This window comes from Pongo abelii, chromosome 12 (genome assembly GCF_028885655.2).
Source record: "Pongo abelii isolate AG06213 chromosome 12, NHGRI_mPonAbe1-v2.0_pri, whole genome shotgun sequence".
NCBI lineage: Eukaryota > Metazoa > Chordata > Mammalia > Primates > Hominidae > Pongo > Pongo abelii.
In genome coordinates, this window is record NC_071997.2 from 18,758,345 (window position 1) to 18,830,433 (window position 72,089).

The following is a 72,089-nucleotide window of genomic DNA, read 5'->3' on the forward strand; positions in this document are numbered from 1 at the left end:
ATTTTGGGGCACATTGAGGCCTATGGTGAAAAAGTAAATCATTTCAGATAAAAACTAAGGTGAAGCTTTCTGAGAAACTGCTTTGTGATTAGTGCATCCGTCTCACAGAATTAAACCTTTTTTGGTTGAGCATTTTGAAATCTATTACTGTGGAATCTGTGAAGAGATATTTGAGAGCACATCGAGGCCTATGGTGAAAAAGGAAATATCTTCAGATAAAAACTAGAAAGAAGCTTTCTGAGAAACTGCTATGTAACGTTTGCATTCATCTGACAGAGTTAAACCTTTCTTTTGATTCAGCAGTTTGGAAACACTGTTTTTGTAGAATCTGTGAAGGAATATTTGGGAGCACATTGAGGCCTATGGTGAAGAAAAAATATACTCAGAGAAAAAATATAAAGAAGATTTCTGAGAAACTGCTTTGTGATGTGTGCACTCATCTCACAGAGTCAAACATTTCTTTTGATTGAGGAGATTGGAAACATTGTTTTTGTGAAATCTGCAAAGGGATATTTTGGAGCGTGTTGAGGAATATGGAGAAAAAGGAAATATATTCAGATACAAACTAGATAGAAGTTTTCTGAGAAACTTCTTCCTGATGTGTGCATTCATCTCACTGAATTACACCTTTCTTTGATTGAGCAGTTTGGAAAGACTGTTTTTCTAGAATCTGTAAAGGGATATTTAGGGACACCTTCAAGCCTATGGTGAAAAAGAAAATATCTTCAGATGCAAACTAGAAAGAAACTTTCTGAGGAACTGCTTTGTGATGTGTGCATTCATCTCACAGAGTTAAATTTGCTTTTGATTAAGCAGTTTGGAATCACTGTTGTTGTAGAATCTGCAAAGAGATATTTGGGAGCCCATTGATTCTTATGGTAAAAAAGGAAATACCCTCACATAAAAAGTATAGAGAAGCTTACTGAGAAACTTCTTTCAGATGTTTGCATTCATCTCACAGAGTCAAACTTTTCTTGTGATTGATCAGATTCTAACACTGCTTTTCTAGAATTTCTGAAGGGATATTTGCAAGCTCCCTGAAGCCTTTGGTGAAAAAGGAAATATCGTCAGATAAAAACTACAAAGAAACGTTCTCAGAATATCCTTTGTGATGTGTGCATTCATCTCATAGAGTTAAATTTTCTTTGAATTGAACAGTTTGGAAACACTGTTTTTGTAGTATCTGCAAAGGGTTATTTGGGAGGCCATTGATTATTATGGTTAAAAGGTAACATCTTCACATAAAAACTAGAAAGAAAGTTTCTGAGAAACTACTTTGTGCTGTGTACATTCATCTTATGGAGATATATCATGAATTTGATTGAGCAGTTTGGAAACACGGTTTTTCTAGAATCTGCAAGTGGATATTTGGGAGTGCATTGAGGTCTATGGTGAAAAAAGAAATATCTTCAGATACAAACTAGACAGAAGCATTCTGAGAAAGTGCTTTGTAATGTGTGCATTTGTCTCATAGAGTTAAACCATTCTTTTGATTGAGTAGTTTGGAAATACTGTTTGTGTAGAATCTGCAAAGGGATTTTTCATAGCCTATTGAATCTTAAGGTGAGAAAGGTAGTATCTTCATATAAAAACTGGAAAGAAGTTTTCTGATAAACTGCTTTGTGATGTGTGCATTCATCTCACTTAGTTAAACCTTTGTTGGACCGAGCAGTTTGGAAAGACTGTTTTTCTAGAATCTGCAAACGGATATTTCACAGAGCTTTAAGCCCTAAGGTGAACAAGGAAATATCTTCAGATACAAACTAGAAAGAAGCTTTCTCTGAAACTGCTTTGTGATGTGTGCATTCATCTCCCAGAGTTAAACCATTCTTTTGATTAAGTACTTTCGAAACCCAGTTTTTGTAGAATCTGTGAAGTGATATTTGGGAGCACATTGAGGCCTGTTGTGAAAAAAGAAATATCTTCAGATACAAAATAGACAGAAACTTTCTGAGAAAGTGCTTTGTGATGTGTGCATTCATCTCACAGAGTAAAACCATTCTTTTGATTGAGCAGTTTGGAAATTTTATTTTTGTAGAATCTGCAAAGGGATATCTGGGAGCCCATGGAGTCTTATGGTGTAAAATAAATGTTCTTCATATAAAAAATAGAAAGAATCTTTCTGCGAGACTGTTTTGTGATGTGTGCATTCATCTCAGAGATTTCAACCTTTCTTTTGATAAAGCAGTTTGTAAGCACTCTTTTTTTAGAACCTGCAAAGGGATAATTCAGAGAAAATTGAGTCTTATGGTGAAAAAGGAAATACCTTAACATAAAAACTAGAAAGAACCTTTCTGAGAAACTGCTTTGAGATGTGTACATTCATCTCACAGAGTTAAATCCTTCTTTTGATTGAGCAGTTTGGAAACACTGTTTTTGTAGGATATACAAATGGATATTTGGGATCACATTGAGGCCTCAGGTGAAAAAGGAAATATCTTCCAATAAGAACTAGAAAGAAGCTTTCTCTAAAACACTTTGTTATGTGTGCACTCATCTCAGAGAGTTAAACCTTTCTTGTGATTGAGCAGTTTCTAACACTGTTTTGGTAGAAACTGCGAAGGGATATTAGGGAGTCACTGGAGGCCTATGGTGAAAAAGGAAATATATTAAGACACAAACTAGAGGGAAGATTTCTCTGAAACTGCTTTGTGAAATGTGCATACGTGTTATAGAGTTAAACCATTCTTTTGATTGAGCAGTTTAGAAAAACTGTTTTTGTAGAATCTGTGAAGGGATATTTTGGAGTGCTTTGAGGCCTATGGTGAAAAAGAATATATCTTCAGATACAAACTAGACGGAATCATTCTGAGAAACTGCTTTGTGATGTGCACATTCATTGCACAGAGTTAAACCATTCTTGTGATTGAGCAGTTTGGAGAAACTGTTTTTGTAGAAATTTCAAAGGGATATTTGGGAGTGCATTGAGGCCCATGTGAAAAAGGAAATATCTTCTGATACAAACTAGACACAAGATTTCTGATAAACTGTTTAGTGATATGTGCATTTATCTCATAGAATTAAACCTTTCTAATGGTGGAGAAGTTTGGAAACAAAGTGTTTGTAGAATCTGCGAAGGGATATTTGGATTCACATTGAGGCCTAGGGTGAAAAATGAAATATCTTCCAATACAAATTAGATAGAAGCTTTCTGAGAAACTGCTTTATGATGTGTGCATTCATCTCAAGGAGTTGAACCATTCTTTTGATTGAGCAGTTTCGAACCAGTGTTTTTGTAGAATCTGCAAAGGGAAGTCTTGGAGCCCTTTGAATCTTATGGTGAAAAAGGAAATATCCTCACATAAAAACTAGAAAGAACCTTTCTGAGAAGCTGATTTGTGGTACGTGCATTCATCTCAAAGAGATAAAACTTTCTTTTGATTGAGCAGTTTGGAAACACTGTTTTCGTAGAATTTGCAAAGTGATATGTGGGAGCGCTTTGAGGCCTATGGTGAAAAAGGAAATATCTTCATATAAAAACTAGAAATAATCATTCTGAGAAACTGCTTTGTGTTATGTCCATTCATCTTACAGAGTTAAACATTTCTTTTGTTGGAGTAGTGTGGATACACTGTTTTTCTACAATCTTTAAAGGGATATTTGGGAGTGCATTAAGGCCTATGGAGAAAAAGAAAATATTTTCCAATACAAACTAGAAAGCAAGTCTCTGAGAAACTGCTTTGTGATGTGCACATTCATCTCACAGAGCTAAACCATTCTTTTGATTGAGCAATTTGGAAACACTCTTTTTGTAGAATCTTCAAAAGGATATTCGGGAGTCCTTTGAGTCTAAAGATGAAAAAGGAAATAACTTCACATAAAAATTAGAAAGAAGCTTTCTGAGAAACTGCTGTATGTTGTGTCCATTCATCTCACAGGTTTAAATGCTTCTTTTGATTGAGCAACTTGGAAAAACTGTTCCTCTACCATCTGCTAAGGGACATTTGGGAGCACATTGAGGCCTATGGTGAAAAAAGAAATATCTACAGATGCAAACTAGAAAGAAACTTTCTGAGAACTTGCTTTGTGATTTGTGCATTCATCTCACAGAGTGAAACAATTCTTTTGATTGAGCAATTTGGAAACACAGTTTTTGCAGAATCTGTGAAGGGTTATTTGTGAGTGCATTGAGGCGTATGGTGAAAAAGGAAATATATTCAGATACAAACTAGACAGAAGATTTCTGATATACTGCTTTGTGATGTGTGCATTCATCTCACAGAGTTAAATGTTTCTTTTCATAGAGCAGTTTCAAAAGACTCTTTTTCTAGAATCTGCAAAGGGATATTTGGGAGCACATTGAGGCCTATGGTGAAACAGGAAATATCTTCCTATACAAACTAGAAAGAAAGTTTCTGAGAAACTGCTTTGTGATTTGTGCATTCATCTCACAGAGCTAAATCATTCTTTTGATTGAGCAGTTTGGAAACACAGTGTTTGTAGAATCTGCGAAGGGATATTAGGGAGTGCATTGAGGCCTATGGTGAAAAAGGGAATATTTTCCTATACAAACTAGAGAAAAGCTTTCTGAGAAACTGCTTTGTGATGTATGCACTCTTCTCACAGATTTAAACTATCCTTTTGATTGAGCAGTTGGGAACCACTGTTTTTGTAGAATCTGCAAAGGGATAATTTGGAGCCCTTTGAGTCTTATGGTGAAAAAGGAAATATCCTCAATAAAAACTAGAAGGAAGCTTTCTGAGAAACTACTCTGTGTTGCGTCCATTCATCTGACAGAGTTAAACATTTTTTTTTTTTTGATTGAGCAGTTTGGAAAAACCGTTTTTATACAATCTGCATAGGGATATTTGGGAGTACATTGAAGCCTACGGTGAAAAAGGATATATCTTCTGATACAAACTAGAAAGAAAGTTTCTGAGAAACTGCTTTGTGATGTGTGCATTCATTTCACAGAGTTAAACTTTCGTTTACATTGAGCAGTTTGGAACCACTGTTTATGTAGAATATGCAAAAGAATATTTTGGAGCCCTTTGAGTCTTACAGTGAAAAAGGAAATATCTTCTGATAGAAACTAAAAATAAAGTTTCTGAGAAATTTCTTGTGATGTGTGCATTCATCTCACAGAGTTAAAACTTTTGATTGAGCCATTTGGAAACACTGTTTTTGTAGAATTTGCAAAGGGATATTTTGGAGCCCTGTGTGTCTTACTGTGAAAAAAGATATATCTTCACATAAAAACTAGTGAGAAGCTTATTGAGAAATGGCTTTGTGATGTGTGCATTCATCTCACAAAGTTAAATCTTTCCTTTGATTGAGCGGTTTGGAAACACTGTTTTTGTAAAATCTTTGAAGGGATATTTGGCAGTGTATTGAGGCCTATGGTGAAAAAGGAAATAGCCTCACAAAAAACTAGAAAGAAGCTTTCTGAGAAACTGCTTTGTGATATGTGCATTTATCTCACAAAGCTAAATCTGTTTTTTGATTGAGCTTTTATAAACTCTGCTTTTGTAGAATCTGCAAATGGTTATTTGGGAGCGCATTGATGCCTATGGTGAAAAAGGAAATATCTTCACATAAAAACTAGAAAGAAGCTCTCTGAGAAACTGCTGTGTGTTTTGTCTATTCATCTCACAGAGTTAAACATTTCTTTTGGTTGAGTAGTTTGGAAAAACCGTTTTTCTATAGTCTGCAAAGGGATATTTGGGAGGGCATTGAGGCTTATAGAGAAAAAGGAAATACCTTCCAATAAAAACTAGAAAGAAAGTTTCTGAGAAACTGCTTTGTGATGTGTGCATTCATCTCACGAAACTAAACCATTCTTTTGATTGAGCAATTTAGAAACAATCTTTTTGTAGAATCTGCCAAGGGATACTGGGGAGTAGCTTGAGTCTAAAGTTGAAACAGGAAGTACCTTCACATATAAATTGGAAAGAACCTTTCTGAGAAACTGCTCTGTGTTGTGTCCATTCATCTCATAGAGTTAAACATTTCTTTTGATTGAGCAATTTGGAAAAATTCTTTTTCTACAATCTGCAAAGGGATATTTTGGAGCGCATTTAGGCCCAGGGTGAAAAAGGAAATATCTTCTGATACAAACTAGAAAGAAAGTTTCTGAGAGAATGATTTTTGATGTGTGCATTCCTCTCACACAGTTCAACCATTCTTTTGATTGAGCAGTTTGGAAACACAATTTTTGCAGAATCTGTGAAGGGATAATTGGGAGCGCATTTAAGCCTATGGTGAGAAAGGAAATATCTTCAGATAGAAACTAGACAGAAGATTTCTGAAATATTACTTTATGATGTGTGTATTCATCTCACAGACTTAAAAGTTTATTTTCATTGAGTAGTTTGGAAAGACTTTTTCTAGAATCTGCAAAGGGTATTTGGGAGCACATTAAGGCCTATCATGAAAAAGGAAATATCTTCTGATACAAACTAGAAAGAAAGTTTCTGAGAAACTGCTTTGTGATGTGTGCATTCATCACAGAGTGAAAACATTCTTTTGATTGAGCAGTGGGGAAACATAGTGTTTGTAGAATCTGCAAAGGGATATTTGGGAACACATTGAGATCTATGGTGAAAAAGGAAATACCTTCACATAAAAACTAGAAAGAAGTTTTCTGAGAAACTGCTTCCTGATATGTGCATTCAACTCACAAAGTTAAACCTTTCTTTGATTGAGCAGTTTGGAATCACAGTTTTTGAAGAATCTGCCAAAGGATATATGGGAGTACAGTGAGGCCTATGGCGAAAAAGGAATTATCTTCCAATACAAACTGGAAAGAAAGTTTCTGAGAAACTGCTTTGTGATATGTGCATTCATCTCATAGAGTGAAACATTTATTTTGATTGAGCAGTTTGGAAACACAGTTTTTATAGAATCTGTGAAGGGATATTTGGGAGAACATCGATGCCAGTGGTGAAAAAGTGAACATCACACTTCGGGGAATGTTGTGGGGTGGGGAGAGGGGTGAGGGATAGCATTGGGAGATATACCTAATGCTAGATGATGAGTTGGTGGGTGCAGTGCACCAGCATGGCACATGTATACATATGTAACTTACCTGTACATTGTGCACATGTACCATAGAGCCTAAAGTATAATAATAATAATAATAATAATAATAATAAAAGAAAAAAAACAGAAAAGAGCATTCTGAGAAACTGCTTTGTGATGTGTGCATTCATCTCACAGAGCTAAACCATTCTTTTGATTGAGCAATTTTGAAACATTCTTTTTGTAGAATATGAGGAGTGATATTGGGGTGTCCTTGGAGTCTTAAGATGAAAAAGGAAATAACTTCACATAAAAATTAGAAAGAAGCTTTCTGAGAAACTGCTGTGTGTTGTGTCCATTCATCTCTCAGAGTAAAATATTTCTTCTGATTGAGCCGTTTGGAAAAACTGTTTTTCTACAATCTGCAAAAGGATATTTGGGAGCACTTTGGGGCCTATGTTGAAATTGGAAATATCTTCTGATACAAACCAGAAAGAAAGATTCTGAGAAACTTCTTCATGACGTGTGCATTCATCTCACAGAGTGAAATTATTCTTTTGATTGAGTAGTTTTGAAACAAAGTTTTGCAGAATTCATGAAGGGATATTTGGGAGCTCATTAAGACCTAGTGTGAAAAAGGAAATATCTTCAGATACAAACTAGACAGAAGATTTCTGATACACTGCTGTGTGATGTGTGTATTCATCTCACAGTGTTAAACGTTTGTTTTCATTGAGCAGTTTGGAAAGACTGTTTTTCTAGAATCTGCAAAGGGATATTTGGGAGCGCTTTGAGGCCTATGTTGTAAAAGGAAATATATTCTGATAAAAACTAGAAAGAAAGTTGCTGAGAAACTGCTTTGTGATGTGTACATTTATCTCACAGAGTTAAACCATTCTTTTGATTGAACAATTTTGAAACACAGTGTTTGTAGAATCTGTGAAGAGATATTTGAGAGAGCATTGAGGCCTGTGGTGAAAAAGGAAATATCTTCTGATACAAACTAGACAGATGGTTTCTGAGAAAGAGCTTTGTGATGTGTGCATTCACATCACAGAGTTGAGTTGAACCATTCTTTTGATTGAGCAGTTTGTAACCACTGTTTTTGTAGAATCTGCAAAGGGATATTTTGGAGCCCTTTTAGTCTCATTGTGAAAAAGGAAATATACTCACATAAAAACTAGAAAGGATCCTTCTGAGAAACTGCTATGTGATATGTGCATGTATCTCACAGAGTTAAAACTTTCTATTGATTGAGCAGTTTGGAAACACCGTTTTTGTAGAATCTGCAAAGGAATATTTGGGAGTGCATTGAGGTCTGTGTTGAAAAAGGGAATATCCTCACATAAAAACTAGAAAGAAGCTTTCTGAGAAACGGCTTTGTCATGTGTGCATTCATCTCACAGAGTTAAACCATTCTTTCAATTGAGCAATTTGGAAACAGTCTTTTTGTAGAATGTGCGAAGGGCTATTTTGGTGTCCTTTGAGTTTTAAGATGAAAAAGGAAATGACTTCATATAAAAATTGGAAAGAAGATTTCTGAGAACTACTTTGTGTTGTGTCCATTCATCCCACAGAGTAAAATATTTCTTCTGATTGAGCAGTTTGGAAAAACTATTTTTCTGCAATCTGCAAAGGAATATTTGGGAGCCCATTGAGATCTATGGAGAAAAAGGAAATATCTCCAAATAAAAACTAGAAAGAAAGTTTCTGAGAAACTGCTTTGTGATGTGTGCACTCATCTCAGAGAGTTAAACCATTCATTTGATTGAGCAGTTTGGAAGCACAGAGTTTGTAGAATCTGTGAAGGGATATTTGGTAGTGCCTTGAAGCCTATGGTGAAAAAGGAAATATCTTCCGATGCAAACTGCACATAAGCTTTCTGAGAAACGGTCTTATGATGTGTGCATTCATCTCATAAGAGTTGAGCAGTTCTTTTCATTGAGCAGTTTGGAGTCACTGTTTTTGTAATTTCTGCAAAGGGATACTTTGGAGCCCTTTGAGTCTTATGGTGAAAAAGGAAATATCTTCTGATAGAAACTGGAAAAAAACTTTCTGAGAAACTGCTTAGTGATATGTGCATTCATCTCACAGAATTAAAACTTTTTTTTGACTGATCAGTTTGGAAACACTGTTTTTGTAGAATCTTCCAAGGGATATGTGGGAGCGTATTTGGGACTGCTTTGAGGGCTATGGTGAAAAAGGATAACTTCTGATACAAACTAGAAAGAAAGTTTCTGAGAAACTGCTTTGTGATATGAACATTCACCTAACAGATTTAAACTACACTTTTGATTAAGCAGTTATGAAACACAGTGTTTGTACAGTCTGAGAAGTGGTATTTAGGAGTGCATAGAGGCCTATGGTGAAAAAGGAAATATCTTCCACTACTAACTACACAGAAGGTTTCTGAGAAAGAGCTTTGTGATGAGCGCATTCATCTCACAGAGTTGAACCATTCTTTTGATTGGGAAGTTTGGAACCACTGTTTTTGTAGAATCTGCAAATTGATATTTTGGAGCCCTTTGAGTCTTATGGTGAAAAAGGAAATATCCTCACATAAAAACTTGGAAGGAGCTTTCTGACAAACTGCTTTGTAATATGTGCATTCATCTCACAGAGTTAAAACTTTCTTTTAATTAAGCATTTTGGAAACATTGTTTTTGTAGAATCTGCAAAGGGATATTTGGGAGCGCATTGAGGCCTATGGCAAAAAACTAAATTTCCTCACATAAACACAATAAATGAGCTTTCTTAGAAACTGCTTTGTGATCTGTGCATTCCTCTAACAGAGTTGAATCATTCTTTTTCATAGAGCAGTTTGAAAACATAGTGTTTGCAGAATCTGCAAAGGGACATTTGTGAGTGCTTTGAGGCCTACGGTGAAAAAGGAAATATCTTCTGATACAAACTAGACAGAAGGTTTCTGAGAAACGGCATTGTGATCTGTGCATTCACCTCACAGAGTAAAACGTTTCTTTTCATTGAGCAGTTTGGAAACTCTGTTCCTCTTGAATCTGCAAAGGGATACTTGGGAGTGCATTGAGGCTTATTGTGAAAAAGGAAATATCTTCTGATACAAACTAGAGAGAATATTTCTGAGAAACTGCTTTGTGATGTGTGCAATCAGCTGACAGATTTTAATGATTATTTTGATTGAGCAGTTTGGAAATAGTTTTTGTAGAATCTGGAAGTGATTTGTGGACTCGATTGTAGGCCTACGGTGAAAAAGGAAATACCTTCTGATATAAACTAGACAGAAGCTTTCTGAGACACTGCTTTGTGATGTGGGCATTCATCTCGCAGAGTTGAACCATTACTTTCATTGACCAGTTTGGAACCACTGTTTTTGTGGAATCTGCAAAGGGATATTTTGGAGCCCTTTGAGGCTTATGGTGAAAAAGGAAATATCCTCACATAAAAACTAGAAAGGAGCTTTCTTAGAAACTGCTTTGTGATCTGTGCCTTCATATCACATTGTTAAATGATTCCTTTTATGGAGCAGCTTGGAAAAACAGTGTTTGTAGAATCTGCAAAGGGATATTTGGATTTGCCTTGGGGCCTACGCTGACAAAGGAAATATCTCCTGATACAGACTAGACAGAAGCTTTTTGAGAAACTGCTTTGTGATGTGTGAATTCATCTCACAGAGTTAAACATTTCTTTTCATTTAACAGTTTGGAAACTCTGTACTTCTAAAATCTGCAAAGGGATACTTGGGAGCACATTGAGTACTGTGGTGAAAAGAGCAAATATCGTCACATAAACCTAGAAAGGAGCTTTCTTAGAAACTGCTTTGTGATCTGTTCATTCCTCTAAAAGAGTTGAACCATTCTTCTGATAGGACCGTTTGGAAACTCAGTGTTTGTAGAATCTTTGAAGGGATATTTGTGAGTGCTTTGAAGTCTATGGTGAAAAAAGAAATATCTTTTGGTAAAAACTAGACAGAAACTTTCTGAGAAACTGCTTTGTGATGTGTGCATTCACCTCACAGAGTTACACGTTTCTTTTCATTGGGCAGTTTGGAAACTCTATTCTTCCAGAATCTTCAAAAGGATATTTAGGAGTGCATTGAGGCTTACGGTGAAAAAGGAAGTATCTTAAGACACAAACTAGAAAGAAAGTTTCTGAGAAACTGCTTTGTGAAGTGTGCATTCATCTCACAGAGTTTAGCCATTGTTTTCATTGAATAGTTTGAAAACACGTTGTAGAATCTGCGAAGGGTTACTTGGGCTCTCCTGGAGGCATGTGATGAAAATGAAATATCTTCCGATACAAACTAGAAAGAGAGTTTCTGAGAAACTGCTTTGTGATGTGTGCATTCATCTCACAGAGTTGAACCATACTTTTGATTGAGCAGTTTGGAACCACTATTTTTGTAGAATCTGCAAAGGGATATTTTGGAGCCCTTTGAGTCTTATGTTGAAAAAGGAAATATCCTCGCATAAAAACTAGAAAGGAGCTTGCTGAGAAATTGCTTTGTGATATGTGCATTCATCTCAGAGAGTTAAAGCTTTCTTTTGAGTGAGCATTTTGGAAACACTGTTTTTGTAGAATCTGCAAATGGATATTTGGGAGCGCTTTGAGGCTTATGGCGAAAAAGGAAATATCCTCACATAAAAACAAGAAAGGAGCTTTCTTAGAAACTGCTTTGTGACCTGTGCACTCCTCTATCAGAGTTGAACCATTCTTTTGATAGAGCAGTTTGGAAACACAGTGTTTGTAGAATCTGAGAAGGGATATTTGTGAGCGCTTTGAGGCCTATGGTGAAAAAGAAAATATCTTCCAATAGAAACTAGACAGAATCTTTCTGAGAAACTGCTTTGTGAAGTGTGCATTCATCTCACAGAGTTTAACCATTCTTTTCATTGAGCAGTTTGGAAACTCAGTGTTTGTAGAAACTACGAAGGAATATTTAGATTCCTATGTAGGTCTGCAGTGAAAAAGGAAATATCTTCTGATAAAAACTAGACAGAAGTTTTCTGAGACACTGCTTTGTGATGTGTGCATTCATCTCTTCTAATTGACCAGTTTAGAACCACTGTTTTTGTAGAATCTGCAAATGGATATTTTGGAGCCCTTTGAGTCTTATGGTGAAAAAGGAAACATCCTCAAATAAAAACTAGACAGGACATTTCTGAGAAACTGCTTTGTGATATGTGCATTCATCTCACAGAGTTAAAACTTTCCTTTGATTGAGCATTTTGGAAACTGTTTTTGTAGAATCTGCAAAGGGATATTTGAGAGTGTGTTGAGGCCTACAGTGAAAAATGAAATATCTCCACATAAAAACTTGACAGAAGCTTTCTGAGAAATGGCTTTGTAATGTGTGCATTCCTCTAAGAGAGTTGAACCATTTTGAGATTGAGCAGTTTGGAACCACTATTTTTCTAGACTCAGTAAATGGATAATTGTGAGCGTTTTGAGGCCTATGGTGATAAAGGAAATATCCTAACATAAAAACTAGAAAATATCTTTCTGAGAAACTGCTTTGTGATCTGTGCATTGGTCTCACTGAGATAAACTATACTCTTGATTGAGCAGTGTGGAAACACAGTGTTTGTAGAATCTGCAAAGGGATATTTGGATTTGCCTTGAGACTTACATTGACAAAGGAAATATCTTCTGATACAAACTAGAGAGAAGCTTTCTGAAAAACTGCTTTGCAGAGTGTGCATTCATCTCACAGGGTTTAACCATTCTTTTGATTGAGCAGTTTGGAAACTCAGTGTTTGTGGAAACTGCAAAGGGATATTTAGATTCACATGTAGGTCTACAGTGAAAAAGGAAATACCTTCCGATACAAACTAGACAGAAGCTTTCTGAGAAACTGCTTTGGATGTGTGCATTCATCTCACAGAGTTGAACCATTCTTTTCATTGAGCACTTTGAGAACACTGTTTTCTTAAAATCCACAAAGGGATATTTTTTGAGCCATTTGAGTCTTATGGTGAAAAACGAAATATCCTCATGTAAAAACTAGAAAGGAACTTTCAGAGAATCTGCTTTGTGATATGTGCATTGATCTCACGGAGTTAAAACTTTCTTTTGATTGATTGAGCATTTTGGTAACACTGCTTCTGTAGAATCTGAAAAGGGGCATTTCAGAATGCTTTGAGGCCTCTGGTGATAAAGGAAATATCTTCACATAATATCTAGACAGAAGCTTTCTGAGAAACGGCTTTGTGATGTGTGCATTCCTCTAACAGAGTTGAACCATGCTTTTGATTGACCAGTTTGGAACTACTGTTTTCCCAGGATCTGCAAATGGATATTTGTGAGCACTTTGAGGCCTACGGTGAAAAGGAAATATCATCACATAACAACTAGAAAGGAGGTTTGTTGGAAACTACTTTGCGATCTGTGCATTCATCTCACAGGGTTAAACATTTCTTTTCATTGAGCAGTTTGGAAACTGTTCTTCTATAATCAGCAAAGTGAGATTTCAGAGTGCATTGAGGCCTATGGTGTAAAACGAAATATCTTAAGACACAAACTAGAAAGAAAGTTTCTGAGAAACTGCTTTGTGATGTGTGCATACACCTCAGAGAATTTAACAAATGGTTTTCATTGAGCAGTTTGGCAACATGGTGTTTGTAGAATCTGTGAAGGGATATTTGGATTTGCTTGGAGGCCTGTGGTGAAAAAGGAAATATCTTCTGATACAAACTAGAAAGAAGCTTTCTGAGAAACTGCTTTGTGATGTGTGGATTCATCTCACAGAGGTAAACGTTTCTTTTCATTGAGCAGATTGGAAACTCTCTTCTTGTCGAATCTGCAAAGGGATATTTATGAGTGCTTTGAGGCCTATGGTGAAAAAGGAAATATCTTCACATAAAAACTAGACAGAAGATTTCTGAGAAACTTCTTTGTGATGTGTGCATTCATTTCACAGAGCTGAAACTTTGTTTTGATTGAGCCTTTTTGAAACACTATTTTGTAGAACCTGCAAAGGGATATTTGGGAGTGCTTTGAGGCCTATAGTGAAACGGGAATTAACTTCACATAAGAACCATTTTTTTGATTGAACAGTTTGAAAACACAGTGTTTGTGGAATCTGTGAAGGGATATTAGGATTTGCCTTGAGGCCTATGGTGAAATAGGAAATATCTTCTGATAAAAACTAGAGAGAAGATTTCTGAGAAACTGCTTTGTGATGTGTGCATTCCTCTAACAGAGTTGAACCTTTCTTTCCATTGTGCAGTTTGGAACCCCTGTTTTTGTAGAATATGCAAATTGATACTTGTTAGTGTTTTGAGGCCTATGGTGAAAAGGGAAATATCCTCACATAAATACTAGAAAGGAACCTTGTTAGAAACTGTTTTGTGGTCAGTGCTTTCATCTCATGAATTAAAGAAGTCTTTGATTGAGCAGTTTGGAAATGCTGTGTTTTTAGAATCTGTGAAGGGATATTTGGATGTGCCTTGAAGCCTATGGTGAGAAAGGAAATATCTTCTGATACAATCTAGTAAGAAGCTTTCTGAGAAACTACTTTGTGATGTGTGCATTCATCTTCCAGAGTTAAACTTTTGTTTTGACTGAGCAATTTGGAAAATCTGTGTTTTTATAATTTGCAAAGCGACCTTAGGTGGCACAAAAAGGCCTACGGTGAACAAGGATATGTCTTTAGATAAATACTGGAAAGAAGCATTATGAGAAACTGCTTTCTCATGTGTCTATTCATCTCACAGAACTAACGCCTTCTTTTGATGGAACAGTTCAGAAACACTGTTTTTATAGGATCTGCAAAGGAATATTCAGGAGCATACTGAGGCCTGCAGTAGAAAAGGAAATATCTTCAGAGAAGACCTAGTCAGCAGCTCTCTGAGAAACTGCTTTGTGTTGTATGCATTCATCTCACAGAGTTAACCTTGCTTTTGATTGAGCAGTTTGTTGACACTCTTTTTGTAGAATCTGCAAACGTATATTTGGGAGTGCACTGATGCCTATGCTGAAAAAGGAAATATCTTCAAATAAAAACAAGAAAGAAGCTTTTTGATAAATGGCTTTGTGATATATGCATTCAACTCTCTGAGTTAAATAAGTTTTTTCATTGGCCAGTTTGGAAACTCTGTTTTTGTAGAATATGTGATGGCATATTTGGGAGCACATTGAAGCCTATGGTGATCAAGGAAATATCTTCTGACAAAAACTAGAAATAATCTTTTTGAGAAACTGCTTTGTGATGTGTGCATTCATCTCACAGAGTTAAACCTTTCTTCAAATAGAGAAGTTTGAAAACACAGTTTTTGCTTAATCTGCCAGGTGATATTTACTAGCGAAAAGAAGCCTATGGTGAAAAAAGAAATATCTTCAGATAAATACGGGAAAAAAGCTTTCTAAGACACTGATTTGTAATATGTGCATTCACTTCACAGTGTTAATCTTTCCTTTGATGGAGCCTTTGGAAACACCATTTTGGCAGAATCTGTGAAGGTTTATTTTGGAGCACTTTGAGGCTTACAGTGAAAGAGGAAATATCTCCAGATAAAAACTAGAAAGAAGCTTTCTGAGTAACTCCTTTGTGATGTGTGCATTCACCACAAGGAGTTAAACCTTTCTTTTGATTGAGCAGTTTGGAAACACTGTTATGATAGAATCTGTGAAGGGATATTTGGGAGCACAAGAGGCCTATTATGAAAAAGGAAATAAAGTCAGATAAATACTAGAAAGAAGCTTTATGAGAAACTGCTTTGTGATGTGTGCATTCTTCTCACAGAGTTAAAAGTTTCTTTTGATTGAGCAATTTGGAAACACTGTTTTTGTAGAATCTACGACAGGATATTTGGGAGCACATTGAAGCCTATGGTGATAAAGGAAATATCTTTGGATAAAAACTACAAAAAAGCTTTTTGAGAAACTGCTTTGTGATGTGTGAATTCATCACACAAAGTTAAACTGTTATTTTGACAGAGCAGTTTGGAAACTGTTTTTGTTTAATCTGTGAAGTGATATTGGGTAGCACAAAGAGGCCTATAGTGAAAAAGAAAACATCTTCAGATAAAAACTTGAATGAAGCTATCTGAGTCACTGATTTGTGATGTGTGCATTCATTTCAGAGAATTAAAGTTTTCCTTTGATGGAGCCTTGGGAAGCACCCATTTGGAAGTATCTGCAAAGGGTTATTTGGGAGACCACTGAGGCCTATGGTAAAAAAGGAAATATCTCCAGATAAAAAGTAGACAGAAGCATTCTGAGAAACTTCTCTGTGATGTGTGCATTTATCTCACAGAGTTAACCTTTATTTTGATTGAACAGTTTTGAAACACTGTTTCTGTAGTATCTGCATTGGGAGATATTGGTGCACACAAGGCCAAAGTTGAAAAAGGAAATAACTTCAGATAAAACTAGAAACAGCTTTCTGAGAAACTGCTTTGTGATGTGTGCATTCTTCTCATAGAGTTAAAAGTTTCTTTTAATTGAATAGTTTGGAAACACTGCTTATGTAGGATCTGCAAAGGGATATTTTGGAGCACACTTATGCCTATGGTGATAAAGGAAATATCTTCAGACAAAAACTAGGAAGAAGCTTTTTGAGAAACTGCTTTCTGATGTTTGCATGCATATAACAGGGTTAAACCTTTCTTTGAGTGATCACTTTGGAAACACTGTTTTTGTATAATATGTGAGGGGATATTTGGGAGTGCACAAGGCCTAAGGTTAAAAATAGAATAACTTCAGATAAAAACTAGAAAGCAGCTTTCTGAGAAACAACTTTGTGATGTGTGCATTCTTCTTATAGAGTTAAACTTTTCTTTTCATTTAGTAGTTTGGAAACACTGTTTTTGTAGAATCTGCAAAGGGATATGTGGGGGCACACTGAAGTCTATGGTGCAGTTTGGAAACACTGTTTTTGTGTAACCTGCGAAGCCATGTGTGGTAGCACAAAATGTCTGTGGTGAACAAGGAAATATCTTCAGATAAAAACTGGAAAGAAGCTTTATGAGAAACTGCTTTCTGATGTGTGTGTTCATCTCACAGATTTAAATCCTTCTTTTGATGGAGCAGTTCACAAACCCTGTTTTTATGGCATCTGCGATGTGATATTTGGGAGTGCATTGAGGCCTATGGTGGAAAAGGATATATCTTCAGAGAAGAACTAGACAGAAGCTATCTTAGAAACTGCTTTGCGATGAGTGCATTCATCTCATAGAGTTAAACCTTTCTTTTGATTGAGCATTTTGGAAACTCTGGTTTTGTAGATTCTACAAAGGTATATTTGGGAGCACACTGAGGCTTAAGGTGAAAAAGGAAATATCTTCGGATAAAAAGCAGAAAGAAGCTTTCTGAGAAACTGCTTTCTGATGTGTGCATTCGTCTCACAGAGTTAAGCCTGTTTTTTGATTCAGCAGTTTGGAAACACTGTTTTTGTAGAATCTGTGATGGGATATTTGGAAGTGTATTGAAGTCTATGGTGATAAAGGAAATATCTTCAGATAAAAACCGGAAATAAGCTTTTTGAGAAACTGCACTGTGATGTGTGCATTAATCTCACAGAGTTAATCCTTTCTGTTGATAGAGACATTTGGAAATACTGTTTTGTATAATCTGCAAAGTGATAATAAGGAGTACAAAGAGGCCTCTGTTGAAAGTGGAAATATCTTCAGATAAAAACTGGAAAGAAGCATTATGAGAAACTACTTTCTGATGTGTGCATTCATTTCTCAGAGTTAAATCCTTCTTTTGAAAGAACAGCTGAGAAACAATGTTTTTAGAAGATCTGCAAAGGAATATTTGGAAGCACATTGAGACCTGCAGTGGAAAAGGAAATAACTTCAAAGAAGAACTAGACAGAAGCTTTCTGAGAAACTGCTGTGTGATGTCTGCATTCATCTCACAGAGTTAAATCTTTCTTTTGATTGAGCTGTTTAGAAGACTGTACTAGTAGAATCTGCAACAGACTATTTCGGAGCACTCTGAGACCTATGGTGAAAAAAGGAAATTACTTTGGATAAAAAGTATAAAGAAGCTTTTTGAGAAACTGCTTTGTGATGTGTGCATTCAACTCTCAGAGATAAACCTGTTTTTTGATACAGCAGTTTGGACACCCTGTTTTGGTAGAATCTGAGATGGGATATTTTGGTATGCCTTGAAGCCCATGGTGAGAAATGAAGAAACTTCAGATAAAAACTAGAAAGAAGTGTTATGAGAAATTGCTTTCTGATGTGCACATTTGTCTCACAGAGTTAAGCCTTTCTTTTGAATGAGCAGTATGGAAACACTGTATGTGCAAATTCTGTGAAGTGATAGGCAGTGTCAAAAATCCTATGGTGAAAAAGGAAATATCTTCAGATAAAAACTAAAAAGAATCTTTTTGAGAAACTGCTTTGGATGTATGTGTTCAACTCATAAAGATAAAACTGTTTTTTGAATGAGCAGTTTGGAAACACTGTTTTTGTAGAATTTGCAGTGAGATATTTGGGAGTGCCTTGAGGCCTACAGTGAGAAAGGTAATATCTTAGGATAAAAACTAGAAAGAAGCTTTTTGAGAAACATCTTTGTAATGTCTGCATTATTCTCAAAGAGTTAAACTTTTTTATTGACAGAGCTCTTTGGAAACACTGTTTTTTTCCAAATGTCCAAAGCAATGGTAGGTAGTGCAAAAAGGCCTATGGTGAACAAGAAAACATCTTCAAATAAAAACTGGAAAGAAGGGTTATGATAAACTGCTTTCTGATGTGTGCATTCAGCTCAGAGTGTTAGGTCTTTCTTTTGATGGAACCTTTTGGAAACACTGTTTTTATAGGATCTGCAAAGGGATATTTGGGAGCACATAGAAGCCCTAAGGTGGAAAACAGAATATCTTCAGAGAAGAACTAGACAGAAGCTATCTGAGAAACTGCTTTGTGATGTGTGCATTCATCTCACAGAGTTAAACCTTTCTTTTGATGGAGCAGTTTGGAAACACTGTTTTTGCTAAATCTGCTAAGCGATGTTCAGTTGTGCAAAAAAGCCTATGGTGAGAAAGGAAACATCTTCACTTAAAATCTGGAAGGAAACGTTAGGAGAAACTGCTTTCTGATGTGTGTGTTCATCTTAGAGAGTTAAGTCCTTCTTTTGATGGAACAGTTTGGAATCACTTTTTTTGTAGAATATTCCAAGGAAATATGGAGCACATTGAGGCCTATGGTGAAAAAGGATGTATCTTTGGATAAAAACTAGAAGGAAGCTTTTTGAGAAACTGCTTTGTGATGTGTGGGCTCAACACAGAGGTAAAATGGTTTTTTGATTGAGCAGTTTGGAAACACTGTTTTTATAGAATCTATGATGGGATATTTGGGAGCGCATTGAAGCCTATGGTGATAAAAGAAATATCTTCCGATAAAAATGAGAATGAAGATTTTTCAGAAACAGCTTTGTGATTTATGCATTCATCTCATAGAGTTAAACTTTTCTTTTGACTGAGCAGTTTGGAAACACTGTTTTGGATAATCGGTGAAGTGATGTTAGGTAGTGCAAAAAGGCCTATGGTAACCAAGGAAATACCTTCAGATAAAAACTGGAAAGAAGGGTTATGAGATACTGCTTTCTGATGTGTGCCTTCATCTCACAGAGTTATATCCTTCTTTTGATGGAACAGTTCAGAAACACTGTTTTAATAGAACCTGTGAAGGGATAATTGGGGGCATGCTGAGGCCTATGGTGGAAAAAGGAATATCTTCAGAAAAGAACTAGACAGAATCTTTATGAGAAACTGCTGTGTGATGTGTGCATTCACCTCATAGATTTTAACCTTTATTTTTATTGAGCTGTTTAGAAACACTGTATTTGTAGAATCTGTGATGGAATGCTTAGGAGCACACTGTCGCCTATGGAGAAAAAGGAATTTACTTCAGATAAAAAGTATAAAGAAGCTTTTTGAGAAACTGCTTTGTGATGTGTGCATTCAACTCACAAAGTTAAACCTGTTTTTTGATTGAGCCGTTTGGACACACTGTTTTGGTAGATTCTGCAACAGGACATTTGGGTATGCATGGAAGACTATGGTGACAAAGGAAGTAACTTCTGATAAAAACTAGAAAGAATCTTTTTGTGAAACTACTTTGTGATGTGTGCATTCATCTCACAGAGCTACACCTTTCTTTTATGGGAATACTGTTTTTGCAAAATCTGTGAAGTGATATTATGCAGTGTGAAAAAGCCTATGGTGAAAAAGAAAATATCTTCAGATAAAAATTGGAAAGAAGTGTTATGAGAAAGTGCTTTGTGATATGTGCTTTCATCTCACAGAGATAAGTCCTTTTTTGATGTAACAGTTTGCAAACACTGTTTATGTTGAATCTTCAATGGAATATTTGAGAGAGCATTGAGGTCTATAGTGAAAAAGGAAATATCTTTGGATAAAAACTAGAAAGAGCTTTTGGAGAAACAGCTTTGTGATGTAAGCATTAATTTCAAATAGTTAAACTTTTCTACTGACTGAACAGTTTGGAAGCACTGTTTTTGTATAATCTGCAAAGTGATGTTAGGTAGCACAATAAGGCCTATGGTGAACAAGGAAGTATCTTCAGATAAAGATTGGAAAGAAGCATTATGAGAAACTGCTTTCCAATGTGTGTGTTCAACGTAGAGAGTTAAAATTATTATTTTGATGGAACCTTTAGGAAACACTGTTTGTATAGGATCTGCGAAGGGATTTTTGGGAGCCCATTGAAGCCGATGGTGGAAAAGGGAATATCTTCAGAGAAGAACTAAACAGAAGCTTTCTGAGAAACTGCTTTGTGATGTGTGAATTCATCTCACAGAGTTAAACCTTTATTTTGATTGAGCACTTTGGAAACACTGTTTTTGTAGTATTTCTGAAGGGATATTTGGAAGCACATTTATGCCTATGGTGAAAAAGTAAATATCTTCTGATAAAAACAGGAAAGAAGCTTTCTAGGAACCGCTTTGTGCCATGCATTCAATTCACAGAGATAAACTAATTTTTTGATTGAGCAGTTTGAAAACAGTGTTTTTGTAGAATCTGCAAAGGTATATTTGGGAGCGCACTGAGACCTATGGTGAAAAAGGAAACATCTTTGGATAAAAACTAGAAAGAAGCTTTTGAAGAAATTGCTTTGTGCTGTGTGCATTCATCTCACAGTTAAACCTTTTTTTTGATTGATCAGTTTGGAAACACTGTATTTGTAGCATCTGTGAAGGGATATTTGGGAGTGCACAAGGCCTGTTGTGAAAAAGGAAATAACTTCAGATAAAAACTAGAAAGATTTCTGAGAAACTGCTTTGTGATGTGTGAATTCTTCTTACAAAGGTAAATGTTTCTTTTGAATGAGAAGTTTGGAAACACTATTTTTAGAGAATCTCTAGAGGGATATTTTGGAGCACACTGAGGCCCATGGTGAAAAAGGAAATATCTTAGGATGAAAACTATAATGAAGCGTTTTGAGAAACTTCTTTGTGATATGTGCATTCAACCCACAGAATTAAACCTGTATTTCACGGAGCAGTTTGGAAATACTGTTTTTCTAGAATGTGCAAAGGATGTTTGGGAGTGCACTGATGCCTACGGTGAAAAAGGAAATACCTTCAGATTAAATCTAGACAAAAGCTCTCTGAGAAACTGTGTTGTGATGTATGCATTCATCTCACAGAGTTAAATCTTTCTTTCCACTCAGCAGTTTGGAAACACTGTTTTTGGAAAATTTGTGAAGCTATATTTGGTAGTGCAAAAAAGCCTGTGGTGAAAAAGTAAATATCTTCAGATAGAAACTGGAAAGAATCGTTATGAGAAACTGCTCTCTGATGTGTGCATTCATCTCATAGAGTTAAGTCCTCTTTTGATGGAACAGTTTGGAAACACTGTTTTTGTAGAATGTGCAAAGGGATATTTGGGAGCGAAGTGAGGCCTATGATGGAAAAGGAAATATCTTCAGAGAAGAACAAGACGGAAGCTCTCAGAGAAGCTTCTTTGTGATGTGTGCATTCATATCACAGTGTTAAACCTTTTGGTTGATTGAGCAGTCTGGAAACACTGTTTTTGTAGAATCTGCAAAGGTGTATTTGGGACCACATTGAGGCCTATGTTGAAAAAGGAAATATCTGTGGATAAAAACTAGAAATAATTTTTTTGAGAAACTGATTTGTGATGTATGCATTAAATTCAAAGAGTTAAACCTGTTTTTTGATTGATCAGTTTGGAAACACAGTTTTTGTAGAAGCTGTGAAGGCATATTTGGGAGTGCTTTGAGTCCTACATTGGAAAAGGAAATATCTTCAGAGAAGAAATAAACAGACGCTTTCAAAGAAACTGCTTTATGATGTGTGCATTCATCTTACAGAGTTGTTAACAGTTTCTTTTAACTGAGCAGCTTGGAAACACTGTTTTTGTAGAATCTGTGAAGGAATATTTGGGAGCACATTTAAAGCCTATGGTGAAAAAGGAAATATCTTCTGATAAAAACTTGAAAGGAGCTTTTTGAGAAACTGTTTTGTGATGTATGCATTCATCTCACAGAGATACATATTTCTTTTGATTAATCATTTGGGAAACCATCTTTTTATAGAATCTGCAAAGGGATATTTGGGAGTGCATGAGGCCTACTGTGAAAAAGGAAATAACTTCAGATAAAAACTAGAAAGACGCTTTTTGTGAGGTGTGCATTCTTCTCACAGAGTTAAACCATTCTTATGATTGAGCAGTTTGGAGAAACTGTTTTTGTAGAAATTTCAAAGGGATATTTAAATTCACTGATGCCAACAGTGATGAGTGAAATATCTTTGGATTAAAAACTAGCTTTTGGAGAAACTGCGTTGGGAAGTATGCATTCATCTCACAGAGTTAAACTTTTCTTTTGACTGAGCAGTTTACAAACACTGTTTTACTATAATTTGTGAAGAGATGTCACGTAGTGCAAAAAGGCCTATGGTGAACAAGGAAATATCTTCAGATAAAAACTGCAAAGAAGCATTATGAGAAACTGCTTTCTGATGTGTGAATCCATCTCACAGGGTTAAATCCTTCTTTTGATGGAACAGTTTCAAAACACTCATTTTATAGAATCTGTGAGGGGATATTTCAGAGTGCATTTAGGCCAATGGTGGAAAAGGAAAAATCTTCATAAAAGAACTAGACAGAAATTTTCTAAGAAACTGCTTTGTGATGAGTTCATTCATCTCACAGAGTTAAACTTTTCTTTTCATTGAGCAGTTTGGAATTGCTGTTTTTGAAGAAGCTGGGAAGGCATATTTGGGAGCGCATTGAAGGCTATGGTGAAAAAGGAAATATCTTCAGATAAAAACTAGAAAGAATCCTTTTGAGAAACTGCTGTATGCTGTTTGCATTCATCTCACAGATTTAAACCTTTGTGTTTATTGAGCAGTTCATAAACACTGTTTTTGTAGAATCTGAGAAGTGATATTTGGGAACACATGTGGCCTATGCTGAAAAAGGATGTATCTTCAGATAAAAACTACAAAGCACCTTTTTGAGAAACTGGTTTGTGCTGTATGCATTCAACTCACAGAGTTAAAACGGTTTTTTGATTGAGCCATTTGGAAACTCTGTTTTTTTAGAATCTGCTATGGGATATTTGGGAGCACAATGAACTCAATGGTGATAAAAGAAATATCCTGGGATAAAAACTAGAAAGAAGTTTTTTAAGAAACTGCTCTGTGATGTGTGCATTCACCTTACAGAGTTAAACCTTTCTTTTGGCTGAGCAGTTAGGAAACACTGTTTTTGCAAAATCTGTGAAGCAATATTAGGTAGCATAAAAAAGCCTATGGTGAAAAACGAAATATTTAAAAATAAAAACTGAAAAGAAGCGTTATGAGAAACTGCTTTTTGACGTGTACACTCATCTCACAGTGTTAAGTCCTTCTTTTGATGTTACATTTCAGAAAAACTGTCTTTGTAGAATCTGTGAAGGGATATTTGAGACATCATTGAGGCCTATGTTGGAAAAGGAAATATCTTCAGAGAATAACTAGACAGAAGGGTTCTGAGAATCTTCTTTGTGTTGTGAGCACTCATCTCACAGAGTTAAACCTTTCTGTTGATTGAACAGTTTGGAAACACTGTTTTGGAAGAATCTGCAGACGTATTTGGCAGCATATTGAAACCCATAGTTAAAAGGTAAATATCTTAAGATAAAAACTATAATGAAGCATTTGGAGAAACTGTTTTCTGATATGTGCATTCATCTCACAGAGTTAAGCCTTTAGTTTGATAGAAAAGTTTGGAAACACTGTTTTTGTATAATCTGCAAAGTGATATTAGGTAGCAGAAAGAGGCCTATTGTGAAATAGGAAATATCTACAGATAAAAACTGGAAAAAGTTTTCTGAGTCACTTATTTCTGATGTGTGCATAGATTTCACTATTTTAAATCTTTCCCTTCATGGCACAGTTTGGAAACACACTTTTGGCAGAATCTATGAAGGGTTATTTGGGAGCGCATTGAAGCATATGGTGAAAAAGGTAATATCTCCAGATTAAAACTAGAAAGAATCTTTCTGAGAAGCTACTTTGTGATGTGTGCATTCATCTCACACAGTTAAACCTTCTTTTGATTGAGGACTTTGGAAACACTGTTTTTGTAGAATCTGCAAACGTATATTTGGGAGTGCACTGAGGCCTATGGTGAAAAAGGAAATATCTTCATATAAAAACTAGACAGAAAGATTCTGAGAAATTTCTCTGTGATATGTGCATTCATCTGATATAGTTGAACCTTTCTTTTGATTAAGCAGTTTGGAAACACTGTTTTTGTAGTATCTTCAAAGGTATATTTGGGAATGCACTGAGGCTTATGGTGAAAAACTAAATATTTTCACATTAAAACTAGAAAGAAGCTTTCTGAGAAACAGCTTTGTGATGTGTGCATTCAATTCACAGAGTTACCCCTTTCTTTTGATTGAGCAGTTTGGAAAAACTGTTTTTGTAGAATCTGCAATGGGATACTTGGGAAGGCATTGAAGACTGGTGATAAAAGATATTTCTTCAGATAAAAACTAAAAAGAAGATTTTTGAGAAACTGATTTGTGAAGTGTGCATTCATCTCACAGTGTTACACATTTCTTTTGATAGATCAGTTTGGAAACTCTGTTTTTGTAAAATATATGAAGGGATATTTAGGAGCGCATGAGTTCTAAGGTGAAAAAAGGAAAAAATACCATCAGATAAAAAGTAGAAGGAAGGTTTCTGAGAAGCCGCTTTGTGGTCTGTGCATTCTTCTCACAGAGTTAAACTTTTCTTTTGATTGAGCAGTTTGGAAACACTGTTTTTGTAGAATCTGCAAAGGGATATTTGAGAGCACACTATGTCTATGGTGAAAAAGGAAATATCTTCGGATAAAAACTAGAAAAAAGTTTTTGAAAAACTGCTTGGTGATACATGCAATCATCTCACAGTGTTACATTTTTCTTTTGACAGAGCAGTTTGGAAACACTGTTTTTGGACAATCTATGAAGTGATGTTAGTGCAAAAAGGCCTATGGTGAATAAATAAATAACTTCAGAAAAAAACTGGAAAGAAGAGTTATGAGAAACTGCTTTCTGATGTGTGAATTCACATCACAGAGTTAAAAGTTTCTTTTGATGGAACAGTTCAGAAACACTGTTTTTATAGAATGTGTGAAAGGATATTTGGGAGTGCATTGAGGCTTATGGTTTGAAAGGAAGAATCTGCAGAGAAGAACTAGACAGAAACTATCTGACAAACTGCTTTGTGATGTGTGCATTCATCTCACAGAGTTAAAACTTTCTCTTGATTGAGCATTTTGGAAACACAGTTTTCACAGAATCTGCAAAGGGATATTTGGAAGTGCAATGAGGCCTATGGTGAAAAAAGAAATATATTCAGGTAAAAACTAGAAAAAAGTTTTGTGAAACTGCTTTGTGAGGTGTATGTTAAACTACAGTGTTAAATTTATTTTTTGTTTAAGTAGTTTGGAAACACTGTTTTTGTAAAATCTACAATGGAATATTTGGAAGTGCATTGAAGCCTATGGTGTTAAAGGAAATAGCTTTGGATAAAAACCACGAAGAATCGTTTTGAGAAACTACTCTTTGACTGTGCATTAACCTCACAAACTTAAATGTGGCTTTTGTTTGAGCAGTTTGGAAACACTGTTTTTGTGTAATCTGTGAACTGATTCTAAGTAGTGCAAAAAGGCCTAAGCTGAAAAAGGAAATATCTTCAGGTAAGTACTGGAAAGAAGGGTTGTGAGAAACTGCTTTCTTTTTTTATACTTTTTTTTATTGTAATTTAAGTTTTAGGGTGCATGTGCACAAAGAGCAGGTTATTTACTTATATGTACATGTGCCATGTTGGTGTGCTGCACCCAGTAACTCGTCATTTAACATAAGAACCTGCTTTCTAATGAGTGCATGCATCTCACAGAGTAAAGTCCTTTTGATGGAACAGTTCAGAGACACAGTTTTTATAGAATCTATAAAGGGATATTTCGGAGCACATTGAGGCCTATGGTGGAAAAGGAAATATCTTCAGATTAAAACTGCAAAGAAGCTTTCTGAGACACTGATTTGTGAGATACGCATTCATTTCTCAGTGACAAATTTTTCCTTTAATGGTGCCATTTTTAAACACACTTTTTACAGAACCTGAGAAGGGTTATTTAGGATTGCAATGAGGCCTATGTGGAAAAGGAATTATCTCAAGACAAAAATTAGAAAGAAGCTTTCTGAGAAACAGCTTTGTGATATCTGCATTCATCTCACAGAGTTAACCCTTTCTTTTGATTAGGCAGTTTCAAAACACTGTTTTTCTTGAGTCTGCAAAGGGACATTTGGCAGCACACAAAGCCTATGGTGAAAAAGGAAATAACTTCAGGAAAAAACTAGAAAGAAGCTTTTTGAGAAAATGCTTAGTGATGTATTCATTCATCTCACAAAGTCCAACTTTTCTTTTGACTGTGCAATTTGGAAACACTGTGTTTGTGAAATCTGTGAAGTGATATTAGGTAGCACAAATAAACCTATGGTGAAAAAGGAAATAACTTCAGACAAAAACTGGAAAGAAGCGTTATGAGAAAGAAACTGCTTTCTGATGTGTGCATTTAACTCGCAGAGTTAAGTCCTACTTTTGATAGAATAGTTTGGAAACACTGTTTTTGTAGAATCTGTGAAGGGATATTTGTGAGCACATTGAGGCCTGTGATGAAAAAAATTATATTCGGATAAAAATTAGAAAGAAGCGTTCTGAGAAACAGCTTTGTGACATGTGGGTTCAACTCACAGAGTTGTTTGGAAGCAGTGCTTTTGTAGAATATGCGAATGGATATTTGGGAGCTCATTGAGGCCAATAGTGGATAAGGAAATATCTTCAGAGAAAAAGTAGACAGAAGCTTTCTGAGAAACTGCTTTGTTATGTGTGCATTCATCTCATAGGGTTAAAACTATCTTTTGATTGTTCAGTTTGGAAACACTGTTTTTGTAGAATCTGTGAAAGGATATCTGGGAGAACATTGAGGCCTATGGTGAAAAAGCAAATAACTTTGGATAAAGACTACAAAGAAGATTTCTGAAAACCCACTTTGTAATGTGTCCATTCTTCTCAAACATTTAAACATTTATTTTGACTGAGCAGTTTGGAAACACTATTTTTGTAGAATCTGCAATGGGATATTTGAAAGCACATTTAGGCCTATTGTGAAAAAGGAAATATATTCGGATAAAAACTAGAAAGAACTTTTTGAGAAATTGCTTTGTGATGTTTCCATTCATCTCACAGAGTTAAACTTCCCTTTTGAATGAGGAGTTTGGAAACTGCTTTTGTATAATCTGTGAAGCGATATTAGGTAAATTATAAAAGCCTATGTTGGAAAAGGAAATATCTTCAAAGAAGAAATAGATAGAAGCTATATGAGAAACTGTTTTGTGATGTGTGCATTCTTCTCATAGAATTAAAAGTTTCTTTTGATTGATCAGTTTGGAAACACTGTTTTTGTTGAATCTCTGAAGCAATATTTGGGAACTCACAAGGCCTATGTTGAAAAAGTAAATAACGCAGATTTTAAAAAAAAGAAGTTTTAAGAGGAACTGATTTGTGATGTGTGCATTCTTCTCACAGTGTTAAACAAGTCTTTTGATTGAGCAGTTTGGAAACACTCTTTTTGTAGAATCCATAAAGGGGTATTTGGGAGCATACTGATGCCTATGGTGAAAAAGGAAATATCTTCAGAGAAAAACTAGAAAGAAACTCTTTGAGAAACTGCATTGTGATGTGTGCATTCATCTCAAAGACTTAAACTTTTCTTTTGACTGAGAAGTTTGGAAACATTGTTTTTGTATATTCTGCAAAGCGATGTTAGGTAATGCCAAAAGGCCTATGGTGAACAAGGAAATATCTTCAGATAAAAACTGGGAAAGAGCTTTATGAGAAACTGCTCTCTGATATGTGAGTTTCTCTCACAGAATTAAGTCATTCCTTTGATGGAACAGTTTGGAAACACTGTTTGTGTAGAATCTGCTAGGTATATTTCAGAGTGTACTGAGGCCTAGGGTAGAAAAGGAAATATTTTCAGAAAAAAATTAGACAGAAGCTTTCTGAGAAACTACTTTGTGATGTGTGCATTCATCACACAGAGTTAAAACTTTCTTTTGATGGAACTGTTTGGAAACACTGCTTTTGTGGAATCTGTGAAGGGATATTTGGGAGTGCTTTGAGGCCTATGGTGGAAAGGAAATATCTTCAGAGAACTAGTCAGAAGCTTTCTGAAAAACTGCTTCGTGATGTGTGCATTCATCTCACAGAGTTAAAAAGTTCTTTTGACGATCAGTTTGGAAATACTGTTTTTGTAGAATCTGTGAAGCGATGTTAGCACAAAAAGGCATATAGTGAATAAGGAAATATCTTCATAAAAAAATGGAGAGAAGCATTATGAGAAACTGCTTTCGTATGTGTGTGTTCATATCAAAGAGTTAATGTCTTCTTTTGATGGAATAGTTCAGAAACACTGTTTTTATACCATCTGTGAAGGGATATTTGGGAGCACATTGAGGTTTATAGTGGAAAAATTAATATCTTGAGAGAAGAACTACACAGAAGCAATCTGTGAAACTGCTTTGTGATGTGTGCATCTGCCTTACAGAGTTAAAGCTTACTTTTGATAGAGAAGTTTGGAATCACTGTTTTTGTAGAATCTGTAAAGGGATATTTTTAGAGTGCACTGAGGCCTATGTGAAAAAGGAAATTTCTTTGGGTAAAAACTAGAAAAAGTTTTCAGAAAAATTGATTTGTGAAGTGTCCATTCAGCTCACAGAGTTAAACCTATTTTTTGATTGAGGAGTTTGGAAACACTGTTTCTGTAGAATCTGTGATGGGATTTTTGGAGCTCATTGAAGCCTATGGTAATAAAGGAAATAGCTTCAGATAAAAACTAGAAAGAAGCTTTTTCAGAAACTGCTTTGTGATGTGTGCATTCATCTCACAAAGTTAAAAGTGGCTGCTAATTGAGCAGCTTGGAAACACTGTTTATGTCGAATCTGCAGTTGGATATTTGAAAGTGTAGTTAGGCCTACGGTGAAAAAGGAAAAATCTTTGGATAAAAACTAGAAAGAAGTTTTTTTGAGAAACTGCTTTGTGATGCATGCATTCGTCTCACAGAGTTAAACCTTTCATTTGATGGAACAGTTTGGAAACACTGTTTTTGAGTAGCCTGTGAAGCAATATAAAGTAGCTCAAAAAGCCTATGATGAAAAAGGGAATATCTTCAGATTAAAACTGGAAAGAAGCATTATGAGAAACTGCTTTCAGATGTGTGTGTTCACCTCACAGAGTTAAGTACTTCTTTTAATGGAAGAGCTTGGAAACACTGTTTTTGTACAATCTGTGTAGGGATATTAAGTAATGCAAAGAAGCCTATGGTAAAAAAGGAAATATCTTCAGATAAAAAGTGTAAAGAAGCATTCTGAGAAACTGCCTTCTGATGTGTACATTCATTTAACACTGTTAAATTTTTCGTTTGATGGAGCCCTTTGGAAACACCTTTTTTGGCAGAATCTGTAAAGGGTTATTTTAGAGCAAATTGAGGCCTATGGTGAAACAGGAAATATCTCCAGATAAAAACTATGAAGAACATTTTTGTGAGACTGATTTGTGATGTGTGAATTCAGTCAACACGGGTAAACGTTTATTTTTTTTGAGAAGTTTGGAATCACTGTTTTTGTAGAATCTGAGAAGGGATATTTGGGAGCGCATTGACGCCTATGGAGAAGAAGGAAATATCTTCAGATATAAACTAGAAAGAAGCGTTATGAGAAACTGCATGCTGATGTGTGCATTCATCTCACAGAGTTAAGTCGTTTTTTTGATGGAACAGTTTGAAAACGGTTTTTGTAGACTCTGCAAAAGAGTATTTGCGAGTGCATTGAGGTCTTGGTGGAAAAGAAATTATCTTCAGAGAAGAACTAGACAGAAGATTTCTTTGAAACTGCTTAGTGAGGTGTGCATTCATCTCACAGAGTTAAACCTTTCTTTTGCTTGAGCAGTTTGGAAACACTATTTTTGTAGAAACTGTGATGGAATATTTGGGAGATCATTGAAGCCTATAGTGAAAAAGGAAATATATTCAGATAAAATCTAGAAAGAAGCTTTTTTAGAAACTGCTTTGTGATGTTTATATTCATCTCACAGACTTAAATTTGTTTTTTGATTGAGCAGTTTGGAAACACTGTTTTTGTAGAATCTGCAATGGGAGATTTGGGAGTGCATTGAGGCCTATTTTGGAAAAGGAAATATCTTTAGAGAGGAACTAGACAGAAACTTTCTGAGAAACTGCTTTGTGATGTGTGGATTCATCTCACAGACTTAAATATTTCTTTTGATTGAGCAGTTTGGAAACACTGCTTTTGTAGAATCTGTGAAGGGATATTTGGGAGCACACTGAGGTTTATGGTGAAAAAGGAAATATCTTAGGATAAAAACTAGAAAGAAGCTTTTTTGATAAACTGTTTTGTGAAATGTCTGTTCATCTCACAGGGCTAAACATTTCTTTTGACTGAGCAGTTAGGAAACAATCTTTTTGCAAAATCTACAAAGTGATATTTGGCAGCACATAAAAGTCTATGGTGAACAAGGAATTATCTTCAGATAAAAACTGGAAGAAGCGTTATGAGAAACTGCTTTATGAGGTGTGCATTCGTCTCACAGATTTAAGTCCTTCTTTTAATGGAACGGTTGGGAAACAAGTTTTTATGGAATCTTCATAGGGATATTTGGGAGCTCATTGAGGCCTGTGGTAGAAAAGGAAATATCTTCAGAGAAAAACTAGACAGAAGCTTTCTGAGAAGCTGCTTTGTGATGTCTGCATTCATCTCTCAGAGTTAAACCTTTCTTTTTTTTAATCAGTTTGGAAACAATGTTTTTGAAGAGTCTGCAATGTGATATTTGGGAGGGCATTGAAGCCTAGGGTGAAAAAGTAAATATCTTTGGATAAAAAGTAGAAACAAGTTTTTTGAGAAACTACTTGGTGATGTGCACATTCATCTCACAGATTTAAACCTTTCTTTTGATAGATCCATTTGGAAACACAGTTTTTGTAGAATCTGCGAAGGGATATTTGGCAGCACACATGACCTATGGTGAAAAAGGAAATAACTTCATATAAAAACTAGAAAGAAGCTTTTAAAGAAACTGCTTTGTGATATGTGCATTCATCTCACAGAGTGAAACGTGACTTTTGATTGAGCAGTTTGGAAACACTGTTTTTGCATAATCTGTGAAGTGATGCTTGGTAGCAGAAAAGGCCTGTGCTGAAAAAGGAAATATCTTCAGATAGAACCTGGAGAGAAGAGTTTTGAGAAACTGTTTTCTATAGTGTGCATCCATCTCACAGAGTTACATCCTTCTTTTGATGGAACAGTTTGGAAACACTGTTTTTATAGAATCTGTGAAGGGATATTTGGGAGTGCATTGAGGCCTACTGGGAAAAATAAAATAACTTCAGATAAAAAATACAAAAAGCTTTCTGAGAAACCACTTTGTGAAGTGTGCCTTCTTGTCACAGATTTAAACATTTCTTTTGATTGAGCAGTTTTGAAATACTGTTTTTATGGAGTCTGCAATCAGATATTTGAAAGTGCTGTTAGGCCTACGTTAAAAAAGGAAATATCATTGGATAAAAACTAGAAAGCAGTTTTATGATTAACTTCTTTGTGATGTGTACATTCATCTCACAGAATTAAACATTTCATTTGACTGAGCAGTTTGGAAACACTGTTTTTGTGTAATCTGCGAAGCAATATTAGGTACCTCAAAAAGCCTATGATGAAAAAGACAATATCTTCACATAAAAACTGGAAACAAGCCTTATGAAATACTGCTTTCTCATGTGTCTCTTCATCTCACAGAGTTAAGTGTTCTTTCAATGGAACACTTTGGAAACACTGTTTCTGAAAAATCTGTGAAGGGATATTTGCCAGCACATTAAGGCCAATGATGGAAAAGGAAATATCAGAGAAGAACTAGACAGAAACTTTCTGAGAAACTGCTTTGTGATGTCTGCATTAATCTCACAGAGTTAAACCTTTCTTTTGATTGAGCAGTTTGGAAACACTGTTTTTGTATTATCTGCAATATTATCTAGTGAAATAGGCCTATGGTGAAAAAGGAAATATATTCAGATTAAAATTGGAAAGAAGCTTTCTGAGAAACAGTTTTGTGATGTGTGCGTTCTTCTCACAGAGTTAAAAATATCTATTGATTGAGGAGTTTGAAAACACTGTTTTAGTAGAATCAGCAAAGGTATATTCGGGAGCACATTGAGAACTAGGATGAAAAGGGAAATATCTTCAGATAAAAATAAGAAAATCTTTTTGAGAAACTGCTTGTAATGAGTGTGTTCATTTCACAGTGTTAAACGTCTTTTTTATCGGCCAATTTGCAAACACTGTTTTTGTAGAATTTGAGATGGTGTATTTCAGAGTTCACAGTAACCTATGGTGAAAAAAGAATTAACTTCAAGTAAAAACTAGAAAGAAATTTTTGAGAAACTGCTTTATGATGTGTGCATTAATCTCACAGAATTAAACCTTTCATTTGACTAAGCAGTTTGGAAATACTGTTTTTGTGTAATCTGAAAAGTGATATTTTGTAGCCTAAGAAAGCCTATAATGAAAAAGGAAATATCTTTTGTTAAAAACTGGAAAAAAATCGTTATGAGGAACTGGTTTCTGATGTGTGCATTCATCTCATAGAGTTAAGTCCTTCTTTTGATGGAACACTTTGGAAACACTGTTTTTGTAGAATCTGCAAAGGGCTATTTGGTAGCACATTGAGTCCTATTGTGGAAAAGGAAATATCATCAGAGAAGAACTAGACAGAAGCTTTCTGCAACTACTTTGTGATGTCTGCATTCATCTGACAGAGTTCAAGCTTTCTTCTCATTGAGACTTTTGGAAAAATTTTTTTTTGTAGAATCTGTGAAGGGATATTTGGGTGCACATTGAACCCTACAGTGAAAAAGGAAATATCTTCAGATAAAAACTACGAAGAAACGTTATGAGAAACTGCTTTGTGATGTGTGCATTCACCTCACAGATTTAAACCTTTCTTTTGATAGAGAAGTTTGGAAACACTCTTTTTATCTAATCTGCTAAGTGATATTAAGTAGTGAAAAGTGGGCTACAGTGAAAAAGGAAATATCTTCAGATAAAAACTGGATAGGAGCTTTCTGAGACACTGATTTGTGATGTGTGCATTCATTTAACACTGTTAAAGTTTTCATTTGATGGAGCCATTTGGAAACAACCCTTTGGCAGAATATGCAAAGGTTTATTTTGGGGTGCATTGAGGCTTACAGTGAAAAAGGCAATATCTCCAGGTTAAAACCAGAAAGAAACTTTCAGAGAAACTGCTTTGTGATGTGTGCATTCATCTCACATAGTTCAATCTATTTTGTGATTGATCAGTTTGTAAACACTGTTTTTGTAGAATCTATGAAGGGATATTTGGGAGCACACAAGGCCTGTGGTCAAGAAGGAAATAACTTCAGATAAAAAGAATGTCTCTTGGAAATGGCTTTGTGATGTGCGCATTCTTCTTACAGATTTAAAAGTTTCTTTTGATTGAGCAGTTGGGAAACACTGTTTTTGTAGAATCTGCAAAGGGATATTTTACTCGCACAGTGTCTATGGTGAAAAACAAATATCTTCAGATAAAAAGTAGAAAGAAGCTTTTTTATAAAATGCTTTGTGATGTATGCATTCAGGTCACAAAGTTGAACTTTTCTTTTGACAGATCCATTTAGAAACATTTTTTTTTATAATATGCAAAGTGATGTTGGTGCAAAAAGGCCTATGGTGAACAAGGAAATATCTTCAGATATGTCCTGGAAAGAAGCGTCATGAGAAACTGCTTTGTGATGTAGGCACTCACATCACAGAGTTAAAACTTTCTTTTGATGGAACAGTTCAGAAACACTGTTTTTATAGAATCTGTGAAGGGATATTTGGGAGCACAATGTGGCTTATGGTGGAAAAGGCAATATCTTCAGAGAGGAACTAGACAGAAACAACCTGAGAAACTGCTTTGTGATGTGTGCATTCATGTCACAGACTTAAACTTCTTTTTTGATTGAGTATTTTGGAAACACTGTTTTTGCAGGATCTGCAAAGGGATATTTGGGAGCGCACTGAGGCCTATGGTGAAAAAGGAAATATCTTTGATTTAATACTAGAAAATCTTTTTGAGAAACTGCTTTGTGATGATGTGTTCATTCTCCTCACAGAGTTAGACGTTTCTTTTGATTGAGGAGTTTGCAAATACTGTTTATGTAGAATCTGAAAATGTTTATTTGGGAGTGAATTGAGGCCTAGGATGAATAAGGAAATATCTTCAGATAAAAATGAAATAGAAGATTTCTGAGAAACTGGGTGCTATATGTGCGTTCATCTCATGGAGTTAAACTTGCTTTTTATTGAACAGTTTGCAAACACTGTTTTTGTGGAATCTGTGATGGAGTATTTTGAGTGCATTGAAGCCTATGCTGAAAAACAAAATAACTTCAGATAAAAAGTAGAAAGAAGCTTTTGAGAAACTGCTTTGCGATGTGTCTATTCATCTGAGAGTTAAACCTTTCTTTTGACAGAGCAGATTGGAAACACTGTATTTGTACAATCTGCAAAGTGATATTAGGTAGTGCAAAGAGGCCTATTTTGAAAAAGGAAATAACGTTAGACAAAAACTGTAATGGAGCTTTCTGAGACACTGATTTGTGATGTGTGCATTCATTTCATAGTGTTAAACTTTCCTTCAATTGAACCGTTTGGAAACACCCTTTTGGCAGAATCTGTGAAGGGTTATTTGGGAGCACATTGAGGCCTATAATGAAAAAGGAAATATCTCCAGATTAAAAAAAGAAAGAAGCTTTATGAGAAACTGCTTTGTGATGTGTGCACTCATCTCAAAGAGTTAAAGGTTTCTTCTGATTAATCAGTTTGGAAACACTGTTTTTGAAGAATTTGTGAAGGGATATTTGGGAGCACAAGAGGCCTATGGTAAAAAAGGAAATAACTTTCAATAAAAACTAAACAGCAGTTTCCTGACAAACATCTTTGCAACGTGTGCATTCTTATCACAGACCTAAAAGGTTCTTTCGATTGAGCAGTTTGGAAACACTGTTTTTGTAGAATCTGCAATATTTGGGATATTTGGGAGTGCATATTTGGGAGCGCACTTTGTCTATGGCAAAAAAGGAAATATCTTCACATAAAAACAAGAAAGAAGTTTTTGAGAAACTGCTTTGTGAGTTATGCTTTCATTTTATAGAGTTAAACTTTTCTTTTGATTGAACAGTTTGGAAACACTGATTTTGTATAATGCATGATGTAATGATTTGTAGTGCCAAAAGGCCTGCTGTGAACAAGGAAATATCTTCAGATAAAAGCTGGAAAGAAGCGCTATGAGAAACTGCTTTGTGATGAGTGCATTCATCTCACAGATTTCAATTCTTCTTTTGATGTAATAGTTCAGAAACGCTGTTTTCTTTTAGAATCTGCTAATTGACATTTGGGAGTGCTTTGAGGCCTATGGTGGAAAAGAAAATAATTTCAGAGAAGAACTAGGCAGAAGCTATCTGAGAAACTGCTTTGTGACATGTGCATTCATCTCACAGAGTTAAACTTTTCTTTTGATTGAGCAGTTTGGAAACACTGTTTTTGTAGATTCTGCAAAGGTATATAGCACTGAGTCCTATGGTGAACAAGGAAATATCTTAGGATAAAAACTAGAAAGAAGCTTTTTGAGAAACTACTTTGTGATATGTGCACTCAAAGCATAGAGTTAAACCTGTATTTTATTGAGCAGATTGGTAACACTGTTCTTGTAGAATCTGCAATGGGATATTTGGGAAAGTATACAAGCATATGGTGATCAAGGAAATATCTTCAGATAAAAACTAGAAAGAAGCTTTTTGAGAAACTGCTTTGTGATATGTGCACTGAAATAACAGAGTTAAACCTGTTTTTTATTGAGCTGATTGGTAACACTGTATTTGTAGAATCTGCAATGGGATATTTGGGAGCGTATTGAAGCATATGGTGATAAAGGAAATATCTTCGGATGAAAACTAGAAGGAAGCTTTTTGAGAAACTGCTTTGTGATGTGTGTGTTCATATCACAGAGGTAAACCTTTCTTTTGATAGAACAGTTTGGAAACACTGTTTTTGTATAATCTGTGAAGTGATATTAGGTAGCGTAAAGAGGCCTGTGGTGAAAAAGGAAATATCAGATACAAGCTGGAAAGAACCTTTCTGAGACACTGATATGTTATGTCTTCATTCATTACAAAGTGTTAAATCTTTCCTTTGTTTTTTTTTTCTTTTTATTATTATTATTATTATTATTATACTTTAGGCTGTATGGTACATGTGCGCAACGTGCAGGTAAGTTACATATGTATACATGTGCCATGCTGGTGCGCTGAACCCACCAACTCGTCATCTAGCATTAGGTATATCTCCCAATGCTATCCCTCCCCCCTCCCCCCACCCCACAACAGTCCCCGAAGTGTGATGTTCCCCTTCCTGTGTCCATGTGTTCTCATTGTTTAATTCCCACCTATGAGTGAGAATATGCGGTGTTTGGTTTTTTGTTCTTGCGATAGTTTACTGAGAATGATGATTTCCAATTTCATCCATGTCCCTACAAAGGACATGAACTCATCAATTTTTATGGCTGCATAGTATTCCATGGTGTATATGTGCCACATTTTCTTAATCCAGTCTATCATTGTTGGACATTTGGGTTGGTTCCAAGTCTTTGCTATTGTGAATAATGCCGCAATAAACATACGTGTGCATGTGTCTTTATAGCAGCATGATTTATAGTCCTTTGGGTATATACCCAGTAATGGGATGGCTGGGTCAAATGGAATTTCTAGTTCTAGATCCCTGAGGAATCGCCACACTGACTTCCACAAGGGTTGAACTAGTTTACAGTCCCGCCAACAGTGTATAAGTCTTCCTATTTCTCCACATCCTCTCCAGCACCTGTTGTTTCCTGACTTTTTAATGATTGCCATTCTAACTGGTGTGAGATGGTATCTCATTGTGGTTTTGATTTGCATTTCTCTGATGGCCAGTGATGGTGAGCATTTTTTCAGGTGTTTTTTGGCTGCATAAATGTCTTCTTTTGAGAAGTGTCTGTTCATGTCCTTTGCCCACTTTTTGATGGGGTTGTTTGTTTTTTTCTTGTAAATTTGTTGGAGTTCATTGTAGATTCTGGAAATTAGCCCTTTGTCAGATGAGTAGGTTGTGAAAATTTTCTCCCATTTTGTAGGTTGCCTGTTCACTCTGATGGTAGTTTCCTTTGCTGTGCAGAAGCTCTTTAGTTTAATTAGATCCCATTTGTCAATTTTGGCTTTTGTTGCCATTGCTTTTGGTGTTTTAGACATGAAGTCCTTGCCCATGCCTATGTCCTGAATGGTATTGCCTAGGTTTTCTTCTAGGGTTTTTATGGTTTTAGGTCTAACACTTAAGTCTTTAATCCATCTTGACTTAATTTTTGTATAAGGTGTAAGGAAGGGATCCAGTTTCAGCTTTCTACATATGGCTAGCCAGTTTTCCCAGCACCATTTATTAAATAGGGAATCCTTTCCCCATTTCTTGTTTTTGTCAGGTTTGTCAAAGATCAGAGGGTTGTAGATATGTGGCATTATTTCTGACGGCTCTGTTCTGTTCCATTGATCTATATCTCTGCTTTGGTACCAGTACCATGCTGTTATGGTTACTGTAGCCTTGTAGTATTGTTTGAAGTCAGGTAGCGTGATGCCTCAGCTTTGTTCTTTTGGCTTAGGATTGACTTGGTGATGCGGTCTCTTTTTTGGTTCCATATGAACTTTAAAGTAGTTTTTTCCAATTCTGTGAAGAAAGTTATTGGTAACTTGATGGGGATGGCATTGAATCTGTAAATTACCTTGGGAAGGATGGCCATTTTCATGATATTGATTCTTCCTACCCATGAGCATGGAATGTTCTTCCATTTGTTTGTATCCTCTTTTATTTCCTTGAGCAGTGGTTTGTAGTTCTCCTTGAAGAGGTCTTTCACATCCCTTGTAAGTTGGATTCCTAGGTATTTTATTCTCTTTGAAGCAATTGTGAATGGGAGTTCACTCATGATTTGGCTCTCTGTTTGTCTGTTATTGATGTATAAGAATGCTTGTGATTTTTGTACATTGATTTTGTATCCTGAGACTTTGCTGAAGTTGCTTATCAGCTTAAGGAGATTTTGGGCTGAGACAATGGGGTTTTCTAGATATACTATCATGTCATCTGCAAACAGGGACAATTTGACTTCCTCTTTTCCTAATTGAATACCCTTGATTTCCTTCTCTTGCCTAATTGCCCTGGCCAGAACTTCCAACACTATGTTGAATAGAAGTGGTGAGAGAGGTCATCCATCTCTTGTGCCAGTTTTCAAAGGGAATGCTTCCAGTTTTTGCCCATTCAGTATGATATTGGCTGTGGGTTTGTCATAAATAGCTCTTATAATTTTGAGATAGGTCCCATCAATACCTAATTTCTTGAGAGTTTTTAGCATGAAGGGTTGTTGAATTTTGTCAAAGGCCTTTTCTGCATCTATTGAGATAATCTTTCCTTTGTTTAAGCCATTTGGAAACATAATTTTGGTGGAATCTGCTAAGGGATATTTGGGAGCCAATTGAGGCTTGAGTTGACAGAGGAAACATCTCAAGACAAAAAACTAGACAGAAGCTTTCTGAGAAACTGCTTCAAGATGTGTGCATTCATTTCACAGAGTAAAACCTTACTTTTGGTCGAACTGTTTGGAAACACTGTTTTTGTAGAATCTGTGAAGGGATATTTGGGAGCGCCCAGAGGCTTATGGTGAAAAGGGAAATAATTCAGATAAAAAATACAATATCTTTCTGAGAAACTACTTTGGGATGTGTGCATTCTTGCCACAGATTTAAAACTTTCTTTCAATGGAGCAGTTTGGAAACACTGTTTTTGTAGAATCTGCAAAGGGATAGTTGAAAGCACAGTTACACCTATGGGAAAAAGGAAATGTGTTCGGATAAAAACTAGAAAGAAACTTTTGAGAAACGAGTTTGTGATGTGTGCATTCATCTCACAGAGTTAAACATTCCATTGGACTGAGCAGTTTGGAAACACTGTGTTTGTGTAATCTGCGAAGTGATGTTAGGTAGCTCAAAAAAGCCTATGATGAAAAAGGAAATATCTTCAGTAAAAAACTGGAAAAAAGTATTAGGAGAAACTGCTTTCTGATGTGTGCATTCATCTCACAGAGTTAAGGCCTTTTGATGGAAAACTTTGGAAACAGTATTTTTATACAAATTGCAAAGGGATATTTGGCAGCACATTGACACCTATGGTGGAAAAGGAAATATTGCCAGAGAAGAACTAGACAGAAGCTTTCTGAGAAACTGCTTTGTGATGTCTTCATTTATCTCACAGAGTTCAATCTTTCTTTGGATTGAGCCTTTTGAAAACACTGTTTTTGTAGAATCTGCATAGGGATATTTGGGAGCTCATTGAAGTCTACGGTGGAAAAGGAAATATTTTCGGATAAAATCTATAAAGAGGCTTTCTAAGTAACTGTTTGTTATGTGTGCATTCATCTCACAGAGATAAACCTTTCTTTTGATAGAGCAGTTTGCAAACACTGTTTTTGTTGAATCTGCGATGGTGTATTTGGGAGCACATTGAAGCCTATGGGGAAAAAGGAAATAACTTCGGATAAAAACAAGAAAGAAGATTTTTGAGAAACTGCTTTGTGATGTGTGCATTCATCTCACAGAGTTAAATCTTTCTTTTGATAGAGCACATTGGAAATACTGTTTTTGTATAATCTGCAAAGTGATATTAGATAGCACAAATAATAATATGTTGAAAAAGGAAATAACTTCAGACAAAAACTGGAATGGAATGAAACTTTCTGAGACACATACTTGTGATGTGTGCATTCATTTTGCAGTGTTCAATTTTTCCTTTGAGGAAGCCGTTTGGAAACACCATTTTGGCAGAATCTGTGAAGGGTTATTTGGGAGCACATTATGGCCTATGGTGAAAAAGGAAATATCTCCAGATAAAGCTAGAAAGAAGTTTCTGAGAAACTGCTTTGTAATGTGTGTATTCAACTCACATAATTAAACATTTCTTTTGATTGATCAGCTTGGAAACACTGTTTTTCAAGAATCTGCAGAAGGATATTTGGGAAGGCATGAGGCCAAATATAAAGTAGGAAATAACTTCAGATAAAAACAACAAAGAATGATTTTGAGAAATGGTTCTATGATGTGTGCATTCTTCTCACAGATTTTAATGTATCTTTTGATAGAGCAGTTTGGAAACACTGTTGTTTTAGAATCTCAAAGGGATATTTTGGAGCACACTATGTCTATGGTGAAAAACGAACTATCTTCAGATAAAAACTAGAAAGACTTTTTTGAGAAACTGATTTGTAATGTATGCATTCATCTCACAGATTTGAACTTTTCTTTTGACTGAGCAGTTTGGAAACACTGTTTCTCAATAATCTGCAAAGTGATGTTAGGTAGTGCAAAAAGGCCTATGGTGCAGAAGGAAATATCTTCAGATTAAAAATGGAAAGAAGCGTTATGACAAACTGCTTTCTGATGTGTGTGTTCATCTCACAGAGTTAAATCCTTCTTTAGAGGGATGAGTTCTTAAACACTCTTTTTATAGATTCTGTGAAGGGATATTTGGGAGTGCATTGAGGCATTTGGAGGAAAAGGAAATATTTTCAGAGAAGAACTAGACAGAAGCTATCTCAGACTGCTTTGTCATGTGTGCATTCATCTCACAGAGTTAAACCTTTCTTTTGATGGAGCAGTTTGGAAACACTGTTTTTGTGAAATCTGTGAAGCGATATTAGGTAGAGCAAAAAAGCCTATGGTGAAAAAGGAAATATCTTCACATAAAAAGTGGAGAGAAACGTTATGAGAAACTGCTTTATGATTTGTGCATTCACCTCACAGAATTAATTCCTTCTTTTGATGGAACAGTTTGGAAACACTGTTTTTGTTGTATCTGTGAGGGGATATTTGGGAGCACATTGAGGCCTATAGTGGAAAAGGAAGTATCTTCAGAGAATAATTAGACAGAAGCTTTCAGAGAAACTGCTTTGTGATGTGTGCATTCAACTAACAGAGTTAAACATTTCTTTTGATTGAGCAGTTTGGAAATACTGTTTTTGTAGAATCTGCGAAGGGATATTTGGGACTGCATTGAAGCCAATGGTGAAAAAAGAAATATCTTTGCATAAAAACTAGAAAGTTCCTTTCTGAGAAAGTGTTTCATGAAGCGTGCATTCATCTCACAGAGTTAAACCTTTCTTTTGATGGAGCAGTTAGGAAACACTGTTTTTGTATAATCTGCAAAGTGATGTTAGACAACGCATATAGGCCTATGGTAAACAAGGAATTATCTTCAGATAAAATCTGGAAAGAAGCATTATGAGAAACTGCTTACTGATGTATGCTTACATCTCACTGGGTTAATTCCTACTTTTGATGGAACTGTTTGGAAACATTGTTTTTGTAGAATCTATGATGGGATATTTTGGAGCACATTTAGTCCTATGTTGGAAAAGATAATATCTTCAGAGAAGAACTAGAGAGCAGCTTTCTGAAAAACTGCTTTGTGATGTGTGCAGTCATCTCACAGAGTTAAATTTCATTGAGCAGCTTGGAAACACTTTTTTCGTAGAATCTTTGAAGTGACATTTGAGAGCACACTGAGTACTATGGTGAAAAAGGAAATAACTTCAGATAACAACTAGAAAGAAGGTTTTGGGAAACTGCTTTGTGATGTATGCATTCATCTCAAAGAGATAAACTTTTCTTTTGACTGAGCAGTTTGGAAGCACTGTTTCTGCATAATCTGTGAAGTGATGTTAGGTAGTGCAAAAAGGCCTATGGTGAACAAGGAAATATCTTCAGATAAAAACTGGAAAGAAGTGTTGAGAAACTGCATTGTATGTGAGTTCATCTCACAGAGTTAAATGTGTCTTTTGATGGAAGAGTTTGGAAACACGGTTTTAGAGAATCTGTGAAGGGTATTTGGGAGTGTATTGAGGCCTGTAGTGGAAAAGGAAATAACTTCAGAGAAGAACTAGACACAAACTATCTGAGAAACTGGTTTGTGATGTGTGCATTCATCTCACAGAGTTCAATTTTCTTTTGATTGAGAAGTTTTGAAACACTATTTTTGTAGAATCTGCAAAAGAATATTTGGGAGTGCACAGAGGTCTATGATGAAGAAGAAAATATCTTCAGATAAAAACTAGAAAGAAGACTTTTGAGAAACTCCTATGAGTGTGCATGCATACAATTCACAGATTCAAACCTGTTTTTCGATTGAGAAGTTTTGAAACACTCTTTTTGTAGAATCTACTAATTGATATTTGGGAATGCATTGAAGACTATGATGAAAAAATAAATGTCTTTGGGTAAAGTCTAGAAAGAAGTTTTCTGAAATACCACTTTGTGATGTGTGCATTCTTCTCACAGAGTTAAAAGTTTCTTTTAATTGCGCAGTTCGGAAACACTGTTTTTGTAGAATCAACAAAGTGATATTTAAAGGACAGTTAGTTCTAAGGTGAAAAATAAAATATCTTCAGATGTAAATTAGAAAGAAATTTTTTGAGAAACTGCTTTATGAGGTGTGCATTCATCTCACAGAGTTAAACATGCTTTTTGATTGAGCAGTTTGGAAATACTGTTTTTGTTGAATCTGTGAAGTGAAATTTTTAGCACAAAAAGGCCTATGGTGAACAACACAATACTGTCAGATAAAAACTGGAAAGAAGAGTTATGAGAAACTGCTTTCTGAAGTGTGCATTCATCTCACAGAGTTAAATCCTTCTTCTGATGGCACAGTTTGGAAACACTGTTTTTGTAGAATCTGTGAAGGGATATTGGGAGTGCATCAAGGCCTACTGTGGAAAAGGAAATATGTTTAGAGAAGAACTAGACAGAAGTTTTCAGAGAAACTGCTTTCTAATGTGTGCATTCATCACATAGAGTTAAACCTTTCTTTTGATTGAGCAGTTTGGAAACAAGGGTTTTGTAAAAACTTTGAAGGCATAGTTAGGAGCATAATGAAGCCTTATAGTGAAAAAGGAAATACCTTCACATTAAAACAAGTAAGAAGTTTTCTGAGAAACTGCTTTGTGATATCTGCATTCATCTCAGAGATTTAAACCATTCTTTTTGTTGAGCAGTTTGGAAACACTGTTTTTGAAAATCTGTGAAGTGATGTTAGGTAGCACAGAAAAGCCTATGATGAACAAGGGAATATCTTCAGATGAAAACTGGAGAGAAGTGTTACAGAAACTGATTTCTGATGTGTGCATTTATCCCACAGAGTTAAGTCCTTCTTTTGATGGAACAATTCAGAAACACTGTTTTCATTGAATCTATGAAGTGATATTTGGGAGCGCATTGAGGCCTCTCGTGGGAAAAGAAATATCTTCAGAAAAGAACTAGATAGAAGCTTTCTGAGAAACTGCTTTTTGATGTGTGTATTCATCTTACAGAGTTAAACCTTTCTTTTGAATTGAGCAGTTTGGAAAAACTGTTTTTGTAGAATCTTCAAAGGGATACTTGAGAGCTTACTGAAGCTTATGGTGAAAAAGGAAATATCTTCAGATAAAAACTAGAAAGAAGTTTTTGAGAAACCACTTTGTGATGTGTGCATTCATCTCACAAAGTAAAACCTTTCTTTTGAATGAGCAGCTTGGAAACACTCTTTTTGCAAAATCTGTGAAGCGATACAAGGTTGTACAAATAAGCCTATGGTGAAAAAGAAAATATCTTCAGTTAAAAACTGGAGAGAATCGTTAGGAGAAACTGGTTTCAGATGTGTGCATTCATCTCACAGTGATATATCCTTCTTTCATAGAACAGTTTGGAATCACTGTTTTTGTAGAATCTGTGAAGGGATACTTGGGAGCGCCTTGAAGCCTATGGTGAAAATGGAAATATTTTCAGAGAAAAACTAGAAAGAAGCTATTTGAGAAACTGCTTTGAGATGTGTGCATTCGTCTCACAGAGTTAAAAGTTTCTTTTGATTGATCAGTTTGTAAACACTATTTTTGTAGAATCTGCAAATGTATATTTGGGAGTGCACTGAGGCCTATGGTGAAATGCGAAATATCTTTGGATAAAAACTAGAAAGAAGCTTTAAGAGAAACTGTTTTGTGAAGTGTGCATTCAACACATAAATTAGAATTTTTTTTTTCTTTGAGCAGTTTTGAAATGCTGTTTTTGTACAATCTGCGATGGGCTATTTGGGAGTGCATTGAAGCCTATGGTGAAAAAGGAAATATCTTTGGGTAAAAACTAGAAAGAATCTTTTTGAGAAACTGCTTCCTTATTTTTGCATTCATCTCACAGAGATAATTTTTTATTTTCACAGAGCAATTTGGAAACACTGATTTTGTTTAATCTGCAAAGCGATGTTAGGTAGCTCAAAATGGCCTATTCTGAACAAGGAAATACCTACTGATAAAAACTGGAAAGAAGCGTTATGAGAAACTGCTTTCTGATGTGTACATTCATCTCACTGAGATAAATCCTTCTTTGAAGGAACAGTTCGGAAACACTGTTTATATAGTGTCTGCAAAGGGATACTTGGGAGCTCATTGAACCACATGGTGATAAAGCAAATATCTTCAGATTAAAACTAGAAAGAAGCTTCTTCAGAAACTGCTTTGCAAAGCATGCATTCATCTCACAGAGTTAAACCAATCTTTCCATTGATCAGTTTGGAAACACTTTTTTTGTAGAATCTGCAAAATGATATTTTGGAGCTCATGAGGCCCATAATGAAAAGGGAAATGTTTGGATAAAAATTCGAAAGAAGCTTTTTGAGAAATCACTTTTGTGTAGTGTGCATTCAACTCAGAGTTAAATCTATTTTTTGATTGAGCAGTATGGAAACACTGCGTATGAAGTATCTGTGATGGGATATTTGGAAGCTCACTAGGGGTTATCGTGAAAAAGGTAATATCTTCGGATAAAAACTAAGAAGAAGCTTTTTGAGAAATTGCTTTATGATGTGTGTGTTCAACTGACCGAGTTAAACTTGATCAATTGAGAAGAATGGAAACAGTGTTTTTGTAGAATCTGTGACGGGATATTTGGGACTACATTGAAGCCTATGGTGAAAAAGGAAACATTTTTGGATAAAAACTAGAAAGAAGCTTTTTGAGAAACATCTTTGTGATGTGTGTATTCATCTCACAAATTTAAACATTTATTTAGACTGAGCAGTTTGGAAACACTGTTTTTGCAAACCTGCGAAGTGATATTAGGTAGTGCAAAAAAGCCTATGGTGAAAAATAAAATATCTTCAGATAAAAACTGAAAAGAAGCGTTATCAAAAACTGCTTTCTGAAGTGCGTGTTCATCACACAGATTTAAGTCATTCTTTTGATTGAACAGTTTGGAAAAACTGTTTTTGTAGGATCTGTGAAGGGATATTTGGGAACACACTGAGGCCTATGGTGGAAAGGAAATATCTTCAGAGAAGAACTAGATAGAAGGTTTCTGAGAAACTGCTTTCTGATGTGTGTATTCTTCTCACAGATTTAAATCTTTCTTTTATTTGAGCAGTTTGGAAAAACTGTTTATGTAGAATCAGCGAAGGCATATTTGGGAGTTCATGGAATCCTAGGGTGATAAAAGCAAATATCTTCAGATAAAAAGAAGAAAGAAGCTTTTTGAGAAACTGCTTTATGAAGTGTGCATTCATCTCACAGAGGTAAACCTTTATTTAGATTGATCAGTTTGGAAACACTGTTTTTGTAGAATCTGTGAAGGGATATTTGGCTCGCATGAGGCCTATGGTGAAAAAGGAAATAACTTCCCATGAAAACTAGAAAGAGCTTTCTGAGAAACTGCTTTATGACATGTGCATTCTTCTCACGGGGATAAACCTTTCTTTTGATTGAGCAATTTGGAAACCCTCTTTTTGTAGAATCTGCAAAGGGATATTGGGGAGTGCACTGATGCCTACGGTGAAAAATGAAATATCTTCGGAAAAAAACTAGAAAGAAGCTCTTTGAGAAACTGCTTTGTGATGTATGCATTCATCTCACACAGTTAAACTTTTCTTTTGACCAGCTCTTTGGAAACACTGTTTTTCTGTAATCTGTGAAGAAATATTGGATAGTGCAAAAAGTCCTATGGTGAACAAGGAAATATCTTCACCTAAAAACTGGAAAGAAGCATTATGAGAAACTGCTTTCTGATGAGTGCGTTCATCTCACAGTGTTAAATCCTTCTTTTGATGGAACTATTTGGCAACACTGTTTTTATAAAATAAACAAAGGGATATTTGGGAGCTCATCGAGCCTGATGATGGAAAAGGAAATACCTTTGTATAAAAGCTAGAAAGAACATTTTGGAGAAACGGCTCTGGGATGTGTACATTCAACTCACAGAGTTAAACCTGTTTTTGTACTCAGCAGTTTGGAAACACTGTTTTTGTAGAATCTGCAAAGGGGTATTTTGGACCACACTGATGACTATGGTGAAATGGAAATATCTTTGGATAAAAACTAGAAAGAAGCTTTTTGAGGAACTACTTTGTCAGGTAAGCATTCATCTCACAGACTTAAACTTTTCTTTTGATTGAGCATTTTGGCAAGATTGTTTTTATATAATCTACGAAGCAATTGTAGGTATCACAAAAAGGCCTGTGGTGAATAAGGAAATGTCTTCATGTAAAAACTCTAAAGAAGCGTTATGAGAAACTGCTTTGTGATATATGCATTCATCTCACATAATTAAATCCTTGTTTTAATGGAACAGTAGAGCAACACTGTTTTTACAGGGTCTGCGAAGGGATATTTGGGAGTGCATTGAGGCCTATGGTGGAAAAGGAAATATTCTCAGAGAAGAAGTAGACAGAAGATATCAGAGAAACTGCTTTGCTATGTGTGCGTTCAACTCACCAAGTTAAATCTGTTATTTGATTGAGCAGATTGGAGATAGTGTTTTTGTACAATCTGTGACGTGATATTTGGGAGCACATTGAAGTCTATGGTGATAAAGGACATATCTTTGGATAAAAACTAGAAAGAAGCTTTTTGAGAAACTGCTTTATGATGCATGCATTCATCTCACAGTGTTAAACTTTTGTTTTAACTGAGCTGTTTGCAAACACTGTGTTTGTATAATCTGGGAAGCAATGCTAGGTAGTGCCGAAAGGCCTCTGGTAAACAAGTAAATATCTTAAGATAAAAACTAGAAAGAAGATTTATGATAAACTGCTTTCTGATGTGTAAGTTCATCTCACAGAGTTAAATCTTCCTACTGATTGAACAGTTTGGAATCACTGTTTTCATAGAATCTGCAAAGGGATAACTGGGAGCACATTGAGGTCTATGGTGGAAAAGGACATATCTTCAGAGAAGAACTAGAGAGAAACTATCTGCGAAATTGCTTTATTATGTGAATTGCATTCATCTCACAGAGTTAAACCTTTCTTTTGATCGATCAGTTTGGAAACACTGTTATTGCAGAATTTGCAAAGGTATATTTGGGACCACACTGAAGCCTATGGTGAAAAAAATATATTCATATAAAAAGTAGAAAAATATTTTTGAGAAACTGCTTTGTTATCTGTGAATTCAACTCATAGAATTAAATCTGTTTTTTGATTGTGCAGTTTGGAAACACTGTTTTTGTAGAATCTGTGACTGGCTATTTAGGAGCGCATTTAAGCCTATGGTGGGTGATAAAGAAATATCTTAGGATTAAAACTGGAAAGAATCCTTTTGAGAAACTGGTTTGTGATTTGTATTCACTCACAGAGTTAAACCTTTCTTTTGATTGATCAGTTTGGTGACACTGTTTTTGTAAAATATGTGACAGGATATTAGGTAACGCAAAAAAGCCTATGGTGAAAAAGGAAATAACTTTAGATAAAAAATAGAAAGAAGCGTTATGATAAATAACTTTCTGATGTGTGCATTCACCTCTAAGAGTTAAGTCCTCCTTTTAATGGAACAGTTTGGAAACACTGTTTATGTAGAATCAGCGAAGGGATATTTGGTAGCAAACCTAGGCTTATGATGGAAAAGGAAATATCTTCAGAGAAGAACTAACCAGAAGCTTTCTGTGAAACTGCTTTGTGATGTATCCATTCATCTCACAGAGTTAAAACTTTCTTTTTATTGAGCAGTTTGGAAACACTGTTTTTATAGAATCTGCAAAGGTATATTTGGGAGTGCATTGAAGACTATTGTGAAAAAGGAAATATCTTCAGATAAAATCTAGGAAGAAGCTTTCTGAGAAACTGCTTTGTGATGTGTGCATTCATCTCATAGAATTAAGCCATTATTTTGATTGAACAATTTGGAAACACTGTATTTGCAAAATCTGTGAAGCGATACTATGTCTTAGGAGAAAAACTGAAGGAAAGGTTATGAGACACTGCTTTCTGAGGTGTGCATTCATCTCACAGAGTTAAATCTTTCTTTAGATGAAATAGTTTGGAAACTATTTTTAGAGAAACTGTGAAGGGACATTTGGGAGCGCATTGAGGCTTACAGTGGAAAAGGAAATAGATTCAGAGAAGAACTAGACAGAAGCTATCTGAGAAACTGCTTTGTGATGGGGGCATACATCTCACAGAGTTAAACCTTTCTTTTGATGGAGCAGTTTGGAAACATTGTTTTTGTAGAATCTGCAAAGGTATATTTTGGAGTGCACTGAGGCATATGGTGAAAAAGGAAATATCTATGGATTAAAAACTACAAAGAAGCTTTTTGAGAAATTGCTTTGTGATGCATGTATTCAATTCACAGAGTTAAACCTGTTTTTTGATTGAGCAGTTTGCACACACTGTTTTTGTAGAATCTGCTATGGGATATTTGGGAGCACATTGAAGCCTATGGTGATAAAGGAAATATCTTAGGATAAAAACTAGAAAGAAGTTTTTTGAGAAACCTCTTTGTGATGGGTGTACTCATTTTACAGTGGTAAAACCTTTTTCTGATTGAGCAGTTTGGAAAAACTGTTTTTGTAGAATCTATGAAGAGATATTTTGGAACTCGTTGAAGCCTATGGTGGAAAAGGAAATATCTTCAGAGAAAAACTAGGCAGAAGCTTTCAGAGAAACTGCTTTGTGATGTGCAATCATCTCACAGAATTAAACCTTTCTTTTGATTCAGCAGTTTGGAAGCACTTTTTTTGTAGAATCTGTGAAGGCATATTTGAGAGTGCATTTAAGCCTATGGTGAAAAAGGAAATATCTTCACATAAAAACTAGAAAGAAGCTTTTTGATAAACTGCTTTGTGATGTTTGCATTCACCTCACAGAGTTAAACCTTGCCTTTGGTTGATCAGTTTGGAAACAGTTTTTGTAGAATCTGCAAATGGATATTTCAGAGTGTACAAAGCCTATGCTGATAAAGGAAATAAATTCCGATTAAAAGTAGAAAGAAGCTTTCTGAGAAACCGTTATATGATGTGTGCATTCTTCTCACACAGATAAACGTTTCTTTTGATTGAACAGTTTGGAAACACTGGTTTTATAGAATCTGCTAAGTGATGTTAGGTAGCTCAAAACGCCTATGGTAAACAAGGAATTATCTTAAGATAAAAATTGGAAAGAAACGATGTGAGACAGTGAAACTCCATCTCTACTAAAAACACAAAAAATTAGCTGGGTGTGGTGGTGGGCACCTGTAGTCCCAGCTACTCGGGAGGCTGAGGCAGGAGAATGGCATGATCCCCGGAGGTGGAGCTTGCAGTGAGCCAAGATTACACCACTGCACCCCAGCCTGGGCGACAGAGAGAGATTCTGTCTCAAAAAAAGAAAAAAAAAGAAATGATGTGAGAAACTGCTTTCTGATGTCTGCATTCATCTCACAGACTTAAATCTTACTTTGGATCGAAGAGTTCGGTAAGTCAGTATTTAAAGATTCCACAAACGGATATTTGGGAACATTTTGAGGTCTATGGTATAAAAGGAAATATCGTCAGAGAAGAGCTAGACAGAAGCTCTCTGAGCTCTCTAAGGAACTGCTTTGTGAGGTCTGCATTCATCTCAGTGAATTAAACCTTTCATCTCACTGAGTTAAACTTTTATTTTCTTTGAGCAGTTTGGAAACACTTTTTTTGTAGAATATGTGAAGGTATATTTGGGAGTGCTTTGAAGCCTATGGTGAAAAAGGAAATATCTTCGAATAAAAACTAGAAAGAAGATTTTTGAGAAGCTGCTACATGATGTGTCCATTCGTCTCACACAGTTAAACTTTCTTTTCATTGGGCAGTTTGGAATAACTGTTTTTGCAGAATCTGCGAAGGGATATTTTGGAGTACACAAGGCCTGTGGTGAAAAAGGAAATTTCTTTGGATAAAAACTAGAAAGAAGGTTTCTGAGGAACTTCTTTTTGATGACATGTCACACTCACAGAGTTAAACCTGTTTTTTTGATTGAGCAGGTTGGAAACACTGTTTTTGTAGAATCTGCAACAGAATATTTGGGAGTTCATTGAAGCCTATGGTGATAAATGAAATATCTTTGGAAAAAAGTAGAAAGAAGCTCTTGGAGAAACTGCTTTGTGATGTGTGCATTCACATCACAGAGTTAAAACTTTTTTTCCAAAATGAGCTCTTTGGAAATAGTGTTTTTGCAAATTTTGTGAAGCGATATCAGATAGTGTAGAAAAGCCTATTGTGAACAAGGAATTATCTTCAGAAGAAAATTGGAAAGAAGCATTATGAGAAACTGCTTTCTCATGTGTGTGTTCATTTCACAGAGTTAAGTCCTTCGTTTGATGGAACAGTTTGGAAACATTGTTTTTTTAGAATCTGCAAAGAGATATTTGGGAGTGCATTGAGGCCTATGGTTAAAAAGTAATTACCTTCATAGAAGACTAGACAGATGCTTTCTGAGAAATTGCTTTGTGATGTATGCATTAATCTCACAGAGTTAAACCTTTCTTTTTATTGAGCAGTTTGGAAACACTGTTTTTGTAGGATCTGTGCTTGAATATTTGGGAGTGCACGTGGTGTATGGTGAAAAAGGAAATATCTTCAGATAAAAACTAGAAATAACCTATTTGAGAAGCTGCTTTGAGATGTATACATTCATCTCAGAGAGATATACCTTTATTTGGATTAATCAATTTGGAAACAAAGTTTTTATACATTCTGCAAAGGGATATTTGGGAGCACACAAGGCCTATGGTGAAAAAGGAAATAACTTCAGATAAAAACCCTAAAGAAGCTTTCTGTGAAACCGTTTTGTGATGCGTGCATTCCTCTCACAGATTTAAACGTTACTTTTGGTTGAGCAGTTTGGAAACACTGTTTTGGTGAAATCTGCAAAGGGATATTTTGGAGTGCTCTGATGCCTATGGTGAAAAAGCAAATATCTTCAGATAAGAACTACAAAGCAATATTTTGAGAAACTGCTTTGTGATTTATGCATTTATGTCACAGAGTTAGACTTTTCTTTTGACTAAGCAGTTTGGAAAAACTGTTTTTCTGTGATAAGTGACAAGATGTTAGGTAGGGGTAAAAGGCGTTTGGTGAACAAGGAAATATCTTCAGTTAAAAACTTAAAAGAACTGTTATGAGGAATTGCTTTTTGATGTGTGCATTCATCTCACAAGGTTAAGTCCTTCTTTTGATGGGACAGCTTGGAAACACTGTTTTTGGAAAATCTGTGAAGGGATATTTGGGAGTGCAATGAGGCCTAAAGATGAAAAGGAATTATCTCCATTGAAGAACTAGACAGAAACTTTCTGAGAAACTGATTTGGGATTTGTGAATTCTTCTCATGGAGTTATACCTTTCTTTTTATAGAGCAGTTTGGAAACACTGTTTTTGTAGAATCTGCTCAGGAATATTTGCAAGCGAACTATTTCTATGGTGAAAAAGGAACTGTCTTCAGATAAAAACCAGAAAGAAGATTTTTGAGAAACTGCTTTGTGATGTGTTAATTGAGTCAACAGAGTTCATCCTTTCTTTTTCTGAGCAATTTGGAGACACAGTTTTTGTAGAATCCGTGAAGGGATATTTGGGAGTGCATTGAAGACAATGGTGAAAAAGGAAATAATTTCAGATACAAACTAGAAAGAAGCTTTTGGAGAAACTCCTTTCTGATGTGTGCATTCATCTCACAGAGTTTAACCTTTCTTTTGATTGAGCAGTTTGCAAACACTGTTTTCATATAATCTGCAAAGTGATGTTAGGTGGCGCAAAAAAGGCCTATGGTGAACAAGTAAATATCCTCAGGTAAAAACTAGAAGAAGCATTATGTGAAACTGCTTTCTGAGGTATGCGTTCATCTCACAGAGTTAAGTCCTTCTTTTGATGGAACAGTTTGGAAATACTGTTTTTGTAGAATGTGTGAAGGGAAATTTAGAAGCGCATTGAGGCTTAGGGTGGAAAGGGAAATATCTTCAGAGAAGAACTAGACAGAATCTTTCTGAAAAACTGCTTTGGGATGTGTGCATTCATCTCAGAGTCGTAAGTTTCTTTTGATTGAGCAGTTTGGAAACAGTTTTTTAAAAATATGCGAAGGGATATTTGGGAGCCCAGTGAAGCCTATGTTGAAAAAGGAGATAATTTCTGATATAAACTAAAAAGAAGCTTTCTGAGAAACTGCTTTGTGTTGTGTGCAATCTTCTCACAGAGTTACGCATTTCTTTTAATAGAGTAGTTTGGAAGCACTATTTTTGTAGAATCTGCAAAGGGATATTTAGTAGCACACTGATGCCTATGGTGAAAAAGGAAATATCTTCAGAGTAAAATTAGAAAGAAGCTTTCTGAGAAACTGCTTTGTTATGTATGCATTCACCTCACAGAGTTAAACTTTCCTTTGGCTGAGCATTTTGGAAACCCTGTTTTTTATAATCTATGAAGCAATGTTAGCACAAAAAGGTCTATGGTGAACAAGGAGATATCTTCATATAAAAATTCGAGAGAAGTGTTATGAGAAAGTGCTTTCTGATGTGTGCACTTGCATCACAGAATTAAAGCCTTCCTTTGATGGAACAGTTCAGAAACATTGTTTTTATGAATCTGCATAGGGATATTTGGGAGTGCATTGAGGCCTGTGGTGGAAAAGGAAATATCTTCAGAGAACAACTAGATAGAAGCTATCTGAGAAACTGCTTTGGTATGTGTGCATTCATCTGACAGGGTTAAACCTTTCTTTTGATTGAGTAGTTTGGAAACAATGTTTTAGTAGACTCTGCAAAGGTATATTTGGTGTGCACTGAGGCCTATGGTGAGAAAGTAAATATCTTTGGATAAAAACTAGAAAGAAGATTTTTTGGAAACTGCTTTGTGACGTTTGCATTCATGTCACTGAGTTAAACTTTTCTTTTGACTGAGCAGTTTGGAAACACCATTTTTGTATAATCTGCAAAGCAATGTTAGGAAGCACAAAAGGGCCTCTGGTGAAGAAGGAAATATCTTCAGATGAAAACTGGAAAGAAACATTACGAGAAACTGATTTCTGATGTTTGCATTCAACTCATGGAGTTAAATCCTACTTTTGATGGAAAAGTTGGGAAACACTGTTTTTATGGAATCAGTGAAGGGACATTTGAGAGCACATTAAGGCCTATGGTGGAAAAGCAAATATCTTCAGAGAAGAACTGGTCGGAAGCTTTCTGAGAAATTGCTTTGTGATGTGTGAATTCATCTCACAGAGTTAAACCTTTCCTTTGATTGGTCTCTTTGGAAACACTGTTTTTGTAGAATCTGCGAAGGGATATTTGGGAGCACAGGGATAGTTTTGAGCACACAAAGTCCTATGTTGAAAAAGGAAATATCTTCTGAAAAAACTAGAGGGAAGCTTTCTGAGAACCTGCTCTGTAATGTTTGCATTCTTCTCGGAGAGCTAGACCTTTCTATTGATAGGGCAGTTTGGTAACACTGATTTTGTAGAATATGCAAAGGCATATTTGGGAGCACATTGAGGAATACCATGATAAAAGAAATACATTCAGTAAAAAACTACAAGGAAACTTTTTATAAACTGCTTTTTTATGTGTGTGTTCATCTCACAGAGTTAAAACTGTTTTTTCATTGAGCAGTTTTGAAACACTGCTTTTGTAGAATCTGCAATGGGATATTTGAGAGCACATTGAAGCCTATGGTGAAAAAGAAATATCTTTGGACAAAAACTAAAAAGAAGCTTTTTGAGAAACTGCTTTGTTATGTATGCATTTATGTCACAGATTTAAACTTGCCTTCTGACTGAGCAGTTTGGAAACACTGTTTTTGTATCATCTGCAGAGTGATGTAATGAAGGGCAAAAAGGCCAATTGTGAACAAGGGAATATCTTCAGATAAGAACTGGAAAGAAGCATTATGAGAAACTGATTTCTGATGTGTGCATTCATCTCACAAAGTTAAAACTTTCTTTTCATTGTGCAGTTTGGAAACACTGTTTTTGTGGATTCTGCAATGGGATATTTGGGAGTGCTTTCTGGCCTATGGTGAAAAAGGAAATATCATCAGAGAAGAACCAGAAAGAAGCTTTCTGAGAAACTTCTTTGTGAAGTGTACATGCATCTCCCAGAGTTAAGCCTTTCCTTTGAGCAGTTTTGCAAAACTGTTTTTATAGACTCTGTGGAGAGATATTTGGGAGTGCATTGAGGCCTTGGGTTGAAAAGGATATATCCTCAGATAAAAACTAGACAAAAATTTTTTGAAAAACTTCTTTGTGACGTGTGCATTCATCTCACAGATGTAAAGTTTTCTTTTGATTGAGTAGTTTGGAAACACTGTGTTTGTAGAATCTGCAAAGGGATATTTTGGATCGCATTGAAGCCTATGGTGAAAAAGGTAAAAAAGGAAATATCTCCAGATAAAAAGTGGAAAGAAGTTATTTGAGAAACTGCATTGTGATGTGTGCATTCAGCTTACAGAGTTAAACCTTTCTTTTAATTGCTCAATTTGGAAACACTTGTAGAATCTGCAAAGGGATATTTGGGAATGCAAGAGGCCTAAGGTGAAAAAGGAAATAACTCCAGATAAAAAGTAGAAAGAAGCTTTCTGAGAAACTGCTTTCTGATGTGTGAATTCTTCTACAGAGTTAAACGTTTGCCTTGATTGAGCAGTTTGGAAACACTGTTTTTGGCGAATCTGCAAAGGGATATTTGAGAGTGCACTTTAACCTATGGTTTTAAAGGAAATATTTTCAGATAAAAATTAAAATGATGGTCTTTGAGAAACTGCTTTGTGATGTATGCATTCATCTCACAAAGTTAAACTTTTCCTTTGACTGAACAGTTTGGAAACTCATTTTGTATAATATCTGAAGCCATGTTAGGCATTGAAAAAAGAACAATTTTGAACAAGAAATATCTTCTAATAAAAACTTGAAAGAAGCCTTATGAGAAACTGCTTTCTGATATGTGTGTCTATCTCACAGAGTTCAATCCTTCTTTTTTGGAAGAGTTTGCAAGGCTGTCTTTATAGAATCTGCCATTGGATATTTGGGAGTGCATTGAGGCCAATTGTGGTAAAGGAAATATCTTCAGATAAAAACTGGAAAGAAGTGTTATGAAAAATTGATTTCTGATGTGTGCATTCATCTCAAAGAATGAAGTCCTTCTTTGATGGAACATTTCTGAAACACTCTTTTTGTAGAATCTGCAAAGGAAAATTTTGCAGTGTATTGAGGCCTATGGTGGAAAAAGAAATGTCTTCAGAGCAGAACTAGAAAGATGCTTTCTGAGAAGCTGCTTTGTGATGTGAGATTTCATCACACAGAGTTTTACTGTTCTGTTGATTCATCAGTTTGGAAACACTGTATCTGTGGAATCTGCAAAGGGATATTTGGGAGTGCATGAGGCCTATGGTGCAAAAGGAAACAACTTCAGATAAAAACTAAAAAGAATCTCTCTGAGAATTCCCTTTGTGATGTGTGCATTCTTCTCATTGTTAAACGTTTCTTTTAATTGAGCAGTGTGGAAACATTGTTTTTGTAGAATCTGCAAAGTAATATTTGGGAGCACACTGATGCTCAGGGTGAAAAAGGAAATATATTCACATAAAAACCAGAAAGAAGCTGTTTGAGAAATTGCTCTGGATGAATGCATTCATCTCAAAGGGCTAAACTTTTACTGAGCAATTTGGAAACACTGTTTGTGTATAATCTTTGAAGTGATGTTGGGTCATGCAAAAAGGCCTACGGTGAACAAGGAAATATCTTCAAATAAAAACTGGAAGGAAGCATATGAGAAACTTGTTTCTGATGTGTGTGTACAACTCAGAGAGTTAAATCCATCTTTTGATGGAACAGTTCAGAAACACTCTTTTTATAGAATCTGCAAAGGGATATTGAAGAGCACATTGAATCCAGTGGTTGAAAAGCAAATATCTTCAGAGAAAAACTATACAGAAGTTACCTGAGAAACTGCTTTGTGACACTTCCATTCATCTCACAGATTTAAAACTTTCTTTTGATTGACTAGTTTGGAAACACTGTTTTTGTATAATTGTGATGGGCTATTTTGGAGCGATATTGAAGGCTATGGTGAAAACGGAAATATCTTTGGATAAAAACTGGAAAGAAACTTTTTGAGAAATTGCTTTGTGAAGTGTGCATTCATCTCACAGAGTTAAAACTTGTGGTTGATTGATCAATTTGCAAACACTGGTTTTACAGAATCTGCGATGGGATACTTGGGAGCACTCAAAGCCTATGTTCAAAAAGGAAATAACTTCAATAAAACTTGAAAGAAGCATTCTGAGAAACCGCTTTGTGATGTGTGCATTCTTCTCACAGAGTTAAATGTTTCTTATCATTGAGCAGTTTGGAAACACGGTGTTTGTAGAATCTCTTATAATTGAGCATTTTGGAAACACTTCTAAAATCTACAAAGTGGTATTTGGGAGTGCACCAGGACTAAGATGAAAAAGGAAATAACCTCAGATTAAAACTAGAAAGCACCTTTATGAGAGGCAGCTTTGTGTTGTGTGCATTCTTATCACAGAGTTAAACGTTTCTTTTGATTGAACAGTTTGGAAAAGTTGTTTTTGTAGAACCCGCAAAGGGATATTTGGGAGTGCACTGGTGCCTATAGTGAAAAAGGAAATATCTTTGGATATAAACTAGAATGAAGCTTTTTGAAAAACTGCTTTGTAATGTATGCATTCATCTCACAGAGTTAAAATTTTCTTTTGACTGCAAAGTTTGGAAACACTGTTTCTGTATAATCTGCAAAGTGATGTTTGGTAGCCCAGAAAGGAAAATGTTGAAAATGAAATATCTTCAGATAAAAACTGGAAAGAAGCATTTTGAGAAAATGCTTTCTAATGTATGCATTCAAATCAGAGAGCTAAACTCTTCTTTTGATTGAACAGTTCAGAAACACTGTTTTTACAGGATCTGTTAAGGTATTTGTGCAGTGGATTGAGGCCTATGGTGGAAAACGAAATATATACAGAGAACTGAACAGAAGCTATCTGAGAAACTGCTTTGTGATGTGTGCATTAATCTCAAAGAGTTAAACCTTTCTATTGATTGAGCAGTTCAGAAAAACTGTTTTTGAGAATCTGCAAAGATATAATTGGGAGCACAGTGAGGCCTAAGGTGAAAAAGGAAATATTTACAGATAAAAACTAGAAAGAAGCTTTTTGAGAAATGGCTTTGTGAAATGTACGTTCAACTCAGAGTTAAACCTGTTTTTTGATTGAGCAGTTTGGAAACACGGTTTTTGTAGAATCTGAAATGGGATATCTGGAGACACATTGAAGCCTATGGTAATAAAGGAAATACCTTCAGATAAAAACTAGAAAGAAGCTTGTTGAGAAAATTCTTTGTGATGTTTGCATTCATCTCACAGAGTTAAAACTTTCTTTTCACTGAGCTGTTTGGAAACACTGTTTCTGCAAAATCTGCAAGGCGATATTTTGTAGCACAAAAAACCCTACGTGAAAAAGTAAATACCTTCAGATAAAAACTGGAAGAAACGTTAAGAGAAACTGTTTTCTGATGTGTGCATTCATCTCACAGAATTTAGTCCTTCTTTTGATGGAGCAGTTTAAAAACACTGCTTTTTTAGGATCTGCAAAGTGATATTTGGGAGCACATTGAGGCCTAAGGTGGAAAAGGAAATATCTGCAGAGAACTAGACAGAAGCTATCTGTGAAACTTCTTTATGATGTTTGCATTCATCTCCCAGATTTAAACCTTTCTTTTGATTGAGTTGTTTGGAAACACAGTTTTTGTAGAATCTGTGAAGGAATATTTGGGAGTGCATTGAAGGCTATGGTGAAAAAGGAAATATCTGTGGATAAAAATCAGAAAGAAGCTTTTTGAGAGCCTGCTTTGTAAGATGTTCATTCATCTTACAGAGTTAAACGTTTCTTTTGATCGAACAGTTTGGAATCACTGTTTTGGTAGAATCTGTGAAGAGATATTTGGGAGTGCACAAGGCCTATGGTAAAAAAGGAAATACATTCAAATAAATAATTGAAAGTAGCTTTCTGAGGAACTTCTTTCTGATGTGTGCATTCTTGTCACTGAGCTCAATCTGTCTTTTCATTGAGCAGTTTGGAAACACTGTTTTTGTAAAATCTACAAAAGGATATTTGGGAGTGTACTAATGCCTATGATAAAAAAGGAAATATCTTTGGATAAAAAATAGAAAGAAGTCCTTCGAAAAACTGCTTGTGGTGTGTCCATTCATCTCCCAGAGTTAAACTTTTCCTTTGACTGAGCAGTTTGGGAACACCATTGTTGTACAATTTGCGAAGCTATGATAGGTAGCTCAAAAAGGCCTATGGTGAAAAAGGAAATGTCTTCAGATGAAAACTATAAAGAAGCATTTTGTGAAACTACTTTGTGATGTATACATTCACCTCACTGATTTAAAACTTTCTATTGAAATGTCAGTTTGGAAGCAATTTTTATGTAGAGTCTGCAAAGGAATATTTGGGAACCCGTGAGTCCTATGGTGAAAAACGAAGTAACTTCAGACAAAAATTACAAAGAAACTTTCTGAGAAACTGCTTTGTGATGGGGGCATTCTACTCACAGAGGTAAACGTTTCTTTTGATTGAGCAATTTGGAGACACTGTTTTTGTAGAATCTGGAAAACGATATTTGGGAGTGCATTGATGACTCTGGTGAAAAAGGAAATATCTTCAGATAAAACCTAGAAAGAAGCTTCTTGAGAAACTCCTTTGTGATGTATGCATTCATCTCATAGAGTTAAATATTTCTTTTCACTGAACAGTTTGGAAACGCTGTTTTTGTATAATCAGCAAAGCAATGTTAAGTAGTGCAAAAAGGCCTATGGTGAACAGCTAAATATCTTCAGATAAAAACTGGAAAGAAGTGTTATGAAAAAATGCTTTCTGATGTGTGCATTCATATCACAGAGCTCATTCTTTAACAGATTGGAAATGCTGTTTTAATAGAATCTGTGAAGGGATATTTGGGAGTGCATTGAGGCCAATACTGGAAAAGGAAGTAAGTTCAGAGAAGAATTAGACAGAAGCTTTCTGAGAAACTGCTTCATGATATGTGCATTCATCTCACAGAGTTAAACCTCTTTTTTGTTGGAGCAGTTTGAAACACTGTTTTTGTAGAATCTGCAGAGGTATATTTCAGAGCGCACTGAGGACTATGGTGAAAAAGGAAACATCTTCAAATAACAACTAGAAAGTAACTTTTTGAGAAACAGCTTTGTGATGTGTGCATTCATCTCACAGAGTTAAACCTTTCTATTTATTGATCAGTTTAGAAGCACTGTTTTTTTAGAATCTGAGAAGGGATATTTGGGAACACACAAGGACTATGGTGAAAAAGGAAATAACTTCAGATAAAAACTACAAAGAAGCTATTTGTGAGACTAATTTGTGATATATGCATTCTTCTTACAGAGTTAAACGTTTTTTTTTTTTTTGATTCAGTAATTTGGAAACACTGTTATTGTAGACTCTACAAAGGGATATTTGTGAGCCCACTGATGACTATGGCAAAAAAGGAAATATCTTCAGATAAAAACTAGAAAGAAGCTTTTTGAGCAACTGCCTTGTGATGTATGCATTCATCTCACAGAGTCCAACTTTTCTTTTGACTGAGCAGTTTGGAATCTCTATTTTTGTATAATCTGTGAAGCAATGTTTAGTAGTGCAAAAAGGCCTATGGTGAACAGGGAAATATCTTCAGATAAAAACTGGAAAGAAGCGTTATGAGAAACTGCTTCCTGATGTATGTTTTCATCTAAAGAGGTAAGTCATTCTTTTGATGGAAAAGTTTGGAAGCAGTGTTTTTGTAGAATCTGTGAGGGGGTATTTAGGAATGCATTGAGGCCTAAGGTAGAAAAGGAAATATCTTCAGAGAAGAGCTAGACAGAAGCCTTCTGAGAAACTGCTTTGTGATGTGTGCATTCATCTCACAAAATTAAACCTTTCTTTTGATTGAGCAGTTTGGAAATAGTGTTTTTGTAGAATCTGTGAAGGATATTTGGGAGTGCAGTGAGGGCTATGGTGTAAAAAGAAATATCTGCAAAGAACTACACAGAAACTTTCTGAGAAACTGCTTTGTGATGTGTGCATTCATCTCACAAAATTAAACCTTTCTTTTGATTGAGCAGTTTGGAAATAGTGTTTTTGTAGAATCTGTGAAGGATATTTGGGAGTGCAGTGAGGGCTATGGTGTAAAAAGAAATATCTGCAAAGAACTACACAGAAACTTTCTGAGAAACTGCTTTGTGATGTGTGCATTCATCTCACAGAGTTAGGCTTTATTTTCATTGAGCAGTGTGGAAACACTGTTTTTGCAAAATCTGCTTAGCAATATTTGGTAGCACCAAAAGGCCTATGGTGAACAGGGAAATATCTTCAGATGAAAACTGGAAAGAATGGTTATGAGAAACTGCATTCTGATGTGTGCATTCATCTCACAAAGTTAAGTCCTTCTTTTTTGGAACAGTTTTGAAACACTGTTTTTGTGGAATCTGAAATAGGAAATTTGTGATCGCATTGAAGCCTATGGTGGAAAAGGCAATATCTTCAGAGAAGAACTAGACGAAGCTATCTGAGAAACTGCTTTGTGAAGCGTGCAATCAACTCACAGAATTAAACCTGTTTTTTGATTTATTGGTTTGGAAACACTGATTTTGTAGAATATGTGATGGGATATTTGGCAGCACATTGAAGCCTATGGTGATAAAGGAAATATCTACCGATAACAGCTAGATAGAAGCTTTTTGAGAAACTGCTTTGTGATGTTAGCATTCATCTCACAGAGTTAAACCTTTCTTTTGATTGAGCAGTTTAGAAACACTGTTCTTGTAGAGTATGTGGTGGGATATTTCAGAGCACAAAGAAGCCAATCGTGAAAATAGAAATATCTTTGGATAAAAATTACAAAGAAGCTTTTTGAGAAAATGCTTTGTGATGTGTGCATTCACCTCACAGAGTTAAAACTTTTTTTGACAGTGTAGTTTGGAAATACTCTTTTTGCAAAATCTGCAAAGCGATATTAGGTAGCACAAAAAAGCCTATGGAGAACAAGGGAATATCTTCAGATAAAAACTGGAAGGAAACGTTATGAGAAAATTATTTTTGATGTGTGTGGTCATCTCACAGAGTTAAGTCCTTTTGAGGGAACAGTTTGGAAGCACTGTTTTTGTAGAAATCTGAGAAGGGATATTTGGTAACGCATTGAGTCCATTGGTGGGAACGGAAGTATCTTCAGAGAAGAATTAGACAGAATCTTTCTGATAAACAGCTTTGTGACATTTGCATTCATCTAATCATGCTAAAACTGTCTTTTGATTGAGCAGTTTGGAAACACTGTTTTTGTAGAATGTGTGATGGCATATTTGGGAGCACTCTGATGCCTACGGTGACAAAGGAAATATCTTTGGATAAAAACTAGAAAGAAGCTTTCAGAGAAACTGCTTTGCAATGTGTGCATTCATCTCACAGAGTTAAAAGTGTTTTTTCATTGAGCAGTTTGGAAACTCTGTTTTTGTAGAATCTGTGATGGAATATTTGCGAATGCCTTGACACATATGGTGATAAAGAAATACCTTCAGATGAAAACTAGAAGGAAACTTTCTGATAAACAGCTTTGTGATGTATGCATTTTTCTTACAGAGTTAAAAGTTTGTTTTGTTTGAGCAGTTTGGAAACCCTGTTTTTGTTGAATCCGCAAAGGGATATTTGGGAGCACAGTGATGCCTGTGCTGAAAAAGGAAATATCTTAGGATAAAAACTAGAAGGAAGCTCTTTATAAAACTCCTTTGTCATACATCCATTCACCTCAAAGAATTAAACTTTTCTTTTGACTGAGCAGTTTGGAAACACTGTTTTTGTATAATCTGTGAAGGGATGTTAGGTAGCAGAAAAAGGCCTATGGTGAACAAAGACATACTTTTAGATAAAAACTGGAAAGAAGCTTATGAGAAACTGCTTTCTGATGTGCACTTTCATATCTCAGAGCTAAATCATTCCTTTGATGGAACAGTTCAGAAACACTGATTTGTAGAATCTGCAAAGGGATATTCAGGAGTGCATTGAACCCTATGGTTGAAAAAGAAATAACTTCAGAGAAAAACTAGACAGAAGGCATCTGAGAAACAGGTTTGTAATGTGTGCATTCATCTCACAGAGTAAAAACTTTCTTTTGATTGAGCAGTTTGGTAACACTGTTTTTCTAGAATCTGCAAAGGTATATTTTGGAGTGCACTGAGGCCTATGGAGAAAAAGGAAATATCTACAGATAAAAAATAAAAAGAAGCTTTTTGAGAAACTGCTTTGTGATGTGTGCATTCAAATCACAGAGTTAAACCTGTTTTTTGATTGAGTAGATGGAAACACTGTTTTTGTAGAATCTGCAATGGGACACTTTAGAGTGCATTAAAGCCTACGGCAATAATGGAAATATCTTTGGATAGCAACTAGAAAGAAGCTTTCTAAGAAACTGCTTCATGAGGCATGCATTCATCTCACAGAGTTAAACATCTCTTTTGACTGAGCAGTTTGGAAACACTGTTTTTGCAAAACCTGAGGAGCTATATTATATAGAAGAAAAAAGCTTATGGTGAAAAAGGAAATATCTTCAGATAAAAATTGGAAAGAAGCATTACGAGAAACTGTGTTCAGATGTGTGCATTCATCTTACAGAGTTAAATTCTTCTTTTGTTGGAACATTTCAGAAACACTGTTTTTATAGAATCTACAACAAGATATTTTGGAAAGCATGATGCCTATGGCGATAAAGGAAATATCTTTGGATAAAAACTAGAAAGAAGCTTTTAGAGAAACTGCTTTGTGATGTGTGCATTCGTCTCACAGAATTAAACGTGTTTTTTCATTGAGCAGTTTGGAAACACTGTTTTTGTAGAATGTGTGATGGGATATTTGGGAGCACTCTGATGCCTATGGTGACAAAGGAAATATCTTTGGATAAAAATTAGAAAGTTTTTTTTGGGAGTGCCTTGACACATATGGTGATAGAAACTAGAATCAAGATTTCTGAGAAACTGCTTTGTGATGTGTGCATTCTTCTCAAAGAATTAAAAGTGTCTTTGGATTGAGCAGTTTGGAAACACTGTTTACATAGGATCTGCAAATATATATTTGGGAGCAGAATTATGCCTATGGTAAAAAAATGAAATATCTTCGGATAAAATATAGAAAGAAGCTCTTTAGAAACTTCTTTGTGATGTATGCATTCACCTCACAGAGTTAAGCTTTACATTTTACCGAGCAGTTTGGAAACACTGTTTTTGTATAATCTGTGAAACATTGTTAGGTTGTGCACAAAGGCTTAGGGTGAACAAGGAAATATCTTCAGAAAAAAACTGGAAAGAAGCATTATCAGAATCTTCTTTCTGAAGTTTGCATTAATCTCACAGAGTTATATCTTTCTTTTGATGGAACATTTCAGAAACACTCTTTCTATAAAATCTGAGAAGAGATTTTTGTAGGGCATTGAGGCCTATGGTGGAAAAGGGAATATCTTCAGAGAAGAATCAGACAGAAGCTGTGTGAGGAAACTGCTTTGTGATGCGTGCATTCCCTCATAGAGTTAAACCTTTCTTTTGATTGAGCAGTTTGGAAACAATTTTTTTAGAATCTGCGAAAGTATATTTGGGATGGCCCTGAGGCCTATGGTGAAAACGGAAATATCTCCAGATGAAAACTAGAAAGAAGATTTTTAAGAATCTACTTTATGATGTGTACATTCATCTGAGAGAGATAAACCTTTCTTTGAGCAGTTTGGAAACCCTGTTTATACAAAATCTGTGAAGCAATATGAGGTAGTGCAAAAAAGCCTACAGTGAAAAAGGAAATACCTTCAGATAAAAAATAGAACGAAGCTTTCTGAGAAACCACTTTGTGATGTGTGCATTCTTCTCACAGAGTTCAACCTTTCCTTTTACTGAGCAGTTTTGAAACAGTGTTTTTGCAAAATCTGCCAAGCAATATTTGTTAGCGCAAAAAAAACTATGGTGAAAAAGGAAATAACATCAGATGAAAACTGCAAACAAGCGTTCTGACAAACTGCTTTCTGATGTGTGCATTCATCTCACAGACATAAGTCCGTCTTTAGATGGAACCGTTTGGAAACACTGGTTTTTTTTTCTTTTTTTTTGAATCTGCGAAGGGATATCTGGCATCACTTTGAGGCCTATGGCAGAAAAGGAAATATCTTTAGGGAAGAGCTTCACAGAAGCTTTCAGAGATACTGCTTTGTGATATGTGCTTTCCTCTCACAGAGGTAAACCTTTCTTTTGATTGAGATATTAGGAAACATTGCTTTTGTAGTATCTGTGAATGGATATTTGGGAGCACATTGAAGCCTATGGTGAAAAAGGAAATATCTTCAGTTAAATACTAGAAAGAAGTTTTTAAGAAACTGCTTTGTGATATGTGTATTCATCTCACAGAGTTAAACCTTTTTTTGATTTAGCAGTTTGGAAACACTGTTTTTGTAGAATCTGTGAAGGGACATTGAGAGTGCATGCAGCCTATGGTGAAAAAAGAAATAATTTCAGATAAAAACTAGAAAGAAAGTTTCTGAGAAACCACTTTAGGATGTGTTCATTCTTCTCAAAGAGTTAAATGTTTCTTTTGATTGAAGAGTTTGTAGACACTTTTTTTGTGGAATCTCCAAAGGGATATTTGGGAGTGCACTGATGCCTATTGTGAAAAACGAAATATCTTCAGATTAAAAACTAGAAAGAAGCTTTTTGAGAAACTGCTTTGATTTATATGCATTCATCTCACAGAGTTAAACTTTTCTTTTGACTGAGCAGTTTGGAAACACTGTTTTCATTTAATCTTCAAAGCAATGTTATAAAGCATGAAATGGCCCATGGTGAGCAAGGAAGTATCTTCAGATAAAAACTGGAATGAAGCATTATGAGAAACTACTTTCTAATATAAGCATTCATCTCACAGAGTTAAGTCTTTCTTTTGAAGGAAAAGCTTGGTAACAATGTTTTTATAGAATCTGTGAAGGTATATCTGGTAGCACTTTCAGGCCTGTTGTGGAAAAACAATATCTTCAAAGAAGAACTAGACTTTTTGGAAGTGCTGTTTTTGTGGAATCTGCAAAGCTCTATTTGGGAACCCTTTCTTTTTATTGAGCAGTTTGGAAACACTGTTTTGGCAGAATCTGCAAAGGGATATTTGGCAGTGAACGGACCGTATGATGAAAAAGAAAATAACTTCGGATAAAAACTATAAAGAAACTTTCTGAGAAACTGCTTTCTGGAATGTGCATTCTTCTCACAGATTTAATTCTTTCTTTTGATTGAGCAGCTTGGAAAAAATGTTATTGGAGAATTAGCAATGGGATATTTGAAATCACAGTTAGGCCTATGGTGAAAAAGGAAATGTATTGGGATAAAAACTAGAAATAAGCTTTTTGAGAAACTGCTCTGTGATGTATGCATTCCTGTCACAGAATTAAACCATTCTATTGATTGAGCAGTTTTGAAAAACTGTTTTTCTGTAACCAGTGGAGAGATATTAGGTAGCACTAAAAAGCCTATGCTGGAAAAAGATATACCTTCAGATAAAAACTGGAAAGAAGCATTATGAGAAACTGCTTTCTGATATTTGCATTCATCTCACACAGATAAGTCCTTCTTTTGATGGAACAGTCTGGAAACACTGTTTTTGTAGAATATGCAAAGGGATATTTGGGATTGCATTGAGGCCTAAGGTGGAAAAGGAAATAACTTCAGTGAAGAACTTGACAGAGGCTTTTGGAGGAACTGCTGTTTGGTGTGTGCATTCATCTCACAGAGTTAAAACTTTCTTTTGATAGAGCAGTATGGAAACACTGTTTTTGTAAAATCTGTGAAGGGATATTTGGAAGCGCATTGAAGCTGATGGTGGAAAAGGAAATAGCCTCAGAGAAGAACTAGACAGAAGCGATGAGAGGAACTGCTTTGAGATGTGTGCATTCATCTCAAAGAGTAAAACTTTTCTTTTGATTGAGCAGTTTGGAAACTGTTTTTGTAGAATCTGTGAAGGGATATTTAGGAGTGCATTGAGGCCTAGGGTGAAAAAAGAAATATCTTCATATAAAAACTAGGAAGAAACTTTTTGAGAAACTGCTTCATGATGTATGCTTTCATCTCACAGAATTAAACCTTTCTTTTGACTTAGAAATTTGGAAACATTGTTTTTGCAAAATCTGAGAAGTGATATTAGTGCCAAAACGCCTATGGTCAACAAGGAAATATCTTCAGATAAAAACTGGAGAGAAGGGTTATGAGAGAATGCTTTCTGATGTGTGTGTTCACCTCAGACAGTTATGTCCTTGTTTTGATGAAACAGTTTGGAAAAACAGTTTTTGTAGAATTTGCAAAGAGATATTTGGGAGTGCATTGAGGACTATGGTGGAAAAGATAATATCTTCAGAGAAAAAGAGAGTAGCTTTCTAAGAAACAGCTTTGTGATATGTGCCTTCGTCTTACAGAGCTAAACATTTCTTTTGATTGTGTAGTTTAGAAACACTGTTTCTGTAGAATCTGCAAAGTGATATTTGGGAGCGCAAGAATCCTATCTTAAAAAAGGATATAACATCAGTTAAAAAGTAGAAAGAAGCTTTCTGAAAAACTGCTTTGTGATGTGTGCATTCTTCTCAGAGAGGTAAACTTTTTTTTATTATTGAACAGTTTGAAACACTGTTTTTTTTGTGGAATCTGTAAAGGGATATTTTGGAGCAGACTGATGTCCATGATGAAACAGGAAATATATTCAGATAAAAACTACAAATATGCTTTTTGACAAAAAGCTTTGTGATTCATGCCTTCATCTCACAGAGTTGAATCCTTCTTTTGATGGAACAGTTCAGAAACATTATTTTTATAGAATCTGTGAAGGGATATTTGGGAATGCATTGAGGCCTATGGTGTTAAAGAAAATATCTTCAGAGACGAACTAGACAGTAACTATCTGAGAAATTGCCTTGTTATGTGTTCCTTCATCTCACAGAGTTAAACCTTTCTTTTAATTGGGCAGTTTGGAAACACTCTTTTTGTAGAATCTGCAAGAGGATATTTGAGAGCACACTGAGGCCTTTGGTGAAAAAAGAAATATCTTCAGATAAAAACTAGGGAGAATCATTTTGAGAAACTGTTTTGTGATGTGTGCATTCAACTCACAGAATTAAGCCTGTTTTTTGACTGAGCAGTTTGGAAACACTGTTTTTGTAGAATCTGTGATGGGATATTTTGGAGTGCATTGAAACATATGGTGATAAAGGAAATACCTTCAAAAAAACTAGACAGAAGCTTTTTGAGAATCTGCTTTGTGATGCGTGCATTCATCTTACAGAGTTCAACCTTACTTTTGACTGAACAGTATGGAAACACTGTTTTTGCAAAATCTGTGGAGCCATATTTCGTAGTATAAAAAACCCTATGGTGAATCATGAAATATCTTCAGATAAAAGCTGGAAAGAAGCATTATGAGAAACTGGTTTCTGACTGTGCATTCATCTCACTGAGTTAAGTCCTTCTTTGGATGGTACAATTTGGAAAACTGTGTACAATCTGTGAAGAGATATTTGGGACTGCATTGAGGCCTATGGTGGAAAAGGAAATACCTTCAGAGTAGAACTAGACAGAAGCTTTCTGAGATTCTTCTTTGTGACGTGTGCATTAATCTCACAGAGTTAAACCTTTCTTTTGATTGAGCAGTTTGGAAACACTGTTTTAGTATAATCTGCAAAGGGATACTTGGGATAGCATTGAAGCCTTTGGTGAAAAAGTAAATATCTATGGATAAAAACAAGAAAGAAGCTTTTGAGAAACTGCTTTGTGATGCATGCATTCATCTCTCAGAGTTAAACATTTCCTTTGATTGCCCAGCTTGGAAACACTGTTTTTGTGGAATCTGCAAGGAGTAATTGGGAGCACACTGATGTCTATGGTGAAAAAGGAAATATCTTTGAATCAAAACTAGAAAGAAGAATTTTGAGAAACTGTTTTGTGATTGATACATTCCTATCACAGATTTACAGTTTTCTTTTGACTAAGCAGCTTGGAAACACTTTCTGTATAATCTGTGAAATGATGTTTTGTAGTGCAAAAAGGCCTATGGTGAAGAAAGAAATATCTTCAGATAAAAACTGGAAAGAAGCATTATAAGTAATTGCTTTCTGATAAGTGCATTCATCTCACAGAGTGAAATCCTTCTTTTGATGGAAGAGTTTGGAAACACTGTTTTCACAGGATCTGTGCTGGGATAATTGGGAGTGCATTGAGGCCTATGCTGGAAAAGGCAATAACTTTAGAGAAGAACTAGACAGAAACTTTCTGAGAAACTGCTTTGTGATTGGTGCATTCATCTCACAGAGTTAAAACTTTCTTTTGATTGACCAGTTTGTAAGCACTGTTTTTGTAGAATCTGCTAAGGGATATTTGGGAGCACATTGAAGCCTATGGTGAAAAAGGAAACAACTCCAGATAAAAACTCTTGAGAAGGTTTTCGGGAAACTGCTTTGTGATGTGTGCACTCGTCTCTCAAAGTTAAACTTTTCTTTTGAATGATCAGTTTGGAAACACTGTTTTTGTACAATCTGCAAATGGATATTTGGGAGTGCATGGGTCCTTTGTTGAAAAAGGAAATAGCTTCAGATAAATACTAGAAAGAAGCTTTTTGAGAAACTGCTCTGTGATGTGCACATTCTTCTCACAGTCTTAAATGTTTCTTTTGATTGGGCAACTTGGAAACACAGTTTTTGTAGAATCTGCAATGGGATGATTGGGAGCATACAGCTGACTAAGGTGAAAAAGGAAAAATCTTCGGATAAAAACTAGAAAGAAGCTTTCTGAGAAACTGCTTTCTGATGTACATGTTCATCTCATGAGTTAAAATTTTCCTTTGGCTTAGTAGTTTGGAAACACTGTTTTTATATAATCTGCAAAGCGTTGTTAGGTAGCGCAAAAAGGCCTATGTGAGCTTGTAATTATATTCAGATAAAAATCAGAAAGAGGCGTTATGAGAAACTGCTTTCTGATGTGGGTATTAATCTCCAAGAGATAAACCCTTCTTTAGATGGATCAGTGGGGAAACACTGTGTTTATAGAATATGCAGAGGGATATTTGGGAGCACATTGAGGCCTGTGGTGGAAAAGGAAATGTCTTCAGAGAAGAACTTGACAGAAGCTATCTGAGAAACGGCTTTGTGACGTGTGCATTCATCTCACAGAGCAAGACCTTTCTTTTGATTGAGCAGTAAGGAAACACTGTTTTTGTAGAATCCACAACAGTATATTTGGGAGTGCATTTAGGGCTATAGTGTAAAAAGAAATATTTTGGATAAAAATTAGAAAGAACTCTTTTGAGAAACTGCTTTTTGATGTGCACGTTCAACTCACAGTTAAACTTTGTCTTAGATTGAGCCATTTGGAAACACTGTTTTTGTAGAATCTGCGACAGGATATTTGGGAGTGCACTGAGGCCTATGGTGAAAAAGGAAACACCTTCAGATAAAAACTAGAAAGAAGCTTTTTGAGAAACTGCTTTGTGATGTGTTGGTTCAATTCACAGAGTTAAAACTGCTGTTTCATTAAGCACTTTAGAAAACTGTTTTTGTAGAATCTGCAATGGGATATTTGCAAGCATATTGAAGCTTATGGTGATAAAGCAAATATCTTCAGATAAAAAGTATAAAGAAGCTTTTTGATAAACTGCTTTGTGGTGTGTGCATTCATCTCACAGAGTTAAACCTTTCTTTTCACTCAGCAGTTTGGAAACACTGTTTTTGTAGAATCTGCAAAGCGATATTAGGTAGTGCAAAAAGACTATGGTGAACCAGGAAATATCTTCATATAAACACAGGAAATAACCATCATGAGAAACTTCTTTCTGATGTGTGCATTCATCTCACAGAGTAAAACCTTTCTTTTGATGTAGCAGTTTGGAAACACTGTTTTTGTAGAATCTGCAAAGGTATATTTTGGAGTGCACTGAGGCCTATGGTGAAAAAGGAAATATCTTCAGTAAAAACTACAAAAAAGCTTCTTGAGAAAATGCTTTGCAACGAGTGCATTGAATTCTGAGAGTTAAACCTGTGTTTTCATTGAGCAGATTGGAAAAACTGTTTTTGAAGGATCTGCAACTTGATATTTGGGATTGCATTGAAGCCTATTGTGATAAAGGAAATATCTTCAGGGATGAACGAGACTGAAGTTTCTAAGAAACTGCTTCATAATGTATGCATTCATCTCACAGAGTTAGATCTTTTTTCTGAGTGAGCAGTTTGGAAACAGAGTTTTGTATAATCTACGAAGTGATGTTATGTAGTGCAAAAGGGCCTATGGTGAACAAGGAAATATGTTGGTGGGACTGTAAACTAGTTCAACCCTTGTGGAAGTCAGTGTGACGATTCTTCAGGGATCTAGAACTAGAAATTCCATTTGACCCAGCCATGCCATTACTGGGTATATACCCAAAGGACTGTAAATCATGCTGCTATAAAGACACATGCACACGTATGTTTAATGCGGCATTATTCACAATAGCAAAGACTTGGAACCAACCCAAATGTCCAACAATGATAGACTGGATTAAGAAAATGTGGCACATATACACCATGGAATACTATGCAGCCATAAAAAATGATGAGTTCACGTCCTTTGTAGGGACATGGATGAAATTGGAAATCATCATTCTCAATAAACTATCGCAAGAACAAAAAACCAAACACCGCATATTCTCGCTCATAGGTGGGAATTGAACAATGAGAACACATGGACACAGAAAGGGGAACATCACACTCTGGGGACTGTTGTGGGGTGGGGGGAGGGGGGAGAAAAAAATAAACAAATAAATAAATTAATTAATTAATTAAAAACCTGGAAAGAGGTGTTATGAGAAACAGGTTTCTGATGTGTGGGTTCATTTCACAGAATTAAATCCTTCTTTTGATGGAACAGTTCAGAGCCACTGTTTTTATAGAAGCTGAGAGGGGATATTTGGGAGTGTACTGAGTGCTATGTTGAGAAGGAAATACCTTTAGAGAAGAACTAGGGAGAAGCTACCTTAGAAACTGCTCTGTGATGAGTGAATTTTTCTGACAAAATTAAACGTTTCTTTTGATTGAGCAGTTTGGAAACACTGTTTTGGTAAATCTGCTAAGGTATATTTGGGAGTGTACTGAGTGCTATGTCGAGAAGGAAATACCTTT